Below are 72,089 nucleotides of genomic sequence, written 5' to 3'. Positions count from 1 at the left end.
ACAGGCGCATACACTTATGATGTAAATCAAACGGATAAATTTATTGAAGCTGCAGTTTTTTAATTGGTTTCTCCCAAATTGGGTTGAATTTAGGCAACAAATAATAAGGACAAAATTTGCTCAGAGTTTAACAAAAAGTATCAGGAGGCTTTTTTGAAATGTTTAGACCCACAATTAAATCCTTAAAATACCTCCTTTCAATTGGTTCATTACCAGGCCAAACTGTGCACTGGATAGGCGCACAATTTTGTCTCTGTATGTTCCTGGATTCGATAGACAAGTCTTTAAACTTGTTCTAACATGTAAGTGGATTCCACTAACAAAATTGCAGTGGATTCCGCGTGCAAATACCTGTGACGTAAATTTTGTCGCACGTTTGTTTTGCTGTGGATTCGGTAACAGTTCAAGGTCAGATGACTCTTTTTGTTTGATTAATTTTGAACTACAAAAAAGTGCCTGTTTCAGTTATGTCATTTTGGGTCCTAACTTTGCAAAGAAAAAGATGATAAGGTTCAGGTTAAATTCTAGTATCATCATAATTTTTTGTCCAAGTTTAACCCAATTAAAAAAACGACTTGAAAATTTGCAGTTTCCAAAACTTTTTGTGCTGTTGCCTTAAGGCAGGATTGTATGAGCGTGAGCAAAGAAAACCATCGAGCTGAAACAAATGTCAATTCAGATTGGCAATTTCAAACTGTCTTTAGTAATGAGAAAAGGCTCCGATATTATAAATACTGTTGTAAAAAGAGACAGTTTACAAACAAATGTTCTTAAAACACCATATAATTCGAAGGGTACTTTGAAATACAACTGAGGAAAATATAAGCATCTCTCCTAACATTACTTTACAACAAAACGTTTCAATTTCAAAAAATAAAGTAATTTAAACTCGTTAATGACAAGTTATTTATAATTATACATGGAGATTTCAAAACACGCTTCTCTCAGTCATCTCTCATTCATCAATAAAAGTACCCCTGTAATTGATTCTTTTGCTATAGGCATTTAAAAATTGCCCCATTTTGATGACAGTTTGCATTTTAACTGCATTTGGTGCTGAACAGGCGCATACACTTATGATGTAAATCAAACGGATAAATTTATTGAAGCTGCAGTTTTTTAATTGGTTTCTCCCAAATTGGGTTGAATTTAGGCAACAAATAATAAGGACAAAATTTGCTCAGAGTTTAACAAAAAGTATCAGGAGGCGTTTTTGAAATGTTTAGACCCACAATTAAATCCTTAAAATACCTCCTTTCATTTGCCTCATTACGAGGCCAAACTGTGCTTTGGATAGGCGCACAATTTTGTGTCTGTATGTTCCTGGATTCGATAAACAAGTCTTTAATTTTGTTCTAACATGTAAGTGGAATCCACTAGCAAAATTTCAGTGGATTCCGCGTGCAAATATCTGTAGCTCAAAATTTTGTCGCACTTTTACTTTGCTGTGGATTCCGTAACAGCTCAAGGTCAATTGACTCTTTTCGTTTGAATAATATTGATTTACAAAACAGTGAGCCGTTTCAATTATGTCATTTTGGGTCCTAACTTTGCAAAAAAGGGCTGATAGTTTTCACGTTAATCTCTAGTATCATCATCTTAATTTGTTCAAACTTAATCCAATTTAAAAAACATACTTGAAAACTTGCAGTTTTCAAAATTTTTTATGCTGTTGTCTTATGGTAGGATTGTATGAGCGTGAGCAAAAAAACTATCGAACTGAATCAAATGTCAATTCATATTGGCAATTTTAAACTGACTATAGTAATAAGAAAAGGCTCCGATATTATAAATACTATTGAAAAAACAGACCGTTTGCAAACAATTGTTCCTAAAACACCATATAATTCGAGGGGTACTTTGAAATACAACTGAGGAAAATATAGTTGTTATGTTGAAATTTTGTTGATGCTTTCATCGAGCAGGCTCGTTGAAATTCAAACAAAGCTGTTGAAATTAAATTAGAAAAAAGCAATTACAAATGATTGAAAAATCCGAAATTGGCGCGTTGAAATTGAAGGTTTATACTGCTAACAGTCTGAATGAATTGAAACTAAACTATGATCAGGAATGTTGAAATAAAAGCAAAAGTATTTTAAAACGACAAGTTTTAAACCAAATTGTGAACTAGACAAGAAATGACCATAGTTGAAGATATGATGATTTTGTAACCAGTTTAAAACTAGTATTAATAACCAACTATGTTCTTTGTAAAACTATCTCTATAAAATATATAGAGATATAATAAAACCACTAATAAAAAATTTGAGAACATAATTGCTCGCGCACTAACAAACACCAAAGCTTACGAGCCCTTTTGCAAGAAATTTAACCTCTTTTGACTAACATTTCACTTTTTACACCTAAGGAAAGAGACATTCACTCCTCACACGAAAGCGTGCTGAAGACAAAACCAACCCACACAAACACACTTTATAATTTCATACAAAAACATATTATCACCAACTCACCAGCCAATAACCCACAGCATCGTTTTTTGTTTATTATCTCAAAGTACACATCACCATATTTCATAAACTTCACATATTGCATTAAATTTACTAAATTACATGCATCCTCCGTAATTATGTTCCCATCAGACAAATGTATTAATTTCTGCCCACTGACTAACACTTTACGAGTCGGCGACGCCCGTCCCATAATAGTTGCCCACGAACAAATACAGCCTAATGAAACCACACTAATCGAGCACATTTACAATACTAAATTTATCATAAGCTAAATAACTGATTCATAACATAAATCATGAGTTTTAAACTCTTGCCGAAGAAGTAAACACCATCAGAGCACTTGAATTTTTTTTGGCCTCTGCTTCGCACTAAAAACGTAATTCGCATGCTTGCAAAGCTTCCAGTAACATCGGACACAATCAAGATTAACTTCCCCCATGGATTTTTCCCCGATACTGAACCCTCGTATGTATGAATTTTTTTATTAACACTAACATATAAAACATGACACTCACCATTACTACATTTGTTTTTCACATTTTAGATTTCACCAGTCACTCATCTAAAAGATTAAAACCCAAGTAAGAAATCACAAACCATTTTTTACAAAGTTTCAGTTTTAATCTAGCAACAAAAATGGATTATTCAAGTGCAGTAAATTTCATAACAAATGCGAGAAATTAATAATTCTGTGGTATAATGTTAAAAATATGGAGCAGTAAATTAATAAGATGGAAATGATTTATTAGGAACAAACTTTTTAGGTTTGCTTCTCTTATAACTGAATATTTATCCTTTACTCGACCACATTTTACACACTCTATCCACCAAACTCGCACAACTCCCCAACGTAGCTTTGTTTAATGTTTGAATTTCAAGCTTCAGCAATAACTGATAACAAATATAATTTGTTTTCACGCGTTTCAAATCTTCCTTTGACCCGGCTGTAGGAATTATGAGCAAGCTTAAACTGAACAACGCAGCCTACTAATAAAACAAAACCAACACATGCATTAAAAAGTCTTACGGTACTCAGACGAGATGAAACCCAGATTAAAACTGGACAAACTATTCCTTTGAAACCCACTATCATGATTATTGAAATCACTTAAAACAACAAAAAAGTTAAGAAACCCAAAACATAACAATCCGTTTTTGATGCAAGGATAAAATCAAAACAAAAAAAGAAAAACACCTGATAGAAGAGAACAAAAAGTTGAACACAAAAAGTGATTCTGCTCAAAGAGACGGTAATATCATGCTCCATCACCTGGCTTCGCCACCCAATAGGATGTCTTGAGCATGCTCTATAGCTGGCTTAACTCACCGCGCTACAACCACGCTGACACACACTCAATTTTTGAATTTTTGACGAGATTTGCTCTAGGGTGATCGACTCTTTAAAATAACCGAAACTATATAAAACGCTTTTGCGAAAACAACTAATGAATATCATAACTAAAACTTATCTCACTTACAAATTATAGATTTATTATGCAAGTAAAAATATTTCTACGAGCCAACGGAACGAGCAGCAAAAGAAGATGTAAATTCGATTACACTCCAACTCTGAAATGGCAAATCTAATAGGTTTGTTGCCGTAGTCTCTGCCCTCAAAGGATTTACAGTATGGTCCCAAAATCGCAGCAAAGGAAAACCATTGAAACAGACCAATGGCCAACTCGATGTTGATCTCATATACAGATCCTAGTCACTTGGCACTTCACACAGAAAGGTTAAATGTCAGCTTGCATGTAGTCTCGCTCTTGCTTAACGAAATCAACACATCGTTGCATCAATCTGAAATCTTGACATAATCACTCAAGATGATCTATGATAAACGAGACACACTTTTGGAACATGAACAACTCTTCTTCTCTCTACGAAGACAACTACATCTCTCCTTTCTTCACGCAGTCACTGCTTCAGAAGAACACTGTTCCAAAAAACCAAGAAATCTCTCCATCCCTCACTATTAAAAACAATTTGAAAACTAAAAACTCTCTAAAACCAAAATGGGTGGAACCAGTTTGAAACTAGTGTTTATAAACAACTTTTTTGATAAAACTTTCTCTATAAAATATAAAGAGGTATAAAAAAACCACTAATAAGAAAATTGATAACATAATCGCTCGCGCACTAATAAACACTAAAGTTACACCACAGGAAAAAGACATTCACTGCTCGCACGAAATCATGCCAAAGACAAAACTAACCCGCACAAAAATGTTTATAAAGTTATACAAAAACATTATATAATCATCTCTTTAAACTACTATTAACTAACCAATCATAGTCCATAACTAACACTGACAATTATTTGTAGTGCTGAAACTACTTGCAGTTTCAGCACTAAAACAATCTGAATATAACTTGACAATCTGAAGACAGCTGGTCTCCTTTGGAACAAGTTCAATATATCTAACCCGCAAAGACCATTGTACACTAGATCTATTGAGACTAGGAGATATAAGAGTAAGATTAGGATCGGTATTAGACTAAGAAGTTGCACGAATCTATCCGGCCGAAAATAAGATAGTGTGACGAGCAGACGGTGTACCTTATCTGAAGTTACTCTGTGAAAGACCACTCCAAGTGAAAACTCAATTTTTTAAAGCGCTTCAGTGAATTGAGATCATTTATGGGTCAAGACAACTTAAAGAAAAACGGTTGTGCTAACTTTGCTATTTTGTTAGAAGTGGCGGCGATGAGCAGCGAAGTGTCAAGAGGACCTCAGAGTAGTAGTCTTGTCGAAGACATCAACGGGAACACGTTCAAGAAAGTGCTGATTGTGGGCAAGACAGGGACAGGCAAAAGTAGCCTGTGCAATGTGGTGGCAGGCAAAGCTCACGACGCAGACCTGTTCCCAGTTTCCGCCGAGGCACAAGGGTGTACCGGCACAACCACCTTTGGCAACGTCTTTTTTAATGGAATCAAGGAGACGCCCGTATCCCTAATTGATACAGTGGGCTTCGACGACCCCGAAAGGGATACGGACGCCACCATAATCTCCGACCTCGTGATCAAACTAAGAACCAAATGCGATCATGTGAACCTCTTTGTAATAGCTGTGAATGGACAAGAGCCTCGGCTAGATGGGAGCCTCATCGGAATGATTCGGATTTTTGAAGGCATGTTTGGTGCGAAGTTTTGGTCGCAAGCTGTGATAGTTTTTACTCGGCTACGCATGGATTCCGGAAGCATTGAATCACGAAAACGAATCACCAAACAAACCGACGCTGATTTGGCGGCCAAATACATAAAGTCCGTGCAGGATAAGTTTCCCAGAGGGAAGGGACTCAAATACCACATAATAGACTCGTGCAGAGACACTAGTAATCGGGAGGAGGAGGAGGCCTTCCAGAAGGCAATGCAGGAGCTGTGGAAGATGGTAGAAAGGGCGCCCCCCCTGAACACAGAAGATGTGAAGAAGGTGGAGACAGAATCGAGGAAACTGAAACGGGAAATAGAAGAGAAGGAAAAGCGGCTGGCAGAAATGGAGCAGCAGAGAAGAAAGGAGGAAGAACGCAGGTGAAGCGCATGTTTCTTCTTTTAAAAAAATACAGTTTGATTTTGATACTTCTGAAAACTAACAAAAGGACCGAGGGTCAAATACCTGAGTTTGGGGTCAGTCCTTTGATAGTTTTATAATAAAGAATGTTTTCCAATCACTTTTTCCATGTGTTATTCAACTTACTTCCCTCAATTCAGTTCGGATTGATTTACTTTGCCGCTTACGCTTTAAAGGCTCTAGGGCAAACATCTGCCATGCCACACTTACTAACTTATAACATAATAACTTGACGTCTCCCAATTTGAAGGCAATAACCAGCTCAAACTTTTGTATATAGTGGCCCTCTGTTAGCAAGCTCGAAACTACGGATATTACTATTAATTTGATCAAAACAGCATCTTTTCTAAATCAGCTCCTCACAACTTAACAAAAACTGATGAAATGTGATGCCCTGGAAATCAACTTCTACCAAAATGTGTAAGAACACTTGGTCAAAAGCTTCGTAAAGGACAAATTTTGTCTGGATAAAAAATGACCCGAGCACAAACATTCCGTTTTAATGAGCTTTGACTGAAATATAAACAAGTAGTCTCGATTTTCTACCTTTGATTTTGCAGGATACAAATAAGATTCTCTGCCTCTTTTTGCACTGTCATTTCCACGAGGAAAACTGTTTCAGACAACAGGAGCTGAGAGAGATGGAAAGACAATTCTCGCAGCAGATGGAAACTTTGAAGCGAAAAACTGAAGAAGATCGTGATAGAATGGAGAAGAAACACGTGTCGGAGTTGGCGAAACTGGCCGCGGAAAGAGAGAAGGTTCGGGAAATGTTAGAGGCGAAAGTTGAGAAGCTGAAACAAGACATGACCAATCAGCTGATGAAGAAACAGGCAGAACACGACAAGTTGCAAAAACAGTTCGACGACCAAAGCAAGAAGGACAAACAGGCGCTTGATGACAAACTCGATAGAATTCAGAAACAGCAAGAGGAGCTGGAGGCGAAGTTGGTAACTGAACAAAACAATTCCAAGTTGGCGGACCAAATTGAGCAGCTGAAGTTGCAGCAGCAAAAGATGGAAGAGCAGTTCAAACGAGAGAGGGAGGAGCAAGAGGCGAAGCTGAATGCAAAACAGGAGCAGATTAAGAAGCAGGAGCGGGAAGTGGAGGAGAAGTTTGAGAGACAGAAGGCGGAGGAGAGAAAGAAGTTGGAGGCGAGAGTGGCGGAGGCGGAGGAGAAGTTGAGACAGCAGCAGAGTGTGGCAGCTGCCAAAGCACTGGCAGAGCAGAGACAGAAAGAGGAACTGGCCAACCAAGGTAAACAGATGTGCCATTATAGTTTAATTCATTCGTCATGCTGTTCTGTTCGTCTCTTCAATTAGATTACAGACAATTTGAGCTCATCTAAATGTGGCATGGAAGTCATAAAGTCATTTCTGGCATCGACACAGATCCATTCTGATAATATTATTTGTGAATCATACACTCTTCATTTATCAGCTGCAGTTTTCAATTTATTTCAATTGTTGGCATGAGAATGAGGTTATAGGACAAAACATCGCATAAATAAAAAAAAGAGCAGCTTTGAAGAGATCAATTTTTAAATCAAGAACAATACTGCTCGTATCAGGGCAAAGCCCTGAATGGTCCGACTGCCTTTTCAGGTTTATCGAACAGTTTTAACATAAAAAAAATAAATATAGTTTTAAAAAATGAAAAAAAAAATTCTGAAATTTGAACTTTTTTTTATGAAATCATCCCCCCACACGCCATATAAAGCTTAAGAGAATTGATTTCGCTCAATGTAACAAATCAATTGTGGTAAATAAGCTTCTTTCAACCAATTTGGAACAATTTCTAAGTCGGATTAACTCTCCTGTTACGCGTTAATAGCGCGAAATATATCGCGCGTTACTGGTCACTAAAGGGCCAAAATGGTAACTTTTAAACCCACATAACTTTACGGAAAATGATCACAGGTAAAATATCTTTTCAAGTTTAAGCTCAAGACAACAACACCTTTTGAATGATATGAAAAAAATTCCGTCAAAAATGGCTAGTTAGTAAGTGTCATGAGGCGACCTTCGGTACCTCAATCTCAGTAAGTCGAAATTTGTCTGAAGAAAAAAACCCACCCCGAGCACAAATACTCCGTTACTTTCGTATCGAAAGTCGGAACAATAAACAAAGAGACTAATTAATTGAGAGGAATATCTAAAAGAATAAAAATATGTACAAGCTGATCCATTAAGATGCCGAAATTATTTAAAAAAAGAACGTAGATTTTCAAAATGAGTAAGAAATGAACGTGGCTTGGAAGTTTATGTAGAAAGGTGGTGTGTTGTTTCAGCTCAGTGGAAGAAGACTGCGGAGACAATGTTGAGAGGATCAGAAGGGAAGGGCACACAGAAGACAGCAGAGGAGATCATAAATGCCTTAATGAATGCAGACCCTAAGAGCAGTTGGTTCATCTATGTCTATGATAAAAACGCTGACTATAGTATCAAGTGTAAAGATGGAGTGGGTGAGACAGCAGAGTGGAAAATGAACAAGACAGAGTACCCCTACAACATGCACATCTACACTGTCCCTAACTCAGACTACAACAGAAGAGATGCAACTGATGAGGAGAGGGAGAAGGCAGAGAGTGTGATGAAGAGTGTGTTGTCTGATATGGAGAGTGTAGTGGGTATGACGTCACAGAAGATGAGGGATGAGCTCATCACCCGTCTGGGCAGAAGTGGACTCAAGTGGATGTATGTTGGAGTGGGGACAGAAGGTGGATGTTGGTGTGATTATTGTATTTTGAGTCGCATTGTTTATACACGTGGCTCCATCTACGCTATTTACATCTACCTAGGAGACTAAACATGTAGCACCAGTGGACTACTTCAACCTCACTCCATTGGATACTCTAATACACACTCATCCACTCTACCATCCTTCTTCACTCCATCAACCCATCTCTCTCTCTCTCTCTCTCTACTCAAGTGCTATGCTATATTCTCAACACATCGTCACTATCTCTCATTTCCATATCGCCATCTCATGAACTACCACAATATATAACAACACTTTTAATGTTTTATGTTTCCCTGTTTTCCCACACACCGCCTTGCCTTGTTCACCAGTTAAGCCAACTTCACAGCCCATGAATTAAATTCATTTCTAATTCCTCTCATTGTCCAAATTACTTCAAATTGATCAAAATGAAATGACATATGTTTTCATTATTGCAGAGATGTAATTCATTTTCTCCAGCATTAGCCATCATTATTTTAATAATAGTCTCATCACCATTTTTAATGTTCATTTTTTCTGCTCATATGCAATCGCTTTGGAGCTCTGTAAAATATAATCTTTAATTCAAACCAGGTAAATTTGTCAAAATTCAAACTGACTTATTTTAACGCAAATAATTCTTTTCCTTTAAGCCCTGAGAGCAATTCTGATTCTAACTGAAAACATAATCTCGGGTTGCAATCAAACATAGATAAATTAAAAATTCATTTTCTTCAGCACTATTACAGAAAAAAATCAGCTTTGCTCTGAGATAAATCATAAATTACTGCTTCAGTACCTAAAGTTTTTTTCCCTGTCACTGATATGACATCTGCAACATTGATGATTGGAGAGGATGAATTCTGCAAAGTCAGTGTGCAAATTTCCCAAACAGTACTGGAGAAGAGCCTACTTATTTCAGCTATATATTCTATTGCTAAAAACCTATCTTAATTTCTAATTATAAATTAGTATTGGAGGTTTTTGCAGCGCCGGTGAAAACTCCAGTTGAAACTGTTGAAAAAACAAGAGAGAAAAAAACGTCTGAAGTAGCTGCACAAACTATACCAACAATTGAAGTTTTTCGTCTACAGTTTTCAGCCAGAATGACAAATTTATTCGAATTCCTGCCAAAGTTCCTTCAAGGAATACGATCGACCAAAAACTCGCTCTCTTGCGCAAGATTAACTTGCGACCAGGTCGTTTCCAACAAGTTCACTTGTTTCGAGGCAAAATTGTACAAACCACGAGCATCAAAGTTGCATGAAAAATTGACAACTATTGAGTCAACATGATTTAATTTTTTTTTGAAGCTACCCGGGTCGAGATCCCGCTCAAAAACCGCTCAAGATTAAAGCGGTTTGAGCGGTTTTCCAGCAAGATTTGAGCGGTTTGAGCGGTTTGGGCGGTTTGGACGGTTTTTTTTGGAAAAACCGCTCAAACCGCTCAAATCTTGCTTAAAAAACCGCTCAAAAACCGCTCATTTCTTGCGGTGATTTTTGAACGGTTTTTCAAGCAAGATTTGAGCGGTTTTTGAGCGGTTTTTGAGCGGTCTTCCCGGGTCGAGGTCCCAGACTCCCCCCCCGCCCCAACTTACCCCCCCCCCCCCCCAACGTGCCCCCTTAACGTATCCAACATCCAACAAACCCCCCCCCACCAACGTACCCCCTTAACGTATCCAACATCCAACAAACCCCCCCCCCCCACCAACTTACCCCCCCCCCCCCAACGTCTTGCAACCATTATTTGACCCATACAATCCAATTGAACATTTTATTGTCGGAAGTTTCATTGTCGGAATCAAAAGGATCGAAAAGTCAACGGAAAATTGTGATGGAGAGGGGTCTCAGGTGTCTCAGGTGGTACTTGAACAATTTCCACCGAGAGGGTGACCATTTGTTTCTGTTCCACGCGGTGGAGTTGCCGACCATCCCAGTGATCGGATCGGGAGAGTTGTTTTATAAAGAGACTCTGAACGAGATCATCAAAGAGAAACACGAAGAGATCAAAATCCTGACAGTATATTTGTTGTGTATGTCAAAAACATTGAACATATTCAGTAGAACAAATACAGCGAATATTAAGCTTACAGCAAGTCAGCATAGACCAACGGATAAGGCGTCTGACTTCGAATCAGAAGATTGCGTGTTCGAATCCCACCGTGGTCGACTTTTTAATATTAAATCTTGCGCGGTTTTTGAGCGGTTTTTTTAGATAAACCGCTCAAAACCGTTCAAATCTTGCGCGGTTTTTGAGCGTTTTTTTTAGATAAACCGTTCAAAAACCGCTCAAACCGCTCATTTTGAAGCAAGATTTTGAGCGTAATTGTCTAAAAAAACCGCTCAAACCGCTCAAATCTTGCTTCAAATTAGGTGAAAAATCTCGACTCGGGTAGTCATATGCAAACTTCTTATCTATATCAATGATCTTCCCAACTTACTACATCACAGAGAATGTTTTCTTTATGCCGATGACACTAATATTTTTGGAACACTCAACGAAATTAAAGAACTTGAAAAAGATTTGGAACTAAAATCAGAATGGCTGGAAACTAATAAATTTACAACAAACATAGGAGAAACATAGATTAAGATTACCAACAGAATAAAAAACTTTGAAAGTTTTACCTGGAACCAAAACACGGTAGAAGTAAAAAGTGCAGTTAAATATCTGGGATTAATTTTGAATCAAAATGTTACCTTGAACCAACATATTGAATCAGTAAAAAAATGAGGTGGGTTCATTTTCATTTTCTATCAAACAAGACAGTTTATCGGCTCATTTGTTCTGATAAGAGCTTGCAAGTAGTTTATACAACCCATTTACCAATATGGTGAATTAGTATACGGAGTTGGCAAAAAACCGCTTTAAAAAATTTGCAAGTAATAAGACGAAATAAAGTTGTTCACTTCATCATCTTCATGTTCTTAAAACAAGAATTAGACAAATCACTCGATACCACAGGAAGGATAAAATTAGTAACAACAGAAACAAATCAACACGAAATAACAAAAAATTAATTGTAGGAAAATGGGCACTATATAATTCTCTAATTCATTTCAATAAGAATATCAATAAAGAAAATTTAATTGAGCTGAAACAGTCTATAGACAACCTTATGCCTAAAATCAGAGATTCTTATTTAATTGGTGGCAACTAATTCTAAAAAAATCTCAAAACCTTTCTACCAGAACAATTAGTTGAATGTTTTTTTTTAATCATTGAACCATAAAGCGTACACACAAGAAAAACATCCTAGCAATTGAAATAAAGCAATTCAATTAAAAAATAATTTTCAGATAAAAAAAACTGTTCTTTTTTGTTACTTTTCTTTGCTCGTATTTATTTTTGAAAAAGTAATATAAACAGATGCAAAATAAGTGAACTGTAAGATTTCGAAATTCCATTTGTTTAGAAATCTTTTTTCTTTTTTTCCTGGATAAATGATATTACTTAGATTTAAAAATCAGGTCCAAAGACAAGAGCACTTAATAAAAAGTTCTCAGCAGCGCTTCAAAAGGTAAAATTACCTTCTGCGCTTGCTCAGGTTGGTGCTCATTCCTTGATAAGTTTTCTAATTTGTTGGTTTATTGCACAAATTGATTCATGTATTTATTTATTATACGAATCTGTAAAAAGGCAGCAGTATTCCTGGCCATTGTTTTTCATATTAAAGAACAGCTCTTTTTTAAGGAAAACTAAAGGTTTATATGCCTTGCATACAATCGAGAAACTTCACCTAAATATAAGAAAGTAATCAAATGTACAAAATTTGGAAAATCTGGTACAAACAATAAGATAAATTGAGCCTTAGTACAGGACGGTACTGAGACAGTTTAGGTTGTGATCAATGAAAAGAGGACAACTTGGTTTTCGGAAAGTCTCCTACTCTATCTGCACGACAACCGATCGTTTTTGTTTACATTGAACGCAGAGGCGAACGTTGTGAGATTTAATGAAGCACACGCTTGGCAAAGCGAGCAAAGTAATTGGTTAAAAAAACCCGAAAAAAAACATGCGAAGACAACTAGATCCAACGAAAATCAATTTGAGGGAAACAGTTTCGACGAAAGCCGTTTCAAACCGGCAATGGTTTGAGACGTTTGATGAGCAAAAACAAATAATTTTATAAATTATTCAGTCAAAGTTCGCCGCTGAAGCAAAATATAGATAAACGAATCCGATTTTGAAACAAGAAGCAGTTACGTTTCGTCGCGCTATTACCGATTTCCTACTTGGAGACCGCTAAGTTGGATTAACTAACTTTTTTAAGATGAAGTTCAGATGAATTCAAAAAGTACATACACACCTAAGTGCATTCATAAATTCATAGATATGCATGGAAGCCTTTCTGAAAATACTGCAGCGCTTTAAGACTTCTCCCTGAAAAAAAAAACAAGCAAAAAACATCAAGGCCTAAATAAGTGAATATCAATTCGTTATTTTGCGTTTAAGGAAAAGTTAAGACGTTTTAGAAGCGGATCGTTGCAACACATGGGATACAACAGAAATGAAGCAATGTAAACAATCAGACAAAAAATGAGATGAAAGCCACTAAGTGACAAAAGGAGTCAAAGAAATTGTTGCTAGACAACTCGAAAAATTTACATGTGCAAAAATTTCATACATTCGACTCATCGTGATCATCGAATTAACTAACACATTTCTAGAAAAACGATCACCGCCGTTGAATAACAATTCAAAAACCTTATGCCAGTGGTAACAACGCAGAAAATTTCCAGTGCTACAGTGATATTTTCAAATAAAGAAACACTTTTATTTGCGAGTTAGGTTAGAAAAAAAAGACGTTTCGTAATATTACACTAAGCTGATTACTAGCGTAAATCTTATTCAAATCTTATGCCAGTGGTAACAACGCAGAAAATTACCAATGCTACAGTGAAATTCCAAATAACGGAACACTTTTATTTGTGAGTTAGGTTAGAAAAAAAGACGTTTCGTATTATTACACTAAGCTGATTACTAGCGTAAACAACGCAAAATTTTATAACTAGGTCATGTTGGCATGAGACAAACCAACTAATTAAACGAAACAAAAAGATGACTAAAGTAAGAGTTGGTGAACTATCTAAGTGCAGAACGGCTTGAAAAATTAAGTTAAAATGGTCAAATATTCAAAATGAACCCACAATTTGGAAAGCAAGCAGACAAAAAAGAGAAAATAATGCTGCGACTATACAAGTTTTTCCAAAAAAGTCAGTTTCCACAAATCAAAAAAAAAATTGAACGGGGACCAAGCCTAGAAAGTGCGATCTTTATCTTTTGAGAAAACCAGAAAGTCTTGAGTAGTAGATGTTGAGGCTGATCAGGGGGGAGCATGGCAGACCCCATGTATTAAGATACCTTATAGATTTTGGGTTTGTCATGTTATGTATTAAGATAAGGAATAGAGTCTACAAGGTATTAAGATAGGGAATACCGATGGTAAGGTTTTGGGTTTTGTGTGATGGTAAGATAATGGTAAAAAAAATGTTTTTTTTTTTTGTATTTGTGTGGAAATGTTTAGTTTTTTCGCAAAAATCTTGGCGCGCGTTATCTAATTGGGAACAATTGATTGTTAATTACGTGTAAATTGTGGAATGAAGGTTTTTTGATTAGATTTTTGGTACATGGTAAGTCAATGGTGAGTTTTTGGGCAAAAACTTGGAACTTTAATCAAAAACAAAATGAAAATTTTTCAAAAAAAACTTCAAAACACAATATGATGTTGTAATTTGATCTAATAACAAACTATTAGATACTTTCACCTTCTATCTATCTGACTAAAATTCAGCGACTAAAATTCTTCTAGTAAACAGCGAACAATCCACAATTTTCAGACTGATATTTGGATTATCAGATAGCATGTAAGCATTAGATATAGCTCGAATTAGTTTAATTCGAACTTTGGTATTTGGTAGCAACAATTTTTTGCAAGTAAACAAATCAATGACAAGTCTCCCATAGATTGAAAAAATTATCCCTGTTCCTAAGGAATTTGCTCTATCAGTGAACGGATGCATATCAAATGCATCAGGAAATTCTTCAAAACTGTATCCATGACAAGTATTCCTTTATTACTCACTGCTGAGGAATTGAATTCGTTCGATATTTGTGTCTTATGGGGATATAACCCATTGGCGTTGGAAACCATTGTATTGTTAAAATAAACTTCACAGTTGGAAAATAGAGAATGTAGTAGATTGTTCGCATAAGTTAAGGAAGTTTGTGGTTCCTCATCTGAATCTTCCGCCGATTTTGCTTTACGTTCTGCTTTTTCATTTTTGAAAGCATCAAACAATCTTCCTTTGAATAATTGAAGCTTTAAACTAAGATGGTATCACGCATATCCAAAGAGATTACGATCCATTTCAGTTTCAAACTCAATACTACTTTCATCCGGAGAAGTACTGGCGAATACTTCTTGAGTGTAAGATGACTTAATTGTTTCCAAAACTGGGACTTTATCAAAATTCTCATATGAAAAGTTTGTAAAAGCCCCGTACCGAAAATGACTTTGGTTTACACTCTTTTTATATTGTCAAAAATGTCTTTGCGAGAGCGTCTGTTTTTCGATCTACTTTTTCGAGAATGGGCTCTTTTTGTCCTACGCTTGTATTTCTTTTTTCCACCTCCCAATTGTTTCCGAACTGTTTTTGTTCCCAGATCTTTTGCAAATGTTTTGAAATTTATTTGTCCACTAACAACTTCCCCAATCTCTGGAGCAGCGATTTCAAACAATTCTGCCACAATTCTTTTCACAGCTGGGACTATGTATTTTTTAATAAAGAGGATTGCAGTTCTCCCAAGAGTTTGTGCAAGAGCTCAAAAATTTTTTCCACGTTGTCTTGCATGTCCTCGAAAAATAGGAAAATCAGCTGATTTTGGAGCAACCATTTCGTATGAAGTTTAAATCAAAAATGATTATTCGAAATCTTGCGGAACAAGAGAGCAACTCGAGTAATTCCTACGGACGCAAAAAGATTTTTTTCGCCGGGACTATCTTTTATTTCTATCCATGCACTGTCCCGTAGAAATTGTATCTCCACTTTTTACTTTGGAGATGAATGGACTACAACGCAATAAGGGAGTTTTTGTATCACCGACTATGTTATATTCTATAAAATCACTATATATCATCAAAGAATGTATTCTTATAATGTCGTAAGAAAACTGAGGACAATGTGGTCCTTTTCCTTTCATTATAACGCTGTTTGATTTTGCTCTAAATCACAACCAAAAATATGACTCAAGTCAGAACTTTGAGTAAAAAACACCGATTGGTTCTAAGGTAAATGAACAGCAAGATTTCGAGTCATTTTATCTACTGATACATAGAATCCGTTATATTCAAATGCTTTAGCACCATGGAGTGTGTTTGCTGCAGGGCAATTTAGTCACAATTGTCGATCATCCAGAAAGTAAGTTACCCCACAAATGTTGTTAGAATGGCGATTAAGACTAATAACTAGCATGAGTAATGTTACTAACTTCGTCCCTCTTTCCAGGACCACAGGCGACCACAGTGGCCCGCAGCACTTTGCCCACACTCTTCTCTGGCAACATGATGCCCCCCTTGCTCCTCATCTCCTTGGCCACCCTCTCCACCAGCACCCGGTCAAACAGGGGTCTCAACTTCCTCCTAACACCACCGCCACTGGACTAGGAGACAACACAACACAACACATTTCACACTTATTACAAAAGGGATGCAGCATAACTGATTTGAAACTCAGTAACAATGAGAGATCACTGTAACTAAGGGAGGGATCCAATAACGGTTTAGCGGCATGTGCATGCAAGAAAAAAAACACTTCACAACGTTAAAAAAATCCCAGAGGCTTACTTTTAGTGTTTTGCGAGCAGCCGAAACTTAACTTGATCGACCATAGAAATAGGAGATCAAATCTTAAATCTGCTCTTTTCTCTAATCCCATCGAAAATTGAACCCACTCAGCAAATTATTATGACCAACAACTAAATCTTTACGAAACAGAATGAGCTTAAGAGCGTAGCTGATGAATAGCACTCATTGTTGCCAACTACAATGAGACTTCTAGTCAGAAGCGTGAAGTGTTGACTTCGCTAATCAGCGACTGGAGGTTAATTAGAATATGTTTCTATTCCAAGAAGCAACCAGTAACAAGAAACAACTCCCGATCACAAAACACATTAAGAAAAAGTTTTAAATAGATGTCTCTTTTCTCCCAAACTCTTTTCTCAGTTTCCTATTTTGTAGTTCTGGCCACTCTCCTGCAGTTGAAATGATCAATGGTGTAGAGTACGTATTTTTGCCCATTTCTGCTACCCCACGAAAAACTCACAGGGCTCAAGTGTGGTATCAAGTTGCAGCCCTACTTACTGATCGTGATTCGGATGCCACAAAAACTGATATGAATTTTGTACAATTTTCATCGGTACAATCTTTCTTTTCTCCGCAGAACTTTCTCTACCATCAAAGAATGTAAGCTTTCCCTCTGTAACATTTTGGTACAAAGAAGGGTATGATATTTCTGAAATAGCAACCTCCCATTCTCCTTTCAAAAATAATTGTTCAGTTAGAAATTTTGTAAAGGAACTAAGACTATTATTCGATCGGATAACAATTAAAAGAAGCGTTGGAAACTATTTCAATGGTAAGAGAGTCCATGACAATTGATCGATAGAAAATCAAAATAAAAAACTATTTACCTTTAATCTGAACATTTTCTCAGCTCTTTTTCATGAAGTTTTTCCAGAATTTCTTCTTTGTCGAGATCTTTGATGATGTAAGTAGGAACCCTAAGTAGGAGGCTTTTTGGTAAATATTGCCGAAATTTTGAAAACTTTATCTGTAAATTGTGGTTTGTATCATTTTTGGAAAGAAATACCACTCTTTGAAATTCTCACTGTCTCCAACTTTGAATTTTAGTTTCTTATATCTTGTTAGAGGTTTATTGTAGAGAATTGAGAGGAAATCAGTATTCTTGACATCTCTAGGTGATTTCTTAATAGATCTATTGATGCGACAATTCATTCTACACACAAATTTCGGCAAATTGTGAATGAATTTTTCACCATGATCTTCTATGTAGCGGTAAATAATGTGTTTTAATTTATTGAATGGCTCTCTCTGCAAATGCAGCCTTTATTTCACTCATTGTCGAGTAAACTTCAATGTTTTGTTTTCCTTGCAAGTTTTTTTGAAAATTACCCCATATTCTAGTCCTTTATCAACCCAAAGCTTATCAGGAAAGTTTTCGAGCAATCCTTTTTTGAAAGCTTTCAAAGTGTCTTTGGCGTATTTAGTTTTTATTGTTTGAACTCTGACAAATCGCGAAAAACATCAACAGCAACCAATAAATACTTGACCCCATTGTTTTGACTCGCTAGTTTGTCCACAAATGCCAAATCTATACACCAAATTTCATTGATATATTTCGAAAAAACTTGAAGCCTTTGGAAACGTCTGATTGGGTGACCAAATTTTGTATACGATTTCTTGGTTTGTAAAAAATGTTCTACTTACTTTTTTGACATTCCGCTTGCTTTACTCAAGTTTCGAACAGAACCGTACGCAGCTCCACCCTTAGAAAACAATCTGTTCAGAATTACCTTTTCAGATTTTGAAAAGGATCCAAGATCCTCTGTCTTTCACTTTGGCATTCTTGTTGATAACAAGCTTAGGTCGAATTTGAGTTGTTTCCAAAATGGTGAAGTAAATATCGGGAAAGTCGGTATTTTTTCGCTTTAGTGCACACACAAAGTCTACAATTGATTATTTTGTGTCTCGATTATCTAATATGATATTTTCTGACTGACTTAGTCTAATTCTAGGAGAATTCAAAATTGAATCAATAAGGTGCTTATTGTTACTCATTTTCAACTTTGCATATACTGCACTGTAAATAGAATCAAAATCTTTTGGTACAACCTCTTCTTCTTCTTGCTTTTGTTCCATTTTTTTTGGAAGTGTACTTTGTGATTGATAAATTGAGTAAGGAATTAGAACCAACTGATCCATACTATGTCAATCGTTTAATGACAAAAGGAGTGACAACAGATATTATTTGTAAGCCTTTTGGCGAGCTTAAAATACTTCTCCTTTTATGCAGTGAAGTTCTTCTTCGTGTGAGTTCTGATATTTCTCTACGATATTTTACTACGTCTACCTTTCGAAGATCCTTTAGCTTGCCTCGTAGCAAGTTTACTAGATATTCGCTGAGGAATTGAATGAAACTTTTTGGACAATGGAGAATGAATTGTTTTTGAAGTTTTTGGGAAAAAGATTGAAATATTGGGAGTATAGAGACGTATTGTATGCTCATCGTCCAAAAACTTTGTTTCTGTTCCTGCTGGTAGATAAAAGTTTGATTGAAGTTAACCACTGTTTGTGCAAAATCTTAGCGAATCAAGTGTTTTTGGAGTTGAAACAATGAGTAAAAGACCATAAGGAGTAGATCTTGCATCCTGATACCAATCTTTCAATTGTGATCCTAGACCTAGTTGTTGACTTAAGGGATTGATTGGTAAAACATCTCTCGGTGACTTGAAAAAGACTATTTGTGTATTTTTTAACTCAACGTCTCTTCCCATTTTGCTTTGATGAAACAAGTTTTCTTTGCATTTGTCCATAAGGAGGTTGATAACGTTGATAAAAACAAAAATTTTTGTCAAATTTTGGTTGAAATGTACCAATTTTTAACCAATCAAAAAGAAAATTCAATTTTCCAGATCCACTCGGTCCAACTAGCGAAATAAAAACCGTTCTTTGGTAGAAATTATTTTATTCATAGCTTTGGAGAAGGTAAAATATAACCGACTGTACTTGATAAAATTGCTAACTAAACTGTTGTTTCTTCACATGTTGTGGATAAAATGATTCGAAAGATTGCACATGCTAGTATTAAAACTATGAAAAAAACTTGGCACATAAAAACTAAAAGAGATCTATTACACATACGTCCAAAAAACTTCCATGATTTTCGCTCATGATTCTCCTCATCAAAAACAAAACTTCCTCACTTTAATTGTTTTATCAGTCACATTCATCACCCATCTCAACTTGAAATGAAAAAACTGATATTGATTAAAATTTAAATTTCAAAAACACGATAATACAAAAATATTTAGATTTTTTACAGTTTTTTAGAAAAAATTATTGATTACATGTTCTGTATGCAAATTCTTTTCTTTCTGCACAGTGAAGAGTATTTGCATGATGAAATGAATAGCTGCTACACCTCCAACCATGTTCTTCATCTTTGAAAATCAGTTTCTGAACTTTTGGGCATGCGTAGTCATCCAAGTTTGTAACCTTTGTTTTCAAAATTTCTGGCAGAATTTTACATTTTTCATAACCTTTTGCAAAAAACTCCGTTTCTGGAGCTTTCAAATTTTTTCAATATTTTTTCAAGATCGGTATGTTTTTCATGGCCACTGTTCCAATTGATTTCATGAAGATGCTTCGTACAGCAAGCAGACTGATAATTAGCTTTGAACTTTTTGGGAGAAAGAGAGGAATATCCCACAGTTTGTCCATTTTTATAAACTCCTAACTCTTTCACTATTTTGTTTTCAATACACTCAATATCCAAAACAGCTAGGTTCATGATGTTAACTATTTTCGTTAAAGTTTTTGGTTAAAATGACTAACAATCGAACAATGCATATACTGATGAAGCAAAAACTTAGAGAACAACCCAGTCACGTGACCAAGGGAACAAGAACTTGGAAATCTAGGTAAAACATAAAAATAACCTGGTCCTTTTTAAGTAGCAGACTTTACAGATCCAGCTGCATCATGTAAAAATGCATGAAGTCTTAAAATTTTTGAATTTGCAAAAAAATAATCCATACAGGAATTTCAGTATCCAATCAAGAACCCAAAAGGAAACTTTTGGTCCATTTCTTTCAAATTTATGTTTGGATTCAAAACAATACAGGTACAAAGAAAAAAATTTTTTCTTTTTGTATTTGATGAAAAGTCTTGCTTAATCAAATCAAAATTTCTGAGAATTTCATTCAGTTTCTGAACGTTCATTTTCTACAGTGCATTTGTCAATAAGGATACAAGTTTTTTTGAATGTTTCGACATAAGACAAAACCGAGGGGATAAAATCAACCAGTTTATCATACTCTTTTTTTTCCAACTGAAATTTCTGATTGTTTTTCCAAGTGTTTCCTTTTCTACGACACTCTATAATATCTATTTTTTTTTAAATATCTGAACGATAACTTAGAAAAATTTTTCGTCTTCCATTATGCAAAGTCCACTCAAATTGAGAAATTTGTGATTCTGTATCCAAATCTTGCAATTTTGGTAATTTATAAAATTCCAAAACTGTTTGTAAATTTCTGGGATTTTTCTAGTAAGACGATATGAAAAAGTCCTAATTTAATTTGAAGCTTTTGAACAAGATTTCTGGAAAACCATTGTTCCAACTCATACTGCTCAGCTCAAAGTAATTTTAAAAAATGATTCAAGAAGAAGGAATATTTGAATTTAATGACTATAATAACATCAGTCAACAACATTATTGAACATTACAGTTCTCAACAATCATAAAATCTCCCAAGAATTTGGCGAGTTCTTTGAATTTGTTCAAAGAATAATTAAACATAGGCAACTTGCTTCAAGACTTCGTTCTCCTTTGCGGTGAAGAGTCGAATCTGAATGGAGAGTGGCTTGTTCACACTGTACTTTTTGATTGTGAAACAAACCCTTCTCTTCTTGTATGTTGCTACGTCATACACCGTATGACAGTTCGCAAGTTCCTGCTCCATGGTTGAGTCTTTGTCAAAATAGGGTTCCAATACAGGAACGAGGTCAAGGTTTTGAGCATCGTGAATAACAGTATTCCGTATTGCTGATATCCTTTCCCCTTCTTTTTCACCAAGATAGACTTGCTGGGTTTTTTCGATTTGTCCCGATTCATCTTTCTTTAGCAATTGGAAGCAAGGTTCGAGGTAAATTTTTCCGTTGTAGGGTTTTTGGGACCAAGAAAATCTTCCAATTCTTTTATTATTCTTAGCAAATTCAATATGGTTGGGACAAAAATCTTTTCGTGAATTCATTTTTGATTTGAGACTCAGAGTCAACTGATCAGTAGTAGATATTTCAAAATAATGATATTTGTAAATATATAGAAATTAGGAAATGTTGATGACTCACTGTACATTCCAAATAAGGTATTTTTTCCTTATATGGAATAAGAGTAGATGGTGATCCAAATATGGACAATGCGTAGGTGATGGAACTACTCTGTAAGCAATTCCATGTAGATAAAAATTATTTTCAACAAGTAATCGGTGATGGCATCTGCTATGTGTCAAGCATATCCCACTTTTTATTCGGACTACAATGCAAAATCTCTTTTTATCTGTCTCAGAAAATTTTTTTGAAAATTTCATTCTCACCCAAAACTACTGTGTATCTAACCATTCATGATTCTGACCAGTGGAAATTTGCAAATTTCACTTAGTATCAATCGGATAATTGCTTGATCAAATTTTGCAAAGACTAGATAAATATCATTTCTCTTATCAAATTGTTGACTCTATCTATACTTTATACAAATGCAGATTTTACTCCCCTGTTGTTTCATCAAGAGTACAATCACTTCTGCCAATGTCTAGTTTGGTGATGCTTTCGAAGCTATCTTCACTCTATTCTTGGCTTGTTTTTGCAAACCTGAATACAATCACTTCTGCCAATGTCTAGTTTGGTGATGCTTTCAAAGCTATCTTCACTCTATTATTGGCTTGTTTTTGCAACCCTGAATACAATCACTTCTGCCAATGTCTAAATGTACAGAAGCAGAATTTTAAGAGCGAAGCAAAAAATGAATTGTCATGAGTATTTCAATTTCAGCTGGAGATTCATTTCAAAAGAGGTACAAAATGCAATCAGAAAAGGAAGACATATTAAGAGCAAGAGAGAGAGAGAGAGAGAGAGAGAGAAACGGACAGGGATCAAAGATATACTGGTTGCAATTCAGATTATCATAAAACTGCAGCTAAGAAATGTCTAACGTTTACATGTAGGCTGATTTAGATAACACCAAATCATCAATATTGCCACTCTGATTAAATGACACGAGAAATATCAGGAATACAAATAGTTGAGATACTGCAGCATAACAAACGAAACAAGCTCCCGAATGAGGATTGTGCTCATGATGTGGAAGTAAAAAAGGTACATTTCATGACCATAAAACAATTGGTTCATAATGAACAAACATTAGTTGTTTTCACATCAGCTGTGTGTGTAAATGGAGGTTCAGAAATTAGACGATAAGCAAATTAGACGGAGGTACTTAAAAAGAATTAGACGATTTTGCAAAAATGCAATTGTGAGAACATAGACGAAAGTGAGAGATATCAAAATTATTTGCAGACAAATTGCGTGAGAAAAGTAAAATTGCTTGCAGACAACAGTTAAATTTCGGTGTCCAAAAACTTAACAAGTCAATCATGCATAATTTATTCAGGTCAAAACCCCCTGTAAAATTCGGATTTGACATCTTATGTTCTTTTTGTATTTGTGAAACTTCAGTCACAAGAAAACATTTCGTTGGCCTTCCTTTTCATGGATTTTTCGTCTAAAATGTTAGATCTGTATTAAACTTCGTTTTTCTAGAATCCGTCTAATTTGCTCATCGTCTAATTTCCTAGGCCCCGTGTAATTAATGACAAGTGAAGCACATCTTCATTACAACATCTCAATTGATTATACATCAATACTGGTCAGCAGTTTAAATGTTTTAGTCTATGTAGTAGTTTTGAACAATTATCAGCTCAGCTGCTGCTCTTTTCATTTCATTCCAGTTATATCCTTCATTTGCTCGTTTGCATATCTCCCTATTTTGATTGTTCTCTCTGAGCAAATTGCAGTGATGATGATGATGTTTTTCACTATAGTGTTGTTTCCGTTTCATCTCTCCTCTTCTCTTTTATTTGTGTCCCCCTCCCCTCGCCTCTTATGAGTCATCTGCTTCTGTGGGGTGAAATGTGGCCAAGATCTCGGTGTCTCTGAATAGGTGGTAGTCCCTGCCCCCCTCTTCCAACTGGACCTTGGTGCCCCCGAACTCCGGCAGCAGCACCCTGTCCCCCAACTTCACACTCAGCGGAATCACTGACCCCTTCTACACAAACAAACAAACAAACAAACAATCAAACATACAACTAGCCTCTTACCAGCATTGGGGGGATTTGTTAAATTAAAACTACAACTGGCAAGAGTTCGTTTCGTTTCTGTTTGTCAGTCGCCAATGTCTACCATTTTTTGGCAGTACTTTCAAATGGCCGAATATAATTAAGCTTTTCATCATTCGAATTAGTTCCACTTAAAACATAATCAGTTTCCACTCCACTCAATTTTACTCTTAAATTACCAGTAAATTTATAGCAGAAGCGACACTAACAGATAAAATCACTATTTTTCCACCACTCTCGATGAGGGGGAAGGAACTTTGGCTTCGCGTCGTTTTTTTTTCACACAATTTTGAATGTTTCGAGAAAATCTCACAGGGGGTCACATATGGTATGATAATAAGCCCTTCTCCTCGTGTCACGAAAAAATGGTCTTAAAAAAAGAACCCGAATTTTAAAAATAATAAAAAAAGTGCTTGAATTTTTTTGATTTATTTTTTATTTCTTCCTTTTTTTAAGCTATCTTGTTCAATCAGTGTAATTGGGAGAATATGCGGTATATTCACAGCAACCTGATACCCTTGTTATTACGTGACTATTTTGTGCTTATGTATGACGACTATGACTGTGTTTTAAGAATCAATCGACACCCTTACACTGCCCGTATAGTTAATGACTTTATGATGGGGCAATTAACTTTCAACAAAAAACTGAATTAACTAAATTAAAAACCTTTAAGAAGATTTTGACGTAATTTCTTGTTCAGTTGTTTCTTCACAGGTAATTGCAACATATCGATCGCTGGAATAGCTTACCGTGATCGAGCTCGTTGGGAATTATGTTAGCAATTAGCCTAATTGTTGTGATGGACTTGTTAAATAGATATGGTTTCGATAGATATATCTTGAGTGGGGGCTCTCACCGGAGAGATTTTAGAACAAGAAACCGAGGGGATAAAATCAACCAGTTTATCATACTCTTTTTTTTCCAACTGAAATTTCTGATTGTTTTTCCAAGTGTTTCCTTTTCTACGATACTCTATAATATCTAATTTTTTTTTAAATATCTGAACGATAACTTAGAAAAACTTTTCGTCTTCCATTATGCAAAGTCCACTCAAATTGAGAAATTTGTGATTCTGTATCCAAATCTTGCAATTTTGGTAATTTATGAAATTCCAAAACTGTTAGTGAAAATTTCTGGGATTTTTCTAGTAAGACGATATGAAAAAGTCCCAATTTAATTTGAAGCTTTTAAACAAGATTTCTGGAAAACCAATGTTCCAACTCTTACTGCTCAGCTCAAAGTAATTTTAAAAAATGATTCAAGAAGAAGGAATATTTGAATTTAATGACTATAATAACATCAGTCAACAACATTATTGAACATTACAGTTCTCAACAATCATAAAATCTCCCAAGAATTTGGCGAGTTCTTTGAATTTGTTCAAAGAATAGTTAAACATAGGCAACTTGCTTCAAGACTTCGTTCTCTTTTGCGGTGAAGAGTCGAATCTGAATGGAGAGTGGCTTGTTCACACTGTACTTCTTGATTGTGACACACACCCTTCTCTTCTTGTATGTTGCTACGTCATACACCGTATGACAGTTCGCAAGTTCCTGCTCCATGGTTGAATCTTTGTCAAAATAGGGTTCCAATACAGGAACGAGGTCAAGGTTTTGAGCATCGTGAATAACAGTATTCCGTATTGCTGATATCATTTCCCCTTCTTTTTCACCAAGATAGACTTGCTGGGTTTTTTTGATTTGTCCCGAATCATTTTTCTTTAGCAATTGGAAGCAAAGTTTGATGTAAATTTTTCCGTTGTAGGGTTTTTGGGACCAAGAATATCTTCCAATTCTTTTGTGGTTCTTAGCAAATTCAATATAGTTGGGACAAAAATCTTTTCGTGAATTCATTTTTGATTTGAGACTCAGAGTCAACTGATCAGTAGTAGATATTTCAAAATAATGATATTTGTAAAAATATAGAATTTAGGAAATGTTGATGACTCACTGTACATTCCAAATAAGGTATTTTTTCCTTTTATGGAATAAGAGTAGATGGTGATCCAAATATGGACAATGCGTAGGTGATGGAACTACTCTGTAAGCAATTCCATGTAGATAAAAATCATTTTCAACAAGTAATCGGTGATGGCATCTGCTATGTGTCAAGCATATCCCACTTTTTATTCGGACTACAATGCAAAATCTCTTTTTATCTGTCTCAGAAATTTTTTTGAAAATTTCATTCTCACCCAAGACTACTGTGTATCTAACCATTCATGATTCTGCCCAGTGGAAATTTGCAAATTTCACTTAGTATCAATCGGACAATTGCTTGATCAAATTTTGCAAAGACTAGATAAATATCATTTCTCTTATCAAATTGTTGACTCTATCTATACTTTATACAAATGCAGATTTTACTCCCCTCTTGTTTCATCAAGAGTACAATCACTTCTGCCAATGTCTAGTTTGGTGATGCTTTCGAAGCTATCTTCACTCTATTCTTGGCTTGTTTTTGCAACCCTGAATACAATCACTTCTGCCAATGTCTAATTGTACAGAAGCTGAATTTTAAGAGCAAAGCAAAAAATGAATTGTCTTGAGTATTTCAATTTCAGCTGGAGATTCATTTCAAAAGAGGTACAAACTGCAATCAGAAAAGGAAGACAACTTAAGAGCAAGAGAGAGAGAGAGAGAGAGAAAGGGACAGGGATCAAAGATATACTGGTTGCAATTCAGATTATCATAAAACTGCAGCTAAGAAATGTCTACCGTTTACATGTAGGCTGATTTAGATAACACCAAATCATCAAAATTGCCACTCTGATTAAATGACACGAGAAATATCAGGAATCAGGAATACAAATAGTTGAGATACTGCAGCATAACAAACGAAACAAGCTCCCAAATGAGGATTGTGCTCATGATGTGGACGTAAAAAAGGTACATTTCATGACCATAAAACAATTGGTTCATAGTGAACAAACATTAGTTGTTTTCACATCAGCTGTGTGTGTAAATGGAGGTTCAGAAATTAGACGATAAGCAAATTAGACGGAGGTACTTAAAAAGAATTAGACGATTTAGCAAAAATGCAATTGTGAGAACATAGACGAAAGTGAGAGAGATCAAAATTATTTGCAGACAAATTGCGTGAGAAAAGTAAAATTGCTTGCAGACAACAGTTAAATTTCGGTGTCCAAAAACTTAACAAGTCAATCATGCATAATTTATTCAGGTCAAAACCCCCTGTAAAATTCGGATTTGACATCTTATGTTCTTTTTGTATTTGTGAAATTTCAGTCACAAGAAAACATTTCGTTGGCCTTCCTTTTCATGGATTTTTCGTCTAAAATGTTAGATCTGTATTAAACTTCGTTTTTCTAGAATCCGTCTAATTTGCTCATCGTCTAATTTCCTAGGCCCCGTGTAATTAATGACAAGTGAAGCACATCTTCATTACAACATCTCAATTGATTATACATCAATACTGGTCAGCAGTTTAAATGTTTTAGTCTATGTAGTAGTTTTGAACAATTATCAGCTCAGCTGCTGCTCTTTTCATTTCATTCCAGTTATATCCTTCATTTGCTCGTTTGCATGTCTCCCTATTTTGATTGTTCTCTCTGAGCAAATTGCAGTGATGATGATGATGATGTTATTCACTATAGTGTTGTTTCCGTTTCATCTCTCCTCTTCTCTTTTATTTGTGTCCCCCTCCCCTCGCCTCTTATGAGTCATCTGCTTCTGTGGGGTGAAATGTGGCCAGGATCGCGGTGTCTCTGAATAGGTGGTAGTCCCTGCCCCCTCTTCCAACTGGACCTTGGTGCCCCCGAACTCCGGCAGCAGCACCCTGTCCCCCAACTTCATACTCAGCGGAATCACTGACCCCTTCTACACAAACAAACAAACAAACAATCAAACATACAACTAGCCTCTTACCAGCATAGGGGGGGATTTGTTAAATTAAAACTACAACTGGCAAGAGTTCGTTTCGTTTCTGTTTGTCAGTCGCCAATGTCTACCATTTTTTGGCAGTACTTTCAAATGGCCGAATATAAATAAGCTTTTCATCATTCGAATTAGTTCCACTTAAAACATAATCAGTTTCCACTCCATTCACCCATCATGCCTCAATTTGATTCTCAAATAACCAATAAATTTAACCGACACTAGCAGACGAAATTACTTTTTTCCACCAATCTCGATGAGTGCGAAGGAACTTGGATTCGCGTCGTTTTTTTTCACACAATTTTGACTATTTCAAGAAAAGCTCATAGGGGGTCACATATGGTATGATAATAAGCCCTTCTCCTCGTGTCACGAAAAAATGGTCTTAAAAAAGAACCCGATTTTAAAAATAATAAAAAAAAATGCTTGAATTTTTTTGATTTATTTTTTATTTCTTCCTTTTTTTAAGCTATCTTGTTCAATCAGTGTAATTGGGAGAATTTGCGGTATATTCACAGCAACCTGATATCCTTGTTATTACATGACTATTTTGTGCTTATGTATGACGACTATGACTGTGTTTTAAGAATCAATCGACACCCTTACACTGCCCGTATAGTTAATGACTTTATGATGGGGCAATTAACTTTCAACAAAAAACTGAATTAACTAAATTAAAAACCCTTAAGAAGATTTTGACGTAATTTCTTGTTCAGTTGTTTTTTCACAGGTAATTGCAACATATCGATCGCTGGAATAGCTTACCGTGATCGAGCTCGTTGGGAACTATGTTAGCAATTAGTCTAATTGTTGTGATAGACTTGTTAAATAGATATGGTTTCGATAGATAGATCTTGAGTGGGGGCTCTCACCGGAGAGATTTTAGAACAAGATACTTGAATGATTGAGGTTCCACATATTCCAACGGTCTCCCCAAAAACTTTGATGATTGCAGATTCGCAGGCAAAGAAGTTATTTTTCCCTAACTTCAACGTTGTTTCGCTTCCCGGAGGGATTATTCAACACGCTTACAGTTTTGTTCCACCCGCTGATCGATACGAAATAACAACACTATAATTTGGGGGAAACGATCCTTTTGACAACGACAAGGCATCTACAGCCTCCACTAAAGAAATAGTAAATTAACTTTCGGAATTAGCGAATCATTTACTAACGCGTGCGAAGGAAGTGTAATTTCTTGGTATTCCTTTGGCAAGTAACAACTTTAGCAGAGCAAAAATTTGGACGATATTCCAAAGGTCAAAAAAAGCAGTTTGGAAATTCAGAGGATTATCTAATCTCATATACTCACCAAAAGGACACCTGAAGAAAGACAACGTTCATCTTAACGGATTATCGTTACGCGGTATTGAGGGCTTTATGAAGAAAATACTCCAAAAATATAACAAAAAACCGATTTCGCAATAGATAGTGCGGGCCATTTGGAAGTCATTGCGTGTTCTGGCTTCTGTCGTTCTGGATCTACTACGATCTAGAAGTTCGAATCGCCGGTGCTTTTCTTTAGGCTCCACTGGTCTATTTTTGTCCCTGTAACTTGCTCAAATTTGAGGAAGTCACTGCCAGTGCCTATTTAGGCTCTATAAGTGATCTCATCAATCGAATCGAGTGCACTCAAAGTAAACACAAAGATGTTCATCGAAAGTAAAGATATGTCAAAAATGCAAGAAGGATTAACAACACCACCTGATTTAAGATATCAAGATCAAACACCAATAGGAAAAAAGAGACGAACAAGTCAACTAAATCAAAATCCGCTGGCAAGTATTTGGGAAGGGGATGACTTCTCAGATATGATTCAGAAGCGGTTGCTACATCTCTTAAGGCCATGACTCCTGAACTAGTCGAGGAAACAAAATCAACTCTGAAAGTGACAATCCAAAAAATCATTGATGCAGCACTATCTGGAGTGAAGACAGAGCTGACGAATGAAATGAGAATGGCCCGCACTGAAATGAAATAGATCAATCTTTCTTTTCTCCGCAGAACTTTCTCTACCATCAAAGAATGTAAGCTTTCCCTCTGTAACATTTTGGTACAAAGAAGGGTATGATATTTCTGAAATAGAAACCTCCCATTCTCCTTTCAAAAATAATTGTTCAGTTAGAAATTTTGTAAAGGAACTAAGACTATTATTCGTTCGGATAACAATTAAAAGAAGCGTTGGAAACTATTTCAATGGTAAGAGAGTCCATGACAATTGATCGATAGAAAATCAAAATAAAAAACTAATTACCTTTAATCTGAACATTTTCTCAGCTCTTTTTCATAAAATTTTTCCAGAATTTCTTCTTTGTCGAGATCTTTGATGATGTAAGTAGGAACCCTAAGTAGGAGGCTTTTTGGTAAATATTGCCGAAATTTTGAAAACTTTATCTGTAAATTGTGGTTTGTATCATTTTCGGAAAGGAATACCACTCTTTGAAATTCTCACTGTCTCCAACTTCGAATTTTAGTTTTTTATACCTTGTTAGAGGTTTATTGTAGAGAATTGAGAGGAAATCAGTTTTCTTGACATCTCTAGATGATTTCTTAATAGATCTATTGATGCGACAATTCATTCTAGACACAAATTTCGGCAAATTGTGAATGAATTTTTCACCATGATCTTCTATGTAGCGGTAAATAATGTGTTTTAATTATTGAATGGCTCTCTCTGCAAATGCAGCATTTGTTTCACTCATTGTCGAGTAAACTTCAACGTTTTGTTTTCCTTGCAAGTTTTTTTGAAAATTACCCCATATTCTAGTCCTTTATCAACCCAAAGCTTATCAGGAGTGTTTTCGAGAAATCCTGTTTTTGAAAGCTTTCAAAGTGTCTTTGGCGTATTTAGTTTTTATTGTTTGAACTCTGACAAATCGCGAAAAACAACAACAGCAACCAATAAATACTTGACCCCATTGTTTTGACTCGCTAGTTTGTCCACAAATGCCAAATCTATACACCAAATTTCATTGATATGTTTCGAAAAAACTTGAAGCCTTTGGAAACGTCTGATTGGGTGACCAAATTTTGTATACGATTTCTTGGTTTGTAAAAAATATTCTACTTACTTTTTTGACAATCCGCTTGCTTTACTCAAGTTTCGAACAGAACCGTACGCAGCTCCACCCTTAGAAAACAATCTGTTCAGAATTACCTTTTCAGATTTTGAAAAAGATCCAAGTTCCTCTGTCTTTCACTTTGGCATTCTTGTTGATAACAAGCTTAGGTCGAATTTGAGTTGTTTCCAAAATGGTGAAGTAAATATCGGGAAAGTCGGTATTTTTTCGCTTTAGTGCACACACAAAGTCTACAATTGATTATTTTGTGTCTCGATTATCTAATATGATATTTTCTGACTGACTTAGTCTAATTCTAGGAGAATTCAAATTTGAATCAATAAGGTGCTTATTGTTACTCATTTTCAACTTTGCCTTTACTGCACTGTAAATAGAATCAAAATCTTTTGGTAGAACCTCTTCTTCTTCTTGCTTTTGTTCCAATTTTTTTTGGAAGTGTACTTTGTGATTGATAAATTGAGTAAGGAATTAGAACCAACTGATCCATACTATGTCAATCGTTTAATGACAAAAGGAGTGATAACAGATATTATTTGTAAGCCTTTTGGCGAGCTTAAAAACTTCTCCTTTTATGCAGTGAAGTTCTTCTTCGTGTGAGTTCTGATATTTCTCTTCGATATTTTACTACGTCTACCTTTCGAAGATCCTTTAGCTTGCCTCGTAGCAAGTTTACTAGATATTCGCTGAGGAATTGAATGAAACTTTTTGGACAATGGAGAATGAATTGTTTTTGAAGTTTTTGGGAAAACGATTGAAATATTGGGAGTATAGAGACGTATTGTATGCTCATTGTCCAAAAACTTTGTTTCTGTTCCTGCTGGTAGATAAAAGTTTGATTGAAGTTAACCACTGTTTGTGCAATATCTTAGCAAATCAAGTGTTTTTGGAGTTGAAACAATGAGTAAAAGACCATAAGGAGTAGATGTTGCATCTTGATACCACTCTTTCAATTGTGATCCTAGACCTAGTTGTTGACTTTAGGGATTGATTGGTAAAACATCTCTCGGTGACTTGAAAAAGACTATTTGTGTATTTTGTAACTCAACGTCTCTTCCCATTTTGCTTTGATGAAACAAGTTTTCTTTGCATTTGTCCATAAAAAGGTTGATAAAGTTGATAAAAACAAAAATGTTTGTCAAATTTTGGTTGAAATGTACCAATTTTTAACCAATCAAAAAAAAATTCAATTTTCCAGATCCACTCGGTCCAACTAGCGAAATAAAAACTCGTTCTTTGGTAGAAATTATTTTGTTCATAGCTTTGGAGAAGGTAAAATATAACCGATTGTACTTGATAAAATTGCTACCTAAACTGTTGTTTCTTCACATGTTGTGGATAAAATGATTCGAAAGATTGCACATGCTAGTATTAAAACTATGAAAAAAACTTGGCACATAAAAACTAAAAGAGATCTATTACACATACGTCCAAAAAACTTCCATGATTTTCGCTCATGATTCTCCTCATCAAAAACAAAACTTCCTCACTTTAATTGCTTTATCAGTCACATTCATCACCCATCTCAACTTGAAATGAAAAAACTGATATTGATTAAAATTTAAATTTCAAAAACACGATAATACAAAAATATTTAGATTTTTTACAGTTTTTTAGAAAAAAAAATTGAGTACATGTTCTGTATGCAAATTCTTCACTTTCTGCACAGTGAAGAGTATTTGCATGATGAAATGGGTAGCTGCTACATCTCCAACCATGTTCTTCATCTTTGAAAATCAATTTCTGAATTTTTGGGCATGCGTAGTCATCCAAGTTTGTAACCTTTGTTTTCAAAATTTCTGACAGAATTTTACATTTTTCATAACCTTTTGCAAAAAACTCCGTTTCTGGAGCTTTCAAATTTTTTCAATATTTTTTCAAGATCGGTATGTTTTTCATGGCCACTGTTCCAATTGATTTCATGATGATGCTTCGTACAGCAAGCAGACTGATATGTAGCTTTGAACTTTTTGGGAGAAAGAGAGGAATATCCCACAGTTTGTCCATTTTTATAAACTCCTAACTCTTTCACTATTTTGTTTTCAATACACTCAATATCCAAAAGAACTAGGTTCATGATGTTAACTATTTTCGTTAAAGTTTTTGGCTAAAATGACTAACAATCGAACAATGCATATACTGATGAAGCAAAAACTTAGAGAACAACCCAGTCACGTGACCAAGGGAACAAGAACTTGGAAATCTAGGTAAAACATAAAAATTACCCGGTCCTTTTTAAGTAGCAGACTTTACAGATCCAGCTGCATCATGTAAAAATGCATGAAGTCTTAAAATTTTTGAATTTGCAAAAAAATAATCCATTAAGGAATTTCAGTATCCAATCAGGAATACAAAAGAAAATTTTTGGTCCTTTTCTTTCAAATTTATGTTTGGATCCAAAACAATACAGGTACAAAGAAAGTAATTTTTCTTTTTGTATTTGATGAAAAGTCTTGCTTAATCAAATCAAAATTTCTGAGAATTTCATTCAGTTTCTGAACGTTCATTTTCTACAGTGCATTTGTCAATAAGGATACAAGTTTTTTTGAATGTTTCGACATAAGACAAAACCGAGGGGATAAAATCAACCAGTTTATCATACTCTTTTTTTCCAACTCAAATTTCTGATTGTTTTTCCAAGTGTTTCCTTTTCTACGATACTCTATAATATCTATTTTTTTTTAAATATCTGAACGATAACTTAGAAAAACTTTTGGTCTTCCATTATGCAAAGTCCACTCAAATTGAGAAATTTGTGATTCTGTATCCAAATCTTGCAAGTTTGGTAATTTTTGAAATTCCAAAACTGTTAGTGAAAATTTCTGGGATTTTTCTAGTAAGACGATATGAAAAAGTCCCAATTTAATTTGAAGCTTTTAAACAAGATTTCTGGAAAACCAATGTTCCAACTCATACTGTTCAGCTCAAAGAAATTTTGAAAAATGATTCAAGAAGAAGGAATATTTGAATTTAATGACTATAATAACATCAGTCAACAACATTATTGAACATAACAGTTCTCAACAATCATAAAATCTCCCAAGAATTTGGCGAGTTCTTTGAATTTGTTCAAAGAGTAGTTGAACATAGGCAACTTGCTTCAAGACTTCGTTCTCCTTTGCGTTGAAGAGTCGAATCTGAATGGAGAGTGGCTTGTTCACACTGTACTTCTTGATTGTGACACACACCCTTCTCTTCTTGTATGTTGCTACGTCATACACCGTATGACAGTTCGAAAGTTCCTGCTCCATGGTTGAGTCTTTGTCAAAATAGGGTTCCAATACAGGAACGAAGTCAAGGTTTTGAGCATCGTGAATAACAGTATTCCGTATTGCTGATATCCTTTCCCCTTCTTTTTCACCAAGATAGACTTGCTGGGTTTTTTCGATTTGTCCCGATTCATTTTTCTTTAGCAATTGGAAGCAAGGTTCGAGGTAAATTTTTCCGTTGTAGGGTTTTTGGGACCAAGAAAATCTTCCAATTCTTTTGTGGTTCTTAGCAAATTCAATATAGTTGGGACAAAAATCTTTTCGTGAATTCATTTTTGATTTGAGACTCAGAGTCAACTGATCAGCAGTAGATATTTCAAAATAATGATATTTGTAAATATATAGAAATTAGGAAATGTTGATGACTCACTGTACATTCCAAATAAGGTATTTTTTCCTTTTATGGAATAAGAGTAGATGGTGATCCAAATATGGACAATGCGTAGGTGATGGAACTACTCTGTAAGCAATTCCATGTAGATAAAAATCATTTTCAACAAGTAATCGGTGATGGCATCTGCTATGTGTCAAGCATATCCCACTTTTTATTCGGACTACAATGCAAAATCTCTTTTTATCTGTCTCAGAAATTTTTTTTTGAAAATTTCATTCTCACCCAAAACTACTGTGTATCTAACCATTCATGATTCTGCCCAGTGGAAATTTGCAAAGTTCACTTAGTATCAATCGGATAATTGCTTGATCAAATTTTGCAAAGATTAGATAATTATCATTTCATTTATCAAATTGTTGACTCTATCTATACTTTATACAAATGCAGATTTTACTCCAAAATTGTTTCATCAAGAGTACAATCACTTCTGCCAATGTCTAGTTTGGTGATGCTTTCGAAGCTACCTTCACTCTATTCTTGGCTTGTTTTTGCAAACCTGAATACATTCACTTCTGCCAATGTCTAGTTTGGTGATGCTTTCAAAGCTATCTTCACTCTATTCTTGGCTTGTTTTTGCAACCCTGAATACATTCACTTCTGCCAATGTCTAGTTGTGCAGAAGCAGAATTTTAAGAGCAAAGCAAAAAATGAATTGTCTTGAGTATTTCAATTTCAGCTGGAGATTCATTTCAAAAGAGGTACAAACTGCAATCAGAAAAGGAAGACAACTTAAGAGCAAGAGAGAGAGAGAGAGAGAGAGAGAGAGAGAGAAAGGGACAGGGATCAAAGATATACTGGTTGCAATTCAGATTATCATAAAACTGCAGCTAAGAAATGTCTAACGTTTACATGTAGGCTGATTTAGATAACACCAAATCATCAATATCGCCACTCTGATTAAATGACACGAGAAATATCGGGAGTACAAATAGTTGAGATACTGCAGCATAAGAAACGAAACAAGCTCCCGAATGAGGATTGTGCTCATGATTTGGACGTAAAAAAGGTACATTTCATGGCCATAAAACAATTGGTTCATAATGAACAAACATTAGTAGTTTTCACATCAGCTGTGTAAATGGGGGTTGAGAATTTAGACGATAAGCAAATTAGACGGAGGTTCTTGAAATGAAATTAGACCATTTTGCAAAAGTGCAATTGTGAGAAAATAGACGAAAATGAGAAAGATTAAGATTATTTGCAGACAACAGTTAAATTTCGGTGGCCAAAAATTTAACCAGTCAATCATGCATAATTTATTCAGTTCAAAACTCTCCTGTAAATATCGTATATGACATTTTATGTTCATTTAAACTAATTGTTTTGATAGGCATTGACATTTTACGTTCTTTTTGTATTTATGAAACTTGAGTCTTAAGAAAAAATTTCGTTGGCCCTTTCCTTTTCATAGTTTTTTTCGTCTAAAATGCCAGATCTGTAATCAATTTCGTTTTTGTAGCATCCGTCTAATTTGCTTATCGTCTAACTTCCTAGGCCCCGTGTAATTAAGTACAAGTGCAAGCACATGTTCCTTACATCTCAATTGGTTATAAATCAATACTGGTCAGCAGTTTAAATGTTTTAGTCTATGTAGTAGTTTTGAACAATTGTCAGCTCAGCTGCTGCTCTTTTCAATTCAGTCCAGTTATATCCTTCATTTGCTCGTTTGCATGTCTCCCTATTTTGATTGTTCTCTCTGAGCAAAATGCAGTGATGATGATGATGATGTTTTTCACTATAGTGTTGTTTCCGTTTCATCTCTCCTCTTCTCTTTTATTTGTGTCCCCCTCCCCTCGCCTCTTATGAGTCATCTGCTTCTGTGGGGTGAAAGGTGGCCAGGATCTCGGTGTCTCTGAACAGGTGGTACTCTCTGCCCCCCTCATCTTCCAACTGGACCTTGGTGCCCCCGAACTCCGGCAGTAGCACCCTGTCCCCCAACTTCACACTCAGCGGAATCACTGACCCCTTCTACACAAACAAACAAACAAACAATCAAACATACAACTAGCCTCTTACCAGCATTGGGGGGGATTTGTTAAATTAAAACTACAACTGGCAAGAGTTCGTTTCGTTTCTGTTTGTCAGTCGCCAATGTCTACCATTTTTTGGCAGTACTTTCAAATGGCCGAATATAATTAAGCTTTTCATCATGCGAATTAGTTCCACTTATAACATAAACAGTTTCCTCTCCACTCAATTTTACTCTTAAATTACCAGTAAATTTATAGCAGAAGCGACACTAACAGATAAAATCACTATTTTTCCACCACTCTCGATGAGGGGGAAGGAACTTTGGCTTCGCGTCGTTTTTTTTTCACACAATTTTGAATGTTTCGAGAAAATCTCACAGGGGGTCACATATGGTATGATTATAAGCCCTTCTCCTCGTGTCACGAAAAAATGGTCTGAAAAAAAAGAACCCGAATTTTAAAAAAAAAGTGCTTGAAATTTTTTGATTTATTTTTTATTTCTTCCTTTTTTAGAAACTATCTTGTTGAATCTGTGTAATTGGGAGAATATGCGGTACATTCACAGCAACCGGATACCCTTGTTATAACATGACTATTTGGTGCTTATGTATGACGACTATGACTGTGTTTTAGGACTCAATTGACACCCTTACACTGTCCCGTTTAGTTAATGACTTTATGATGGGGCAATTAACTTTCAACAAAAAACTGAATTAATTAAATTAAAAACTTTCAAGAAGATTTTGACGTAATTTCTTGTTCAGTTGTTTCTTCACAAGTAATTGCAACATATCGATCGCTGAAATAGCTTACCGTAATCGAGCTCGTTAGGAACTATGGTAGCAATTAGCCTAATTGTTGTGATGGACCTGTTAAAAAGATATGGTTTTGATAGATAGATCTTGAATGGGGGCTCTCACCGGAGATTTTAGAACAAAAACCTTGAATGAATGAGGTTCCACATATTCAAACGGTCTCCCCAAAATTTCTGATGATTGCAGATTCGCAGGCAAAGAAGTTATTTTTCCCTAACTTCAACGTTCTTTCGCTACCCGGAGGGATTATTCAACACGCTTACAATTTTGTTCCACCCACTTATCGATACGAAATAATAGCACTCTCATTTGGGGGAAACGATCATTTTGACAACGACAAGCCATAAACAGCCTCCACTGAAGAAATAGCAAATCAACTTTTGGAATTAGCGAATCATTTACTAACGCGTGCGAAGGAAGTGTAAATTTTTGGTATTCCTCTGGGAAGTAACAACTTTAGCAGAGCAAAAAAAGTGGACGATATACCAAAGGTCAAAAAAGCAGTTTGGAAATTCAGAGGATTATCTCATTTCATATACTCACCGAAAGGACACCTGAAGAAAGACAACGTTCATCTTAACGAATTTGCGTTACGCGGTATTAAGAGCTTAATGAAGAAAATACTGCGAAAAAAAATCGATCTTGCAGTAGATAGTGCGGGCCATTTGGAAGTCATCGAGTGTACTGGCTTCTGTCGTTCTGGATCTAGTACAAACTAGAACTTCAAATCGCCGGTGCTTTTTAAGCTCCAAAGGTCTATTTCTGTCCCTGTAACTTGCTCGAATTTGGAGAAGTCACTGTCAGTGCCTTTTTAGGCTCTATAAGTGATCTCATCAATCGAATCGAGTGTATGCAAATTAACCACAAAGATGTCCATCGAAAGTAAAGATATGACGAGAGAAGAAAGTGATGATGAAAATGCAAGAAAGATTAAAAACAACACCTGATTTAAGATATCAAGATCAGACACCAACAGGGAAAAAATGAGACGAACAAGTAAACTAAATCAAAGTCCGCTGGCAAGTATTTAGGAAGGGGATGACTTCTCAGATATGATTCAGAGAGCGGTTGCTACATCTCTTAAGGCCATTACTCCTCAACTAGTCGAAGAAACAAAATCAACTCTGAAAGTGACAATCCAGAAAATCATTGCTGCAGCAGTATCTGGAGTGAAGACATAGCTAACGAATGAAATGAAATCTTATATGGACTACGGCAAAAGTCAAATAATTCTGAAAAATCGTTCGGAAAATGAGTTACTTGAGTCGTATAACAGAAGAGAAAACCTGAGGATGATCGGACTACTGAAGCGGTAAAAAGTAACTAGAATAATAGTCAAATTTCTTAACCAAGTGAAACAACAGCAGAAAAGTGATAGAATTGGCGGGTAAGTGAGAACGATAATCAGTGATGTGGATATTTCAATTGAGCACCGACTACCTGCTCACAATCATGGCACCAGACCCATTTTTGTAAGATTTTCCAGAGATCTTTGAGAATTGAGCTGCTGAAAAATAAAAAGAAATTTAAAGATAGTGAAATGCATAAGAACATAGGAGTTTTCGAAGACCTCACTGTACCAAGAGTAAAGTTTTTCAACATGATAAAAACAGATCCAAATTCATAAAATGTTTGGACGGAAGAGGGAACCATTTATTACCGGAAAAAAAGAAGATACAAGAGTTTTTTCAATTAGAGGACTGTTTGAAGGCGGCCGACAACTAAAATAGTAAAATACCAAGTAAGTAATGTACAGTTCTGTTATGATCTCCATTAGCAAACAAATAGACATATTTCTAGTGATTATTTAGGTATAATAAATAAACTAACAATGAATGTGCTACCAGTGAACTCACGATCTCTTAAAAAACATCGCGAGTTAGAATCGCTTGTACAATGACTTGAGTCGCCCCGAAACATTTTAGCTGTAACAGAAATTTGCCTGGATAAAGATGATGTCTCCAAACCGCGACCCTCCCCGTGGAGGAGGCGTTATTTTTCGAAGTGTTAATATTGTGAAAGTTATACAAAAATTAGATACATCTATTTACGAAATTCTAATGTTAGAACTTAGGATAAAAGGTAAGCATTACATCTTTCTCTTAATTAATAACACACCTAGAAGCGAAAAGTTCCTATCCATGTTCAGTTATCGTAAGTGGAAATATTAAAGTTAAACGGAGCAACTTCAACAAACTCAGATGCAATCCAGTCGAATAGATTTGAAATATTAAGCAACTTACCAACAAGAACATCAAAAAATACTCAATCTTGCTTGGATCACTTTTTTTAAGTAAAATCGTTGCAAGGATGCCAGATACAAGTACTATCGCACGAGATATTTACAGATCATTTTCCAGTTAGGATAACAATCGAAACCGACTGTAAACAAATTCAAAATATATCAGCTCACATAAGAGATACTAGTTTTCTCAAATCATCTACACGAATCAAGAATTTCAAATTTGTACTGGTCCATGAATTTCAAAAAATAACAATTAACGAAATAGTGAAAGTAAATGAGGTTTATCAGAAGTTCCATGTGATCATAATGATAATCTTTCATAAATTTGCTCTCATGGTAGTGCGGCGTCAAAAGGAAACAAAGTGTCCTCCTTGGTTAACAAAACGAATTAAGATTTTGAATTCAATTCGTAAAACAAATCGACTCCATCGTTGTATGTGCCACAACAGGACGAATAATTTTACACAAAGATATACTGAATTCAGAAGCAAAGTTGAGAAAAAAATCAAGGTATCAAAAAGGTGCTACTCTATGAATAAATATATGACATGTATTGGCGAGTCAAGGCAACTTTATCAATTTCTCAATTTACTTAGAGAAAATCACAATAACAGCAATTCTATTAATTAGACAAATGAACAACAAAAATGGTAATTTGGAAAAAGCGTCGGAAAAAATTGCAGATAATTTTAACAACTTTTTTTGCAAATGTGGCGGAAACGCTGATTTTAAATATACCAAAGGAAAACTTAGAATTCCCAAACCTTTAATGTCAATAATTTTATACCCAGCCATGTTGAATCAAAACAAAAAAAAATGAATATTCAATTGCATTAGAACCCCCCCTCCCCCATCATTAACACAAAACATCGATGACTCAATTGACCAAACTATTTTTCCATCGGAACTTTCCAAAGCAAAGATTTTACCCATGCATAAAGAAGGTTCTGAACTTGAATTGAATAACTATCAGCCTATAGCGCTGCTATCCTCAATAAAACTTTTTAAATAGAATATATGACTATATTGAGAAATTTGAATTCGATTATAATACACAATTCAGATATATGATAAGGCACGGCACAATTGATGCCAATGCAGAGGTAACTTAAAAAAGCAAAAATTTGATCAGAATGTCAGCCCTACCAGTTTTCTCGATCTGAAAAAAGCATTTGATACAATAGATCAAAGTATCTTAATTGCAAAGCTTCCATCCTATGGAGTAACCAATACCTGCTATAATTGGATCAATAGCTATCTAACAAAAGGAAAGCAATGTGTTCAAATAAATGGCATTTGTTCTTATTATCAAAAGGTTACAAGTGGGATACCCCAAGGTTCAATATTAGGTCCATTACTTTTTCTCATTTATGTTAAGGATCTACCAAATGCATGCAGAAACTCAGAAAGCTTTTTAGTCGCCGATGACACTACGATCATGAGCCTTGACAGTTCTTTAGAAAAGTCAAGTTTTATGCAGTAGTTTAGAATTTTTATGCAGTAGCACAATGGTTCTCAGCAAATAAACTATCCCTAAACATGAAAAAAACCATCCAATTAAAAGAACCAAAAGAGGCGCTTCTATCAATACCATATCTTTTCAAAAATAAAAACTTGTCCACGGAGTTGTCATGAAAATATTTGGAAGTGATTAAAGATCACAATTTGAATTTTAATGTACACATAGACTATGTCAGATCAAAATTGCGCAAACAGTGTGGAATAGTAGCATACACTAGGCATTATGTGCCATCTAGTGTTCTTTTCAAAATTATGAATCAATATTGGATCATTGATGCAATATGGTATTCTGGTTTACAGGTGTACAAATTTCAACGATTTACAACCAATGCTAATTAAAACCAATCTTAATTTCAATGCTTTACAACCACCTCCAATTCTGGATTACGGGCGTACAAATTTCAATGCTTTACAACCACGAAAATTGTTAGGCTGATTGACTTTTCGGAAATTCAACGACAGTATTTCAGACGTTTTTGCCTCAAGAAAAATCTTTACAGTACATGAATTATACATATGTGAGCTATTTAAACTTCTTATATGATCTGTATCCGGTCATCACTCCCAAAAGTATCAAAAAGATTTATTTTGTTTCGATTATCACAGCAGAACTACTAGAACATCGAAAGTTTTTGAAAACAAAGAAAATCAAGTCAAAAATTCAAAAAAAATTCATTGGTATATCGAGGATCCAAACTTTTTAATATCCTTCATCAAAATGATTTGATTCCAATTGAATGCCAATCGTTAAATGTCTCGCAAAGAGTAATTACGTTCATAGAATGAAATCCCTTTTTATTCTGGGGAATTATGATTTGACCAAATTAATTTTTGAATCATTGTTTTCATCCGCAATTCTTTATCCACATTTAAGCCTGCCAATGTTTTTCTCTACGGGGAAGTAAGAATTAAAACTAATGCAACTCTGAGAGGGCCGGCTGCCAGTGCCTTTTTAGGTTCTAATAGTAGAATCTTTCGGATGTGTTGATTTGAAGAATTTGGATTAGCGACATCTTCAACATCACAACCTGAAACGATAAAATGTTCAACCATCTTGCTAAATTTGTGGTAAAATCGATGCGTGATTTTGAAATACACATTTTCTAACCCTCCTGTTTATAAACTCTTGATCTGAAAAAAGGTTGCATAAACATGTCTACTTGATGGGTCTATCACGGCGTTGAGCTCGGAAATGATCATTTGTTACGGGGTTTTAAGGGTACCAAATGACTGCCTAGAAAGACTCGAACCGATGGTGCCTTGTTACAATCAACATAAGCTTAAAGTCGTAATCAGGAAGCATTTTCACGTGTGTTAATTATTGTGACTGTCTATCATACAAGTGTAAACAGTGCTTTGAAACGTTAAGGCACTACCCAGCGACCAAAAGGTCCATGTAGTGTCCCCTGTGGTCAAGGATTTTGCAAATGTATACAATTCTGGTATGCAAATTTTTGAAGAGAAATACATTTCTTTTTTTCTTTCTTCAAACTGAGAAAACAGGATGACTTGTTAACTTCAACGTTCCGCTGAGAAATTTCAAAACTAAAATCCACTTATAAGTTAGAAGGTACTTTATCTTCCACTAAAAATTAGGCTCTTAATTGAATTTCAAAAGATATCAAAACCAAACAAGAGAATAATCAAACTTCAACGTCAAAACGAAAAAATCATCCCTTAATCAGTGTGTTAACTTTGTTCATTGACACTCAAAAGCATGAGCCCATAGTCAGGTGTAGAAAAACTAACGGCAAAAAGTTTAGGCAACTTTTCAGAGCAAGCACGATCAAGCCTAACTTCAAAATATTTCAGAGCAAGCATGATCCAGTCTTTTTCTGACACGATTATGATTCATAAAGGCTCTATTAAACACACTCGACAGAGGAGACATCACTCCACAGATCGAAAGATCTCCTGATCTCCGAATATGGTGCTTCTGGAACCTGATCTAAACTACATTTTATGATTGGATAAATTAGATATTTTACCACTGTAAAGTATTTAATATTAACCAATCATGATCCATCTAACTAACAACCCACTTATTTGTAAGTGCTGAAATTACTTGTAATTTCAGCACCAGAGAGATTTGAATTTAACTTAGAAATTAGTTGCCTCTCCAAGAGAACTTCAGCAGCCGCAATAAACCAGTATACCCTAGATCTATTGAGCCTAGCAGAGAATAGTTAAACAACCTGAGACTAGATAGTATAAGAGTAAGATTAGGATCGGTATTAGACTAAGAAGTTGCACGAATCTATCCGGCCGAAAATAAGATAGCGTGACGAGCAGACGGTGTACCCTATCCGAAATTACTCTACGAGTTAACCACTTCGGTCCTTACTCATCTGGTGCGACCATAAGTCTCGAACTAGACCTTAATAGCTTAGAATTAACCAAAAATAGATTAGAATTTAGACAAAACATTTTCAAAATGTTATACGACGATAATTTAATCGAAATGTCTCTACGACTCAATAGATCAGAGCCAATATTCCGAAAGATAACAGAACTACCCGGAATTGGAAGAAGACCTCGAACCAGAGACGACATACGACAAAGTAGAAACTTACCATATAGTTATATGATAGTACGGCAAAAGCCAACACAAACTTTTATATTTAGAATTTTATTAGCAATGAATTTAGATTTTCATTTGCAAACATAAAATCTTGAAGTCAATCTTCATGATCATTTCAGGCGCTAAACAAAATTATTAATATACAATAACGATTGATAAAAAGATCTCAGATCGTTTTCCTAAATTCTGCAGTAATATATAAAACATGTTTGGAAAATATTTATTGAAAATCAAAACAAAAATTAGTAGCATTACAATAAATTGTTAGTAATCATAATATCATCTGTAGTCCCAGCTTCATCACCTAAACATAACAGCAATCATAAGCTCACTAAACATCATTAAAAAACTAAATCTTTTTCTTAAACAAATTTAAACCATTTTAAACTTAAATTCACTTAATTTTAAAATCAGATCATCAAGGCTTATCCTTGGATCTTAATTAATTTTCTATTTCATTAAATTTAAAACTTGATCATCAAGGCCTATCCTTGGATCAAAAAGAACAATTTTGTTCTCCCCCACCCACTTAGCTAGTGTCTAACGACCTCAAACGTCGATTCACTACCCAACCCTCCCAAAAAACCCAAGACTAATAGAAATTTTTGAACAAAACTAATCATTCAAATTAGGATAAACAGTGAAGAACTTCGGTTATTCATCCTTCACTTGAACCCTCCTCTTACCAGACCCAGGATAAATCTTAGACTTAGTAAGTTTAAAATAGTATCTAACGAACTACTCGCGTTCTAATTATACCTGAACCTTGTGGATCGATTTACTATTCTCCAACCCTTGAACACAATCACTACCCCTAAGTAAGATTAAGTAAGTTAACACCTTAGCTTATACTAGCCACGAGAAAGTAAAAAATCATTCTTCGGAATCGATATACTTTTCTCTCCAACCCTGAACAAATAGACCCAGGTTAAGCTAACCAAAAAATCGTAAGGACTAACAGTTTAAGAAAGTAGAAATCATCTAACAACTTTTTGCATCCCTCATCCTAAACCTTATGTCATTTAAAAATCTAGGAAATAAACAAACAATTGTTTTACACAACTGTGAAATAGATAACAAAAAATACGACCTTGTAATCACACCTCATACACAAACAGTTGGATATATTAGAACAAAACGACAAACAATAAAAAGAAAAATAATAACGAAACAAAGACAAATCACACGAAAAAGATTTTCAAAAAATAGAAACACATTTTCAGAATCAGAAACCAGCAATTTAAATGAACGTTATAAATTAAAAGAATCAATTAATAAAAATTGTCCCATTCACGATCAATTATATTTTTCCGACTCAGAAACAACTTCAAATTCATCAAAAAGAGGAAAAAGAAGAATAAAAAAGCAATATAAACACAAACCAGTACACTTGTATAATTGGAATCAACCAATTAGACACATCGATAGTTACATATTAACAGTCATTAAACGAAAAAATGAGCAACACCCACACTCCGAGTGAAGATAGTCCAGATGACGACGATATTTACCCCTTCCTCGTAGACGCACCCGATAATAGAGGACAACACGATCTTTGCAAAAATTTACTCCTAAATTTGTTTGAACCCGGAATCAGCCCATGCAAAGCAGAGTTCCCAGATGTAAAAATCAAAAGACAAATTATTGATCATTATCTGAAAGATAAATGTATTTTAACACAACAATACGGAATCTACACCATAGAATTCAGTACACCAGACCCGAATCACCACAAATATGTAATTCAAACAGACGATCTTGATTTAGAATTTTCAAAAGTATTCTCAGAATATATCAAAAGCATACAATATCATAACTCACAAAGAGCAAACTCCATATTTACTAATGAAGTTTTTGCAATAATATATAGTTATATTTCAATATTAGAAAACGAAATCCCAAATGTCTCACCGACATAGACATCCAAACATATAAGGGTACGACATGAAATCACACTATTCTCAACTTTCCTACATATAATTAAAGACAATTTCACTAAAGACGAAGTTTCACAACATACAAAACATGACTTACAAAAAATTTTGGCATGGTTTATAATAGATTATTTTACACATAATATAGATTTAATTTCGCAAGCAAGAAAAAATTTCAGACCTCAAAATTCAAACGATGATACCGCCATCACAGAACAGTCAGACTACGTTTGGAACCCCGAATGGTCTCATTATGCATTCATAAATATCCCACAATCAATCTCAAGTCAAGCAATAAGTACAATATCTTATACAAGAGATTATGTAAGAGTAGTACCATTAACCATTGATGCAACACCATTAAACTACAATACATTTTTACCTGATACGCGAAATAACAGTTTAAATTCGACCGTCATACACAATGAAAACCTTAATGGAACTAGGAATCTTACACAACAAGATATTCAAACACCATCACACTTCATAAATGAAGAAATCGTCCAAACAACAACAACTACACAACAAAGTATTTCACCGATACGTCCAAATTTAACAACACCAAGAAATACAAACACTTCACTAGCACAAGTAACCTTACAATCAACCGTTAAACCTTCGGTTGCTCCAAAATATTCACAAATGGATTATCAAACATATAGACCCATGACAGTACCATCAAAAACACGCAGAACGTTCACAAGAAACACTTTTGCGGAACACAATTATAATTACGCACATTCATCAAAAACAAACTATCCCCCACGAAAAAAAAATAATAATCAGATAAGATCTCGATATTGGGATAACCCCATCACAACAACCAACTCAGTAAATTTTCAAACTAATTCACATCCTCCACAGGATCGTAGTGAAAATTACCCATTCTTTCAACAAAATAAAAATAGAAAGCAAGCACCTCATCATACGGATTACTTATCTTCTGATGATGATTGTTTACAACCAGATATTTTTGCACCGTATACCCAGGAATATCGCGGACAAGGAGTGCAAAAACCATATACGTATCATAGAATTTTTTCTCCACATCCAACAGATACACAAAATCAACAACCAATACAAATGCAAAACCCAACTAATACACAATCTTTTCAACCAATTCAGCCACAAAACCCAATGATTACACATTCGTATCAACCAACTCAAATGCAAAATGAAATACCACTCCCATGTTACCTTCAACAACACGAAATAACAAAAAATCAACTTTCAAATTTTTCACAAATGCCAAATGCCGCAGAATCACTACAAATGACAATGAATCCATACCTTATGGGTGGATCATCAATAACATCAAACAAACCATTAATGGTATTCACAGGAACAGACCCTGAATATTCTGTAGAAGATTATTTAAATGCAGTAACAGCAAATTTAATTTTAAATATAGGACCTGAACCAATCAATACACCACTACATCAAAATTGACTACATCGACGCACAGCGTTGATACAAACAACCTTAGATGGCGCAGCCCAAAAATGGTTTTCAGTATTACCTATAGATATAAAATCAAATTGGAAAAGATTTACACAAGAATTTTCAAAAATGTTTGACTCCGAGAGAAATAAACAACAACAAAGAGTTTTATGTAATGAAATTCGCAGATTACCAAATGAAACCATCAAACAATTAGCAGTACGTATCGAAACACTAGTTCGAAAAGCATATTCATTAAATACACATGACTACAAAAACACAAAAATGACAGAAATCTTAATGATGACCTTAACACCTCAATTAAGGAAAATAGCAATGAAAAAGAGAGCATCCCATCCTTCCTCAATTCGAGAGCCCGATCTAGATTTTCGAAAACTAGTAGACAAACTAGAGCAAGCGGAAATCACAATGAAACTTGAAGAAACAGAAAATCTGAAGTTACAATATGTTAATAGAATTGAAACAAATACCACAAATATCAACAACATACAGGAATCAGATACAGACCTAGTTGAAAAACTCACTGAAATACTAAAAATTTATGAAAAACATCCAAACTTTAAAGGCAAACCATCTTTCAAAAAATGGTGTAATTATTGCCGACGATACGGACATAGTATTTCTGAATGTAGACAAAAACAACAGGATAACCAAAACAAACCTCAAAAATATAAAGAACCAAATAAATCATTCTATCAATATATGAAGAAAGATCAAAATCTACCAAACAAAAATGTATACAGCAACAACAGTTCAGGAAAACCACTTCCGAACAACACCAGTTACACGAGAAATCAATCACCATATAACTCAAGTTATAGAGGAAGATCACCAGAACGAAGAAATACACAAAATTCTTCACAAAATCATTATAATCGACCAAATAGTCGAAATAACTACTCCAGATCAAATTTCAATCCAACACAATTTGTTTCTAGATCCAGTTCCCAATCAAACATAAGAAATAAATACTATCCCAACAATCAATCACGAAACTCATCATACAATAGAAACAGAAACTATTCAAATAATCGAAATAGAAGTTACTCGAACAACCGAAATCAGAATTACCCGAACAATCGATCAAGAAATAACTCATATAACAGATCAAACTATCACAGATCAGACGATAATTATCAAAACAGATCACGAAACAATTCACAAAATCGACATTCAAGTTATAATAATCGATATAGACATTATTCTCAATCACCACATAGAAATAATAACCATTATAATAATTCTAAACATCGCTACAGAAGTAGTACACCCAAACATCAAAGACATATTAACCAAGTACAATCAAATCCAGAAACAACATCAGACCCCCCAGGTATTGACAACACAGGAAATAATGAACTACAACTAAATCAAATAAACTGTGAATCATCAGACACAGAAAGTGATACAGAAAACACTATCTCCATAAATATGATAGCAGTCGAAAACGACTACGAACCTATTATATTTGAACAACCTTTTTCATCACATATATATGAAAATCAATTGGAACTCCTTCACAATTATTATATCGAACCCATCCATACTACACAAACAACAGAAAAAACTAACGAAATTAACACTGTAAATAAACCCAATGAAAATGACAAAACAAAATGTTTGAATACAAATCACATCTACCAAAATATACAAAAAGAACAACCCAAAGAAAAAATTTGGACAATATCATTTCTTTTAGAAAGTCCAAGAAACAAAGAATTTCAACCACCAGATCTTGAAATTGATTTTTTAATTGATTCAGGAGCAGAATCAAACATAATAAACATTCCCACATGGAATGAAATCAAAACATTACACCCAAAATTAACGCCTCTTGCAACCTCCAGTAAACTAGCAACAGCACAAGGATCAACATTAATAAACTATGGAAAAGTTCAATTATTTTTTCTCCCCACAAGAACAATGGAGCAAAGTAAAATTTTAAATAAGCCATTTAAACAAATATTTCATATCACTGATATTAAACACAATATCATTGGAATACCATTTATCTCGAAATATATACCAACAATCAACATCTTGAACAGTAAAATACTGATCAAAGATAAGTACACAAAAACAAAAAATACAGCCCTAACATTTTTTCAAAGATTAAATAAACAACCACCATTCTTTTCAAAATTTTATCCAACTTATAACCAACAACGGAAACGTTCATCAATATGATAAAAATCAAAATAAACAACAACTCTTTATGTCAGACTTTGAATTCAAACCTATCCATAAGTTTTTCAAAATCACAATTTCATCCATAAAATATTTGAAAAATACGAATTCAGACATCATTTCGTTACATGTATATAATAATACACCGCATCAAGTAACATTACCCTTAGGACTTTTAGGATATTGCGAAACCAACGCTACAATATCACCAATACATGAAAAAGCATACCGCGTAAACAATATACTCCAATTATTAGATATTTGTCAATCCACAATTCTTAACGAAGAATTATCCATAAATTATATAATAAGTAATGAAAAAAGAAACACAGATTATTTCACAAAAACCCCATATTTCAAACCTACATTCAACATAAATAACTATACAGAGGATCAACAGAAATTTTCAACAATGTTCAACTTCCAACATTCACAAATAACACAAGACGAATTTGATAAGTTAGCCAAACAGCTAATAAATTATTCATCAGTTTATGCAACATCCAAATTTGATGTTGGCAAAATCAGTTCATCACTACATCTCCCGTTAAAACCTGACGCAGTTTTCAAAAAACAAAGAGCAAGTAAAGTACCAATTCACTTACACGATAAAGTGAACAGATTACTCGATATTTTAGAGCAATACAAGATTATCTCACCGGTAAACAAAGAAGAACAACCAAAAGGTAACACATTTATCAACCCTGTTATCATCTTAGCAAAAGGAGAATCATTAAAAATAGTTCTAGACGCTAGATATCTTAATTCACTAATAGACGAATCAAAATGCAATTGGCCTATTGAACCAATACAAGTCATTTTAACAAAAATAAACGGAAAATACTTTACAACCGCAGATACGAATAGTGCATACAATCAAATGCCACTAGATGAACAATCGCGACGTTTAACACAATTTGTTATTGGAAATCAACAATATGAATTCAACCGCCTATTCTATGGAATATCCATAGGACCAGCAGCATTTTCAGCTTTTATGAGCAAAATTTTTAGACCACTAATACTCAAGAAAAACGCAATCACCTAATTAGACGATGTTTTCATGCAATCACAGACAAAAGAAGAAATGTTTAAAGTTTTAGAACACTATCACAAAATACTTCAGAACGAAAATCTGAAGGCCGCCCCCGATAAATCACACTTCTTTTTAACACGAGTTAAATTTCTAGGACATAATATAGAAAGAAAGACAATAACTCCATTAAAATCACGCATTGATGCTATCCAAAAACTTCAACCACCAACAAACAAAAAGAAAATCCAAGAATTCCTTGGAATGTTGAATTTTTTAAGCAAATACGTTTATAAAATGCAATTATACTTAAGACCATTCTATAATATACTCAGACAACAAAATAATTTTGAATGGAATACAGAACATCAAACACGATTTGAAGAAGTTAAAAAACTCCTAACTGAACAAATTTCAAATACTATTCCAGATCCAAATCAACCATTCTATGCAATGTGCGATGCTTCAAATTTTGGCATCGGCGCAGCATTATTACAATCACACAATGGTACAAATAAAATGAACCTTATATCAGCAAATTCTCGATTATTTACTCAAGCAGAGCTACGACTCTCAACCTTAATGAGAGAATGTACAGCTATAATTTATACACTTACAGAATATGAATTTCTGATACTTGGATCAAAACATCCAACAGTTCTATTTACAGATCACAAACCAATCATTTTTCTTTTTACACAAAAGTCAAACCCAAATCACCGAGTTTATAGATTTCAATTAATTCTAATGAAATTTCCAAACTTACATATAGTTTGGACAGCAGGAAAAAATCTTTCATTGCCAGACACATTAAGTCGAAATACACCACCTGAATTACTAACACGAAAAACTACAGTTGAAATACCCAAAAATATAAAATTTTACATTGCAGAAAACGAAACATCAGCCCGACTAGAATGCAAATATGCAGTAAAAACCGACATTGAACAATCACAGATAAATAACCTACAACACTTTCCACTTTACTTAGATTGCCAAAATAACCACTACGAAGTTGATCAACTTGGAATATCAACTTTTAAACCAATTCCATACTCACAATGGATAAAAAATAGCACCCAACAAAAAAGAGTAAAACAACACTCGCATAAAAAAGACCTTTTTCCGTTAATTGAAAAAGAAAATCTAACTGATAAAATAAATTTATCAGGACCACAAACAACTGATTCAAAATACACAATAAATCAAGTTTTTGACCTCCATGACCCACTTGACACAATTCCTTTATCTAAATTAGAAATTGAAAACATTTTTCTCCCCCCAACAGATAAAATTACAATTAATACCTTGAAACAATATCAAAATCTTGACCCAGTAATTAGACAACTAAAATCATGGCACAAATATAAAACTAAACCCGTAAAAGCAGATACCACAATTTTAGGAAATAAAACACTCCTCCGATATTTTCGAAAATTTAATAATACAACAGTTAATGAAAACACAGACCTTCTAGAATACCAATTAAATGAATCTACAGTTCCCTGTCTCCCTTTAAGTATGATTCTCATAGCTTTTAACATTTCACATACACAAAACATTAAAGGACACTCTGGATCAGAGAAAACATATTCAAATTTCATACAAAAATTTTTATTTCCCAAATGCACCAATTTGGATAAAAGTACTATGCAATGATTGTATAGTATGTCAGCTAAATAAGACTTATCCAAATCAAAAACAAATAGCACAAAAACAAGATTTTAAAGGACAAAGTTTATACTTTAATCATCGTATTTCATTTGATACAAAAGGACCAACTTCACCATCATCTGAAGGAAACTCCTACATTATGGTAATTGTTGACGCATTTACACATTATGTAGCACTTAACCCAGTACCACATTGTAACGCTTATTACGCTTACACAACACCTTATGAACACTGGATAGCCAAGTTCGGACTACCCGAAATTTTAGTTACAGACAACGGTACAGAATTCATAAATAATGAAATCATCACACTATGTCATTTATATAACATCAAACACAAACCACGTACATCTCATGCACCTTGGACAAACGGCTTAGTCGAAGGTATGAACCGTTCACTACAAGAATATCTTAGATGTATCATCAATGGAAAGGATCAAGATACACCGAATGGTCAGCAGATGTAAACTATTTCCCTTAGCATATAATTCACAAATCACGACAACTCTAGGAATGTCACCATACGAAATGGTTTTTAATCAAAAGCCACGTAAACCAATTATGTTTACAGCAAACTCTCATAAAAATGCACAAAGTCATTGTCAACCGAATAAAGACTCAATTTGTTATAACCTACCTTTACACACACATGATGAAGATCATTTTCATCACCCACAAATTCTTAAATTAGCCTCCGGTACACACACCGAATGGATTTTAAATAGAGATAAAAAACACAATGAAATTTACCAAAAAGTAACAAAAAAGTTGTTACAAAGGCAAAACATTAATGAACAAATAAATTCACGCTTTACACCAGCCTCCGATTTAAAAATTGGAACATTTGTTCTAATACCTAATTTTAACACTCGAAAAGGAATTTCAAAAAAATTACAGCCCCTTCGTAAAGGACCATACCAAATAATTGCCAAACCCACTGACGTAACATATAAAATCACCGACTCAGAGCAAAAAGAAATTGTTCAACATCGAAACAATCTATTACCTTATTACCCAAAAGAATACGCACTACGCTAACTAACTCAGTTATATTCTTTCACAGGTTTAAAAGTTATTCAAAATAACCCACATTCGGAAAATGAAACAAAAGAACAACATGACATTCACCTTGAAAAACAAAATAAAAAATCAACTACAACGAAAAATAATACAATAAAGCTAGATCAAAATATACCTCAAAAAGAAAGAAAAAATAGAAAAATGATAGAAAAAATTATACCTCAAGAACAAGTAGACAAATCAGAACATAGAGAGTCATCACGACTTAGAAATCAACCACGCAAAAATTACAAAACATTCATCCCACAATCTAAAATATTAAAGAAAGTTGAATTTCAAAAACAACTTTAATTTTGAAATTAATAATCTTTGCACCTTTGAAACATTTTGAACTTTCATTTTTTCAAAATAACATGCTGACAAACACGCAGCGATTTTAGTTCAAAATTAGCCAATAGGATTCATTCAATCCGTCACCTTCTATAACTCTAACACAAACCAATTAGACGAAAGGTATTAAACTCCAGGCATATCTATAACTATAACTTTACGACCTCCAGGTCAAAAATAAGCAAACCATTCCAACTTGACAACTAAAATAAATATCACCATAATATCATAAACCTCCCTTATCTAATAACCCAAAGATCAACAATATTTCCCCAACTCAGACCTCAAATACCCCCAAACAAAAATGTTAAATTAGCCTAAAGTAAAAGAAAGACCATATTAAATTAGCCTAAAGTATAAAAATCTCAAAAATATCCCAGATCACTTGACAAATAAAAATAAAGAAAAAGAAGACCTCCCGAACACCATAAAATTCGCCCCCAACAATTTTTCACAAAACTCAACCCACTTGTCAAAAAACCAATAAATAATTCGACCACACTTGAAAATTGCCTCAAACAACAAAAAATATTCGATCAAGAAGCCATTTCTTAAATGCTCTTTTCTCGATCAGTCAACATAATTCTCAACATTTTCTTAAACTTTTTAACAATATTTAAACTTTTATTCATATTTCTTTTTGATACCTTTGAAGCTTTTGTAATAATCTTAATCATTTTTTGCAATACTTTTTTAAATTTTCTATTCCATATTTGAACTATACCTCCAACTTTCAAAAGCCATTGACCACATTCACAGGTACGAATCCCAAAACTTATCTAAATGATACGAACCATTTTTAGTAGAACAGATATTTTTTTACTATTTGTAATTTTTGTAACATTTCTATCATCCCTCATCTTGACGATTTGCAAATGTATAATGAAAGCAATCATCACATTCGCCTTAGCAACAATCCTTCTAATTCTTTTTCTAGAAGAATACTACAATAAACATAAATTTTTTCACTAAAAGAAATAGACCAAAAACCATCAAAAATTGCTAACCAACAATCACACAGTCAGTCTTCACCGATATCATCCCAAGATAACCCAACACCACCTACAACTACCCAAAACCCCCAAACATCTACACGAATTTCTTTTCAAGATAACCCATATACCTTTGAAGAACGACACGCTCGCTTATCTCACTAGAACCAGTTCAGCGACAAGCACCTCTAAGTGAACCAACATATAACTTATACCCAACACTACCACAAGAATTAAGTAGAATACGAAATCTTAGTCAAAATCAAAATACAGTTGAATTAAATAGACAAATTATACATCCTCGACGAAACAGGAATTTTCAAACCCCCCGAGTTCATTTTGAAATACCCCAATCCCCATCACAAAGTACTCCGGAAAACCCAATTGGTATATTACCAGAAACCCCTACACTTCTTTCACAACGTAGCACCTCAAGTCTACCCTCAGATTACTTAGGTTCAACACCTACATCTGAACAAATACGTGAAAATCCCTTTAACCCCCCAAACCAAACATCACGACTACCATATTGGACAACACAATCATTCACACAAGGTGAACCAAATTTAATCAATGATCCAATAGATATTTCTACCGATACAACAACATCATCATCACTACCAGAAATATTATCACTACCATCAACACCATCAATAAGCCAAATTTCACCGACACCTTTTCCTTTTAATTTTCCAAATAACCTCGACGCTAGATACCGAGAACAATCATCAACAAATACCCCTCTAAGATTAGACTGGAATACATTCACAGCACCCCCACCATTATTTGGACAGCATCCAGAAAGTAATCGACTACACAACTGGGCACTTAATAGATTACAATATAGACAAGATATCCACGAAGACATTCGTGATCATAACATCCAAATACTCCAACAAAATAGTCTACAATTAAAATTTGAAATCACGGTTAAACTAAATAACATTGCTCAACATCCTTACCCATTAAACCCACCAAATATAACAGCTCAATCACTACCACCACCATTTATAACAACTGAAGTGATATATAAATACGACAGATATACCAAAAAGACAATTGGTTACATCACATTTTATAACCCATATTCAGGATTATCATACACATGTATATTCTAAAATTATTAATTTTTCTCCAACTCCTTTTTCTCATAGTCTCAGATCAGAACATAAATCCTTCTCCCCGCACAGGACCCCAAGACTTATTAGTAACACATTACGATTGTGAAGAAAATGAACAAAAAACACTACACAAATATGCAATAAATCAAGTATCACAATGCGAAACAGAACCACAAGCTATAGAAACTACAAATGTAATAGCGACACTCTATTCAAAAGCCCGAGCAACAACAGTTATAGGATATAAATTCACAGCAACATTTTCCGAAACGAAAGTACATGGTTCACAAGTCTCAAATGGAAATAAAAACCGACTTGACCACGAATCATTCTACCAAAGTAATATCGAACGACTTTTACATCTCAATCCCGAAGATTGTAAAAACGAGTTACTCAGACTAAATATCACAAGAAACAAGAACACAGACAGAAAGTTAGTATATTTCCAAGTTTTTGCAGATTCTGTACATCAAGCAGAACTTGAAAGATATCAAGGAAATATCAAACTAGACGAAAAATACCCATACAACGGCGCACACGGAAGATTAACTTATGACATACACGATAAACACTGGATACCACACATTGGTATAAATAACCCATCAAACTGCAAAGCAGACAAAAAATAAAGGATATAAAGAAATAATGTTTTTCGATTGGAAAATACAACTCGAAAAAATACAACTCACACGCGATTTATCTGACAACACAATGATCTATCAAGGAATTAGATTACCCTGTAAAAACGATCAAGGTTATTGTGATCCTACAACACGAACACAAGCAACAATTGTTTGGTTCCCCGAAGACACATGTACAACATTTCAAGCAGCAAAAATACACGCCCGAATGATAAAATTTCACGAGAAATAGTTTATACAATCAATTCCATATGAACAAGTAAATCCATCACGAAAAAAAGTACTGATTTTAGAAACATTCACAATATAGAAAATAAATTGACACGTTTTCAAATTTATCAAGAAACAGAACTTGCATGCAAATACAGAAACCCACTTCACAAAACACAATATTCTGAAATATTAGTGGAATACGAAAAAGGTTTCGACATGACTACTGGAAAAATAAAAATCGACCCATATGCCACAAGTCATCCTCTAAACGAAGGAACATCATATATACCAGTTAATTTTCAAAAAAGTAATGGTCAACCTGGTGGACATCTAAGGCCACATGACACTAGAAGCACACGTTTACAAGAACTATCACTAATGAATAATTCTTATTTTGGTAATATCCACTATGATATTCACTTAGATATGAAATTAGACTACACAATTAGCCGAATTTTTCAGGAAATGTCACTCTCTGAATTAGAAACACTTCACCAACTATGCGAATTAGAACGAACACAAATCTTACAATCACTTGCACTAGCAGTATTAAAAATACCCTATGCAGGATATTTACTATCAGGAAATAGATCAAATTTTTTAGACTACGAAGGAAACATTTTATGGTTTTATACCTGTACCAAAAAAGTATCACCACTATATGTTTTTGAAGATAAACAATGTTATAAAAGAATCCCTATCTTTTATAAAAATAAAGTACATTTCGTTGACACACTTTCAAGACGCACCTATTTCTGGGATACCGCAGTCCCATGTGGATCAGAAAATAGCCACAATGTAGTACAACTGAACCCTGATGAAGATAAATATTACCTTCTTACCCCATACCCCACATTAATGCAATCACTCAAAAAATTTTCACCAGAAAGCATTAGAGCTATTGCTCGAAACCCAAATATCGACTTACAATCAATTGGAATATATTCAAAATCCGATATCCAACATCACATTAGAACACAACAATTCCAAGAATTATTAACACAAATGGACACTATACAAAGACAATCAATTGACCAAAACTTACGCAAACTTGCCGAAACCGCAGGATTTGCAGATATCTATACACAAGATTATAGCGGATATTTTAAAGACATTAAAGACTATATATATCTAAATGGTGAAAAGTATAGACCACAAGATATTTCAACTATCAACATTTTTAGCTTTGTTACACTAAAAAATGAAATACTCGATTTTCTAGGATGGCCCTATTACATCTTAGAAAAATTAACTATTTTATACGCAATGTTTAACTTTATAGGATTTCTTTTCTCACTCTTAAAAGGAATCTATAACACATGCGCTATACACACACAAGTAAATAGACAAGCAAGTGTAGCACGCATACTATTTGCAGGATTTTTTGGAATTTTTTCATCATCAATAAACAAAATTCTTTTAGACGCACAAATAAAAGAATACAATACAAAAGTAGCAACAAGACAGAACACGTACGACGAAGAACATAACAATATAGAAATAACGCCTACAGCACCACAGTTACCACCCCTACCACATAGCCATCCATTATCCCTAGTCCCACGAAAATTTCGAAATTTAGCAATAACACATAATCCCAATTTTAGACCAACCATATCACCAAGTCCCATACAACATATAATGACACATCATTCACAAGATGAAAATACATATGAACAAATTATCGAACAACCCCATACCACCGCTTTTCAGTCTCAAAATAATAATTTTTTTAGCCCACGATGAGCCGACAACTTGGATCCCTACACCGCTCAAATTCCCATCCAACCAACCTCAACACTCCAATTACAATAATTCCACTTTTTGCTTTCCCGCCACCCGATTTCCCAACTAGTAATATAACATCAGGCATGAATTCAGACACTAATTCAAATATTTCAGTTTTATACTCCATTTCACAACTCAATAACCCTAATATTGAAACCCCTGATGAATTTGCAGACTCTGAACCATCTCCATCCAATAATTTTCAAACCAACTCCTCACCTTTTTCAACACCCCCTTTTCAACCAATCCCACCAAATAACCCACACCCATCCATTTCTACACCCTCTTACGCTTCACAAGTCACCCCAACCTACTCTTCATTTCATTCAGACCGATCATCCAATTCTCCAGATATTCCCCAAATCTCCCAAGAACTAGATAATTTTATCACCCTACAACAACAACCATTACACCTTGACACCCCCACTATAAATCAGATTTCTTCCACAAAAGAATCCTCAAACCCACCTACCCTTACACCCTCTTCAGCTTATACCGCATCATTAGCACAATCATCCACATCCACCGAATCATCAAATAGCACTAATAGAGCTTATCGCACTTTCAAAAGAAAATTCCCAAACCATCCATTCCCAACAAAACCAGGAACAGCCCGTGAATATATTAATCATCCAAATCACACTAACACCAAAGATTTTCTAGCAATCACTTTACCTTCATTTCCACAATATACTCTAAACACCACTCCTCATGACACTAACGACACACGTAGTTTTGTAGATGAATATGTTTTAATGCCTACACTTCATTGGACATCATATTATCATTTTACTAATCTCCTTTGCCTACCATTATCTAATACTCATATTGATATAGAAAGAAATCAAGATATGCTATATCGACTCACCACACCACTAACACATAGACAATTTACTTATATAGGATATAAAAAGTCACTAAAAACATTCACTGCACCCCGAGCTAACGAATTTACACTAGAATATTACGATCATAACATCATCCGAACTAACCAAGACCAATTTTTAGATGATGATCGCTTCGCTAATCCACAAATCACAGAAAAATTCTTCATCAAAACACCATATGTATTTACACTCAATATATTTGATCGCAAATTTGACCACGTCATTTCTGAAGCACTAACCGACATGCAAGCTTATGAAAGTTTTAAAGAAAAATTTCAATTATTTTCACTAACCTTCAACTTCCTTACACCACATGAACGCGATTTGCACTGCTCACACAACATTATGTTACGCACTAAACAAACCCACACATATACATATTATCGTTTCATACAAAATCATTTTGATCTACACACTCCATCAAGACAACCACACCACCGTTTTCAGTTTATTAACTCTAAATACACCTCACCATTTTTTCTTAACTTCACATATTGCATCAAAGATACTAACCTTCACGGTATCCTCCGCAATTATGATCCCATAACTCAAATGTATATATTTTGTCCCATCACGAAGACCCTTAACGCAGAAGAATCCAGACCCTTCCTTATCCCACATGAATTTATCCAACCTATAGAAATCCCAATATTAGAATTCATCCACAACACTAAATACAATCACAAATTATATAACCTCATTCAAAACACACCTTATGAGTTTGCAGTTGGCACTGAAGAACTAAAAACTATTAAAGCACTTCAATTGCTTTGGCCACTGCTTCAAACTAAAAACATCATTCGCATACTAGCAAAATTACTAACAAATTCCGACATAATACACGACATCTTCCCCCACGGTTTTTCCCCGACGACTAAACAGGTAAGTATAATTTATACATATTCTTCACTAATAAATTTAAATTAATACTAACCATTCCTTATTCATGTCTCATTTAGATTTTTAGTCTTCATCCCACGATCATCTGCAAAAATCAGAAAAGAAAAATAAAAAATAAAAGACTTGTTAAAACTCTTCTAAACTCTATTAATATTTTGCACTAGATAAATATAATAAAATTCATACCAATGTAGTAAATTCATTTATAAATTGTTTCCCCAAAAGCAGTAAATTTAGTAATGATGAAAATTTATAACTTAATTTTTCCCCAAAACAAGCAGTAAAATTAAAATTCTATGTAGTAAATTGATAAGACGAAAATACAGTACTAACCTTTTGATATTTTCATTCACTCGCACAAGAATTCTATCCAAACTCGCACAGCTCGCCCACGAAGAATTGTTTAAATAATGAATTTCAGTTTCAAGTTTTCACACTCAACAACTCTAACACACGATAACAAGTTTCAATCTTTCCTTTAACCCGGTTGGAAAGGAATTATATACTAAACAAAACTAACCAACGCAGCTTACTAAACACCACAAATCATAGAATAACAGCATGACTAAGAAAAGAAAACCAACGGTACCAAAACCGGATTAACCCAGTTTAAAACTGGATAATTTATTCTTTTGAAGACTATTATAAAGTCTAAGAAAGAAATAATAAAACACAAAAAAGTCGAAAGACAAACCCATACCAAAAACAATTTGATTTTTGAAAAAAAGGACACAACCAACGAAACATAGGAAAAACCACCACAAACCCGACATAAAACGTTATCACATAACAGGACCTCTCAACCCACCAGAGAGGACGTCCTGAGCATGCTCTATAGCCGGCCTAACCCACCGCGCTACATCCACGCTTTGTGACCACACTTCTATTTTTAATAAGAGGTACTCAAGGGTGAGTAACTCTTCAAAATAACCGAACTAAAACAAAATGCTTTTGTGAAAACAACTAACCAAAATCATAACTAAAACATTGAACTAATAAAAATTTTATAAAGTGTAAATTATACCTTGCAGTATATAGATCAGCATACAACAACAAATACGAGCATCCAAAGACAAAATGATCCCACTACACTCGAAAAAGAATGGCCAACCACAACCAATATGCCGTCCACAATCACAACAAAGGATTTAGAGTACGACTTGACTTCGCAGAAAAAGACTTCATTGAACTAGACCAATGACCACCTCGATGTTCAAGTACACGTACAGATCCGAGTAACAAGGCATCCCCTCCACGCACAATCTCCACGCCATTCCCAGACGAGGTCGAACACAAAAAGAAGTTCTCTACATAAAATAGAAAAACCTGTCATAGCAAACCATTCTGAAATCAGATTGAATTCGTTGGGAAACACATTCGTTGTCACAAGAAGACACAACGATTGATATCCATTATTCCAGCGTCCTGGAACTTCTCTAACAAGAGAAACCGGATAAGAATATGATGTTCGCCAAATACCAACGTCCATCATCCATCCTTTGAATTGCAGAAAGACAATTCTAAAAAACTCTGTAAAACCCGGATGGGTGGAACCTGATCTTAACTACATTTTATGATTGGATAAATTAGATATTTTACCACTGTAAAGTATTTAATATTAACCAATCATGATCCATCTAACTAACAACCCACTTATTTGTAAGTGCTGAAATTACTTGTAATTTCAGCACCAGAGAGATTTGAATTTAACTTAGAAATTAGTTGCCTCTCCAAGAGAACTTCAGCAGCCGCAATAAACCAGTATACCCTAGATCTATTGAGCCTAGCAGAGACTAGTTAAACAACCTGAGACTAGATAGTATAAGAGTAAGAGTAGGATCGGTATTAGACTAAGAAGTTGCACGAATCTATCCGGCCGAAAATAAGATAGCGTGACGAGCAGACGGTGTACCCTATCCGAAATTACTCTATGAGTTAACCACTTCGGTCCTAACTCACTTCATAAAATTTTACATAATCCGATCTTTGACTGCAGCATACCGATTTTTAAAAAAATTATTGTGATTATCAACTTAAGCCAGGCAAAAGAAACATTTGTGAAAAACTGGATGCAAAAATCGATTTCAAACGAAATGGTTATGAGAATGTAAAAATTTATCAAAAATTTCTTAACGCTCAATTACCTGCACTATTAAATGAATAGATTCAAAAAGATCTACGGGAAAGTCAAGAACGGACTTCAATACTAGAAACGCTAGAAAATGTACATGAATATTTGAATGCACACCAATTTGTTCTTAATGTTGCTAAAACAGAACTTATTGTCTTTGGGGAGTAAATTCTTTAAAAGGAAGAACCTATTTCCGCTGAGGAGCATGACAGGTACATTGGAGTGTAAGCGGACAAAAATCTTACTTTTTCAACTGAACTGTACAAATGTTTGAGCAATGGCTGTTGCAATTAAGTCAAAATACTGCGTGCGACATACGGTACCATGAGAAAAAATAAATATGGTTTTCAGATCATTTGTTTTGTCACGTTTATCTTTTGTTTCAGCATTTTTTTCAAAATCTACCAATGTCTCCAATTAACAGACTTAACAGACAAATTAACTGGAAAATCAACATTTTCACTAAGGAACAATTTGGACGTAAAGCTGAGAAAAGTTATTGATGAATGCATTTATTCTTCTCGAGATTATTTTTATATCTAATATTAGCAATGTTTTATTCATTGATATACAAGTTCTAATTGTATATTTACATGCCAGTGTAGTTGTTGAGCTTCAACTTATTATAATAATTTCCTTTAATAGCAGCATGCATGTATAACCAAATTGTTATTTTGAAATTACATGTTTGTGAAAAAAATCTAGTGAATCTGTTAGACAAATTCTTTACCTTAAAAAGTCTAAGCTCCGCTTTGATAACGCTTGATAAGTTCTCAACAGCGCCAAAAATTAGAAGTTTTATTTTCTGATCAAACCAACACTTGATATTTCCATTGAATTCGTTAAGAGAGATTACTTTGAAAAACAAAAACTGAAAAAATGTAACTTACATCGACCGATACGTTGAAAAAAAACTGATCAATTGGCCACCCTTGCTAATAATCTTCTATTAGTGTGTGTTGTAACGTAGCCATTTTAACTATGCTATAGAGGCAAGAAACTATGCTGCTTCTAAAACTGTCTTACTCAGTCATAAGTAAATGATTGTCATCTAATAACTTACACAGAAACATAAACAGTGAGAGCAGTTTGAACTTAATCAGCTTTTATGACGAGATAGTAGGGGGTGGATGGAGTGTGTTTGCTGCAGGGCAATTTAGTCGCAATTGTCGATCATCCAGAAAGTAAGTTGCACCACAAATGTTGTTAGAATGGCGATTAAGACTAATAACTAGCATGAGTAATGTTACTAACTTCGTCCCTCTTTCCAGGCCCACAGGCGACTACAGTGGCCTCCAGCACTTTGCCCACACTCTTCTCTGGCAACATGATGCCCCCCTTACTCCTCGTCTCCTTGGCCACCCTCTCCACCAGCACCCGGTCGAACAGGGGTCTCAACTTCCTCACAACACCACCGCCACTGGACTAGGAGACAACACAACAATACACATTTCACAATTATTACAAAAGGGATGCAGCATAACTGATTTGAAACTCAGTAACAATGAGAGATCACTGTAACTAAGGGAGGGATCCAATTAGGGTTAAGCAGCGTGTGCATGCAAGAAAAAAAACACATCACAACGTTAAAAAAAATCCCAAAGGCTTACTTTTAGTGTTTTGCGAGCAGCCGAAACTTAATTTGATCGACCATAAAAAATAGGAGATCAAATCTTAAATCTGCTCCTGTCTCTAATCCCATCGAAAATTGAAAATTTAACCCACTCAGCAAATTAATATGAGCAACAACTAACTATCTTTACAAAACAGAATGAGCTTAAGAGCGTAGCTGCTGAATAGCACTCATTGTTGCCAACTACAATGAGACATCTAGTCAGAGTCGTAAAGTGTTGACTTCGCTAATCAGCGACTGGAGGTTAATTAGAATATGTTTCTATTCCAAGAAGCAACCAGTAACAAGAAACAACTCCCGATCACAAAACACATTAAGAAAAAGTTTTAAATAGATGTCTCTTTTCTCCCAAACTCTTTTCTCAGTTTCCTATTTTGTAGTTCTGGCCACTCTCCTGCAGTTGAAATGATCAATGGTGTAGAGTACGTATTTTTGCCCACTTCTGCTACCCCACGAAAAACTCACAGGGCTCAAGTGTGGTATCAAGTTGCAGCCCTACTTACTGATCGTGATTCGGATGCCACAAAAACTGATATGAATTTTGTTAGGCTATTCAGACCTGTAATTTAGAAGGGCATTGCTGTGAGAATTAAATTGGTTTGAAGACTCATTTTGATTTCAGACCCATTTTGCTTTCATTGGTCTGATTAAACTCAGTAAACTAGTGGCTAGAGTTGTTCGCTTGTCGCCTGTGCCCTTTCAATCTCTGTGCTATTTGCAACAAGCAACTGGTTGCATCCTTGTTACATGGTCAGTGTTGCAGGCTGCCCACTATCCACTATTCTCTCAAAAACATATAGACCTCACGTGACTATGATCTGTTTTTTTAGTCGACCAAATAAATTTTTCAAGCTCTGCCAAAGCACTAAAAAGTCCCTGTTTTGGTCAAAATTTCTATAATTTTGAATTAAAAAATTGCGTTTTAGGTGTGATGTGACTTGCGTGATGACAAAATATGCAGCACTTGTAGTGCATTACATCTACTCACCATTGTGTGAAGGATAGATGGATTAACGGATGAATGCAGAGTAGTGTGTTGAGACACTTGGAACAGAATGAGATGCTCAGTTGCAGCTGATCTGTTCAGAAGAGAGAGAACAGAAGACGCACAAAAACAAATCTGAAACGACCACAGCTCACGTCAACAATATCAGCACACCATTAAATGCATCTGGCCACACAAGTGACACTTTCCCACTTCTATGTGTGCTGCAGTAATCGGCGGTGTGAAACCACATACGTATTACATATACGTTACAGATATACCTTTGAAGCTATCCATTTGAGATTTGGATGAACGTGGGTGTGCTAGTTCAAAGGTGTAGTTAAGTAGTCAGCGCATGAGATACGTAGAATAATTTAAGGCATTCATAAAAGTAACTAATGAGAGGATGTTTGATTTCAATTAGCTATCTTTACATGCATTGATTGTATTGATGTTCAGCACCTTGTCGACATAGTTGACACAGTAGCAAAGCTGAACTTCGAACCACTTGCAATACAACTAGACCAATCAAAATGAATGAAGATAGTTGTCAAGAAAAAACTATAGGACATAACAACGAAATATGCCCAAACAATAGAATGCAAAATCAGCATCCGAACAAAATTAACCGGACGGCGACAAAACCAAAAACATCTGAGCAGAAAATCTTCAAACCGAATTTTACGTCCACCTTCACCACTATTACGATGTCAAACTGTGCACTGGATAGGCTCACAATTTTGTGTCTATATGTTCCTGGATTCCATAGACAAACCTTTAAACATGTTCCAAAATGTAAGTGGATTACACAAACAAACTTCCGTGGATTCCGCAACAAGCGAATATAGCTAGTTGTTCTGGATTCCGCCACAAAAAGCGGATTCAGAAAAGTAAGTGAAATCTACAAATGTTAGTGGTATCCGCAAAAATTGTAAGCGGATTCCGCAAACCGTAAGCGGATTCAGAATTTTGTTTATTATTGAGCTTGCATATTTTAAAAGCTAGAGCTAGAATTCTGTAGCATTGCGGAAATTGAAGGCAAGGACTTAACCATTGTCAGCGGAATAAACGAACAAATCTCAAAGCATTTGTTAACTTAATCGGCGGATGTCACCTTTAAGTATTTTGGAAACACAACACCGAATAAAATCAATGTTTGGAGTCATTGGGCTGAGAGTGTATGGAAATACAACACACAGCATATCGCCGAATTAGGTCAGTATTTGAGATTGCATAAATCCCAAATATTGGCCAGTATTTGGGATTCCATCACTCCCAAATACTGATGATCTAGTAGATTCCAATTCTAGTGAATTGAGATCGAAGTTGACAGGTTTTGAGATCGAAGTTGGCTTGACAGCAATTGAGACCAAACGTTTGATATTTCAACTGGTAGTTGATCAATGTAGTAATTGAGATTGATTTTTCTAGTGACCATCTAGTAAAAAAAGATAAAATTTCAAACACTTTACTACACATATAGATATATGTAAACGGAATCCGCAAACAAAATGCGGTTTCCACTTACAATTTGCGGATTCAACTTACGGTTGCGGAATCCGCAACAGCTCAATTTAACTATACAAATATCTTATTTTTTGTTTGTGGATCCCACAAACTGTTCTCGATTCCGCCTATTTTAGAGCAATTTCGAGCGGTACATTGTTTTAGGTGTTTGTTTGTGGAATCCAAAACAGCGAAAAAGATCAAAGAAGAGTAGCAAAGTTGCGGATTCAGCAACAAATCTGATTTTGACCTGTTGCGGAATCCGCTTACAATGCACAGTTGGGTCTCGTAATGTCACACACACACACACGCACACATACACCCACACAAAACTTTTAGCGCATCAAACGACGCTATCATAATAATAATAATAATTGTAGTTCCTGCGAATCGCAGAGGAGCTATCAGTAGGCCTTAACAGTCCTGTCGAGGATAGTCCATTTGTATTATCTCCCCACATTCCAGACAGTGTTATTTTGCTGAGCGAAGAGGCTACCTATTCGTCTGGAAAAAAATAAGTTTCAACAAAGCGAGGGGTAAAAATTCAACCTAGTGTAGAAGTGCAGAGAGGAACCAAATTTGTGTTTCGTTGAAATCACCCAAAATTAGGTCACTAAGTCAATAAAAAAATAAAGTGGCCGAAAAAAATTGGACCGAATAAAGTTTATAAGCGAAACAAAAAATAACAGGAAATACGAAAAAAAGGTACAACCAAATTTCAATTTCCAGGAGTAAATCAATATACTGCAAGCAAAATCAATGAAAAAATGCATGCAGCAAAAAACACGAGTATAAGATGTGGCACCTAAGCCGACAAAATGTAAGAGGACATTTAATAGGCCAAAAATTTCTTGGTCAGTTTGGAAAAAAAAACACAGGTCTTGGTCAGATTCGAACTTAAGCCCTTTGAGTCCCCAGCGAACTCGTTACTTCCAGGCTAAAAGGGGCGTGCAAGCTAAGAAATTTGAGTTAATAACTAAACAAGGTTCCACTAAAGATGAGTCCAGAAGCAGGGAGGAGATTAGTCCAGTGAACAAAGTTATTTACGAAAAAAAGTGTTGCACCCGACTACAAAACCCTAGCTTATTGCAAATGTAATTAAAATAATGATATATTTCGAAAAGTAAGAACGACTTTTAGTAGCATTGCAATAGCAGCTGTAGCACCAATCACTTCGTATAACCATAACCATGTATCCTCATCATTTCCACTATTGCCTGCTCACATGTCACCATAACATATCCACATTTAGTTCTCCAGTTGCGATCAAGTGGATAACTATCAAGGATCTCAAATATGCAAGATCCACCAACAACTATGGGCTATCAAAGAAAAGAAACATTGAAAAAGTATAAACATTGACTGAATGTGTATGTGTGTACCCATAATTCATATGCTTCATTTTCCATTCAACTTTGTATATTTTTTAACTTTAATTTAGCTCTTGGACCCGGCGGTTGGCAAGAACAAACAAATCCAGCCCAAAAACTTTGGTAGTATTTGACTTGGAAATGTTTCATGGAAAAAATTAACAAAGAAATAGCAAAAGTTACACCTTTTTATTTAATGAACTTTGTCCTAAACCCCCCACACTACTTTGATCAGTGCACAGAACGTGAAAAAACATGAGGTTAACTAATAAATGGCACAAAATCAGGTGGAACGAGGGTGATATTTCGGACTCAAAGCTAAATTTAATTTAGCTAAATTTCGACCTTAAAAGACTTAAATTGTTAACTTGCTGATCCCAGAGGTCATTCAAATCATAGTTAGTGCTCTTATAAGATGTGGGTGGCCTATTTTTTTAGTGGCTTTATAATCAAAAGTTCCACTTATGCTCGAACTTTTTCGTTTTTTTTTGAGAAGCTGACAATGGATACAGTTGACCTTTAAGGAATAACAAATTTTGTTTTTGACAATCAAAACCAGGGAAAAACCTTGGATTCTCTGTGATAACAATGTTCTTAGGTCACACGTTGTCTTCTTTTGAAAATTGCTTTTTCTTATTTTATTGGATTTTTATAATAAGCTCTGTGAAATTGATGATGAGCTGTACAAAACAATCAACAATCTGGGTAGCTTCATTAACAAGGCTAAATTTTTAAATACTGCCTAAGTCCAAAAATGAAAAAAGAACTTGCCTAAATAATAGACTTCATGTGTTCTATGGGACCAAGTGGGTCCGGTTAAACCCAATTTTTGTACGACATACATAAACACAAAACTTTTGAACCAACGTTTGATCTGTTTTCTGTTTTTACTAGCATTATCAACTATTCTATGACAAAATCCTAACAATTCTTCCCACCATCAACTTTAGAGAGGGGAGTGAACTTTAATTTGATTAACCTAATGGGCAAAGAAAACATTTCAAAAAAGAGGGGAAAAAAGCTTCCAACTTGACTTTTTTCCAGGACAATTTAAACTAATGAGCTCACAAAACTAGCTAGTGCTAGACGAAATAAAAATTTAAATGTGATTCATATCAAACACAACTTGTTTTACAAAGCCTTAAGAGCAGAGAAGCTGAGTTGCAAAAGACACAAAGCTTCAAGCAAGTCTCCAAGAGTTAAACCAAAACTCTATATTTGGTGAACAGCTGGGTTTGTCAAAATTTATGCCTGAATACTTCGGGGAAGCTACAGCAGAACAATTTGGTCATTCTATGGTTGATCTTTCAATGCAAACACTTCCCAAGTCTCCAGCAAAAACAACTAGTATTAAGGATGAGTTCACAACAGGTCTATATGCTGAGAAAAATTATCAAGAAAAAAAAAGAAAAAAAGTCGAAGATTGTTAAGGTTCAATTCAGTTTTTTCCTCAAAGAACTACTTAAAATCCGCCGTCAGAAAATGTGTCGGGATAGAGCAGAAAACCAATCGAAATACAGAGCAGAAATTGAACGTATAATTTTCAAATCAAATTCTATAGCAGAAAGACGAGCAATTCTGATTTCAAAAAAATCAAAAGATCTTTTTGAAACTGTTTTTTTTTCGGCAGCATTGAGCTATCTCATCAGTATGTGGAGTCTCAAACATTTGTTCAAATTCCTTCACAATCTATCAGCAAACTGTTCATTCAAGAATACCTGCAACAGTCATGTAACCTTCTCAAATCAATCTTTTTAAATAAACACGATCTTTCAGAAAAAACCAAATTTTGTCAGTTTGAAACCAGCAAAAAAACAAGCTATCATTGATAGTGTCAGTCAGATACAAAAAAAATGAAAAAAAGCAAAACTTGATTCCACCCGAGCAAGTTTCTAACGTCAGTCATGTGTTGATTAAAAATTGAGTGAAGGCGGTTTATACTGAAATATTATTTGATATAGCCAAAACTGATGATTATTTATTTAGTTTTGATTTTGTGATCTCAAAACACTGGTATATCTGTCAGTTCATTCCATTATAGTCTTCAAGTTTCCAAAAAATAAATCACCTTCAGAATACCAATTGGCAATTTCGGAACATTTGATTACAAATCAAGAACTAAAACATTGCAAAAACAGAAAAACCCTTGTTGAGCCCGGTATATCAGAAACCAAAGAAATCGACCCAAAAATTAGACAAAAACTAGTAAAAAGGGGTGGTGGTGTTGACAGTTCTGAAGTCTGTGGAACAGTGATTGAAATTCCATTTCAACCAAAAAATGCTTCAATTTTCTCACCATTCTAAAATCATTCTTCAAGAGATGTCAACGAAATTTCTGTAAATGGTGAAGGGCTACACTTGTCAAAATTTATGACTGAAAGCTTAAAGGAAGCACATCAGAACATTTTGGTCATTTAATGGTTGATCTTTTAATGCGAACACTTGACGTCCTTCGCTACGGTTCAATTTTTGATTTTACCATTTTTTATTTCCCAGATCTCTAACAAAAACAACTAATATTAAGGATGAGTTCACAACAGGTCTATATGCTGAGAAAAATTATCAAGAAAAAAATGAAAAAGTCGAAGATTGTTAAGGTTCAATTCAGTTTTTTCCTCAAAGAACTACTTAAAATCCGCCGTCAGAAAATGTGTCGGGAGAGAGCAGAAAACCAATCGAAATACAGAGCAGAAATTGAACGTATCATTTTCAAATCAAATTCTATAGCAGAAAGACGAGCAATTCTGATTTCAAAAAAATCAAAAGATCTTTTTGAAACTGTTTTTTTTTCGGCAGCATTGAGCTATCTCATCAGTATGTGGAGTCTCAAACATTTGTTCAAATTCCTTCACAATCTATCAGCAAACTGTTCATTCAAGAATACCTGCAACAGTCATGTAACCTTCTCAAATCAATCTTTTTAAATAAACACGATCTTACTGAAAAAACCAAATTTTGTCACTTTGAAACCAGCAAAAAACAACCTATCATTGATAGTGTCAGTCAGATACAAAACAAAATGAAAAAAAGCAAAACTTGATTCCACCCGAGCAAGTTTCTAACGTCAGTCATGTGTTGATTAAAAATTGAGTGAAGGCGGTTTATACTGAAATATTATTTGATATAGCCAAAACTTATGATTATTTAATAAGTTTTGATTTTGTGATCTCAAAACACTGGTATATCTGTCAGTTCATTCCACTATAGTCTTCAAGTTTCCAAAAAATAAATCACCTTCAGAATACCAATTGGCAATTTCGGAACATTTGATTACAAATCAAGAACTAAAACATTGCAAAAACAGAAAAACCCTTGTTGAGCCCGGTATATCAGAAACCAAAGAAATCGACCCAAAAATTAGACAAAAACTAGTAAAAAGGGGTGGTGGTGTTGACAGTTCTGAAGTCTGTGGAACAGTGATTGAAATTCCATTTCAACCAAAAAATGCTTCAATTTTCTCACCATTCTAAAATCATTCTTCAAGAGATGTCAACGAAATTTCTGTAAATGGTGAAGGGCTACACTTGTCAAAATTTATGACTGAAAGCTTAAAGGAAGCACATCAGAACATTTTGGTCATTTAATGGTTGATCTTTTAATGCGAACACTTGACGTCCTTCGCTACGGTTCAATTTTTGATTTTACCATTTTTTATTTCCCAGATCTCTAACAAAAACAACTAGTTTTAGGGACGAGTTCACAAGTCTATATGAGAAAAATCAAAAGGAAAAAAAATAAAAAGAAAAAGTCCAATGTTGTGACAGTTCAATTAAGTTTTTTCCTGTCAGAAATAGCAAAAATCCGCCGTCAGAGATAAGCCAGGAGTGAGGAGAAAACAAACTGAAAAACAGAGTAGAAATTGAACGTATCATTTCAAAACCAAACTCATTAGCAGAAAGACGTGGAAGTCTGATTACAAAAAACTCAATAGATCTACTTAAAATTGTTTGTCCGCAGCATTGAGCTATCTTATCAGTTAATGGAGTCTCAAACTCAAAATTTGTTATAATTCCTCCACATGGTGTTTCTCACGTCAGCTAAAGTTTGTTATAATTCTTTCACAAGGTGTTTCTAACGTCAGCGAACTGTTCATTCAGAAAACCCGCAACAATCATTTAACCTTCCCAAATCAATCTCTTTGAATAAACCCGATCTTACTGAAAAAACCAACTCTCATCAGTTTGAACCCAGCAACAAAAAACGACCATCATTGAGATTATCAGTCAATGTAAAACATAAAAAAAAGCAAAATGTGATTCCACCCGAGGAAACTTGTAATATCAGTCAGGTGCTGATAAATCTTTGAATGAAGTCGGTTTATACTGAAAAGATTATTGGATATCGCCAAAATTGATGATAATTACCTTTGATCTATGAGTTTTTGATCTCAAAACACTGAAACATCTGTCAGTTCGTTCCTCTGTAGACTTCACAACAAGTTTCCAAAGAACCAATCGCCTTCCGAAAACCATTTTTTATTGTTACAAGATTCGGC

General features: G+C 34.7%; 2 protein-coding genes across 7 annotated transcripts in view; one reads left to right on the top strand and one right to left on the bottom strand.

Moving 5' to 3' along the window:
- LOC134855122 (titin homolog) overlaps nucleotides 1-9,854 on the top strand; it is a 22,781-nt gene extending 12,927 nt beyond the window's left edge. For 4 of the 5 annotated variants that reach the window (XM_063871526.1, XM_063871528.1, XM_063871529.1 and 1 more), the window contains 3 exons: nucleotides 5,168-6,002; nucleotides 6,665-7,299; nucleotides 8,333-9,854. In XM_063871526.1, coding sequence (XP_063727596.1) covers nucleotides 5,168-6,002; nucleotides 6,665-7,299; nucleotides 8,333-8,850 — 1,988 coding nt within the window. In that variant the 3' untranslated portion in view covers nucleotides 8,851-9,854. The remainder of the gene's footprint in view (nucleotides 1-5,167; nucleotides 6,003-6,664; nucleotides 7,300-8,332) is intronic. The other variant, XM_063871531.1, reaches the window with a different exon arrangement.
- Nucleotides 9,855-23,554: 13,700 nt separating this feature from the next.
- LOC134855666 (10 kDa heat shock protein, mitochondrial-like) lies at nucleotides 23,555-64,854 on the bottom strand. 2 transcript variants are annotated; one of them, XM_063872234.1, is made up of 3 exons: nucleotides 64,722-64,854; nucleotides 63,355-63,525; nucleotides 23,555-23,888 (listed from the first exon to the last, which is right to left on the bottom strand). In XM_063872234.1, the coding sequence occupies exons 1-3, from the start codon at nucleotides 64,722-64,724 to the stop codon at nucleotides 23,724-23,726; spliced, it is 339 nt and encodes a 112-aa protein (XP_063728304.1). In that variant the 5' UTR covers nucleotides 64,725-64,854; the 3' UTR covers nucleotides 23,555-23,723. The 2 variants fall into 2 exon arrangements, with proteins under 2 accessions (XP_063728304.1, XP_063728303.1); XM_063872233.1 differs by lacking the exon at nucleotides 23,555-23,888 and adding an exon at nucleotides 35,234-36,565.
- Between the last annotated feature and the right edge of the window lie 7,235 nt (nucleotides 64,855-72,089).

This window comes from Symsagittifera roscoffensis, chromosome 10, assembly GCF_963678635.1.
Source record: "Symsagittifera roscoffensis chromosome 10, txSymRosc1.1, whole genome shotgun sequence".
Lineage (NCBI taxonomy): Eukaryota > Metazoa > Xenacoelomorpha > Acoela > Convolutidae > Symsagittifera > Symsagittifera roscoffensis.
This window is presented reverse-complemented; position numbering and strand designations above follow the sequence as displayed.

Excerpts from the sequence above, each read along its gene's own strand:
- LOC134855666 (XM_063872233.1), bottom strand. Across the intron at positions 36,566-63,354 it reads GGCCTGGAAAGAGGGACGAA|AAGGGGTCAGTGATTCCGCT; the intron begins GTTAGTAACATT and ends TTGTTTGTGTAG.